Genomic DNA, 61,329 nt, shown 5'->3' with positions numbered 1-61,329 from the left:
ATCTCTTCAAACTCACCCCTTTGGCCATACAAAAAGGAAAAATTAGACTTAATTTTTCAATTTGTTGGCTGTACCATAGGTGCAATATTATTGGTTTGCGTCGACAACTTTTCTCCTTTTTCTGATCAATCTAACTTGTTTCATAGACCACGATTGCGGTAATTCTACAATGAGTTGATGGGAAACACATCTTCAATGTTCATTTACAACGATTTGCTTATTTTTGTAAACACTAAAGTCTATTCTGCAAAGTGAAAATAATAAAAAATATTTTATAAGTCTGCAATTAAGCAAAACAACAAAGTATTTTACAAAAAGCGGTACTACCTGTTTATTATCTATCTGTACACAGGGGTCAAGGTTAGGATAAAAGAACTTTTGACAATATTCCAACTCAGGACATTTAAATTGGTGGACCAACGTTGTAACACCTGCACCAATCGATTGCGTTCAAGTATTCATCAATAACTGCAGCTTTCTATTCTCTGTTTTGTCGACACATCTGATGATTGACACAATTAACTAGAATGTCCTGGATGTCGTATATATATATAATAGATATAATGCTATACGCACGTCATTTTTCTCTCGCAAGTGCAGCGAGATAGATTAACATTCAAATTGAATTAGTGAACTCACCCGACTTGACACTTTACATTAAATAGAATTTTCTATGTAGTACGAAGAAAAACCTTCACATAAATTCTTGAGGTTATCTGGAATTTAGATAATAGGAGGTTTACGTTATAGGAGCGTCTACTGTAGTTGTCTTTTAGGGAATTGACTATTGACTCAATACATCTTTAGAAATAGAACAGTTGAAAGATATCTGGTAGGATGGGTCCTCCTCTAACACCCCTAGACAAGATCCGCTATCTCTCCAAACGGGTCATATGTATCCTTGGCTGCAACCCATCACCAATGACCCTCCTTGGTACCAATACCTATCTCGTCGGCTCCGGTAGGGAGCGCATCCTCATTGACACTGGAAATCCTAAGTGAGTAGATGAAATAGCATGTGTATCACTTAGGCTTGTTGTTAACAAGCTATAATGTTGCTTTAGATGTCAGCCTTTGTGATGATTCTCAAAGCAAAAACTTTTCAGTTAGGGTTTGTCAAACTTATGATTTTAAAACTCTGATCATAAACCGTAAGTCTTAAAAAGTATTGAAGTCAAAAGTAGTCAAATACAGAATTTTGTTATTTACCCGAATTGCACTTACAGTATAAAGGCCGTAATAAAACAGATGATCCATTGAAGTGGTAATTGTGCTCTCATGTAATTTTGGTCTTTGAATTTAGACTTCAATGTTTGTTCCTTAAAGTTAGCAAGTACTATCGGTAAGCTCCGCTTTGCCCAGGATTTTCTCATTTTTAATATGATAGCCCGCAGCACATGTGTAGATTTTTAACACAAATTGCAACAGTACTTTCATGATTACAATCCGTAAATGCATTCATTGAAGGTAATTGCTCTTAATGATGCAAGAGTACATTTTTGGGTTTCTAATCTGATTAGAGGCTGTATTTCTGGAACCTAATAGAGTTTTGAAACCAAATATTTATGGCGACTTGGCGGAAGACATATTGCATATGCAAGTGAAGCTTAGACGAAATGCATAGCGTTTACACAGACTGATAGACACACACAGAAAGAAGGATTTTTACATAGTTTTTATATAAATAGTATTCTTAATCGTCGTTCTCAGACTTATTCGCTAAACCTTTTCTCTAAAGTACAACAGACGCTCTGGTAGTATACAAGACAGTGTTCCACTAGCAGCTCTTTTAACACTTCGTCTTAATTGAGGGAATGTGAATGAGGTTGAGGTCGTCTAGTGGATGTCGTTTGTAATTGACTGCAGTGAGCTATCAAAGGGGCAATTGATTGTAGTGAGGCTATCAAAGGGGCAATAGATTGTAGTGAGACTATCGAAGGGGCAATAGATTGTAGTGAGACTATCGAAGGGGCAATAGATTGTAGTGAGACTATCGAAGGGGCAATAGATTGTAGTGAGACTATCGAAGGGGCAATTGATTGTAGTGAGACTATCGAAGGGGCAATTGATTGTAGTGAGGCTATCGAAGGGGCAATCAATTATAGTGAGACTATCGAAGGGGCAATAGATTGTAGTGAGACTATCGAAGGGGCAATAGATTGTAGTGAGACTATCGAAGGGGCAATAGATTGTAGTGAGACTATCGAAGGGGCAATAGATTGTAGTGAGACTATCGAAGGGGCAATTGATTGTAGTGAGACTATCGAAGGGGCAATAGATTGTAGTGAGGCTATCAAAGGGGCAATTGATTGTAGTGAGGCTATCAAAGGGGCAATAGATTGTAGTGAGACTATCGAAGGGGCAATAGATTGTAGTGAGACTATCGAAGGGGCAATAGATTGTAGTGAGACTATCGAAGGGGCAATAGATTGTAGTGAGACTATCGAAGGGGCAATTGATTATAGTGAGACTATCGAAGGGGCAATTGATAGTAGTGAGGCTATCGAAGGGGCAATCGATTATAGTGAGACTATCGAAGGGGCAATAGATTGTAGTGAGACTATCGAAGGGGCAATAGATTGTAGTGAGACTATCGAAGGGGCAATAGATTGTAGTGAGACTATCGAAGGGGCAATAGATTGTAGTGAGACTATCGAAGGGGCAATAGATTGTAGTGAGACTATCGAAGGGGCAATAGATTGTAGTGAGACTATCGAAGGGGGAATAGATTGTAGTGAGACTATCGAAGGGGAAATTGATTGTAGTGAGACTATCGAAAGGGCAATTGATTTGTAGTGAGTCTATCGAAGGGGCAATAGATTGTAGTGAGCTATCGAAGGGGCAGTTGATCATCGTGAGGCTATCGAAGGAGCAAGCGCAATGCTTTAGTTTGAATTGTAAAGGAATTTTTACAACTCATTTGTCAATTGATGAATCTTATAAAGGCTCCTTCCATGAATGTAAATGGTTGCTTATTAAAAGATGAGTGATGTTATGTTTGTTTGAAACGGCATTTGGTAGCTTCTATTGTGGCCATTTTTATTCGTTTATTAAATACAAAGTTATATTAATGCAGATTTGACTTAAATCTAAACTGTGAAACGTCCTTTTTAAATTTGTAATATATAAATAATCTAAAGAGATGATCAGTCGTTATAAATGGACAGCTCTTACCTCCAACCATCTGCCGCGTATATCCTACCCTTCCATTTTCATGTATCTAAGGTAAATTAATAAAGAAGCTTTTCTCGCTTTTTATAAATTTATCACACATACTTTTTGCATAAATTTAGTTTTACATTTAATTTTTATATGGTGTTATATCACGTATTTGTTTGTTGCTGCAAGTAATACTTGAAGCAGTCATCATTGAGTTTTTGGGTTGTGTAGCGAATTTGACACAATAAAAATATCCGATCTAAAATGTGATAACATGCAACTTCAGTTGTAAGTATGTGACTGTACATGTATATCCATTAATGTTGAATTCAGGAACTTTAAATGGCGCCATCTCCCGGGTCTAAAATATGACAGTTGTAAAATGTGACACAAGTGTAACTTACATTGTCAACATTTAACTGTATATCAATCTCCCTATGTTGGATTCATGAGCTTAAAATGAAGCAAGGTCTAACAATACTGCTGAAATAAGCTTTGTAGAATCACTTAACAGCTTTCTACTTTGTGAACCCATGTGGATTTGGCGTGACAATTAACTGAAAGTTGGGACATTTGGCTACATACAATCCATCGTTTTTTTATGTCATCAAGTCGTTTGCACATGCGCTCGTTCACGAAAAAGCCGCCATATTTGTAGAAAATGATCGTTTTTCTTTTATTTAACAGTACTTTTTGGTGTTGTTTTGATACTATAATAAAAAAATTGCAAAGCATCGGTTTCAAAAATTCATGCCAAAAGCTTCGTGTTTTTAACGATAAAATTGTCTATAAAGATGATTGACAATGATAAATTGACGTCACGAAAAAACGAAGGGTATGGTCTGAGTGTGGATTCCTGCCCGTAACAATTGCTTCACAGGAACACTGACTCAGCAGAGCTGTAGTAGCAAGTATTATAATCAGGAATAATGTTTATGATTCTCACGAGTAGCTTGTATTCTACTGAAAAATCATTTCTACTTGCGACACATAAAATCAGTGAACAGTGAATAATATCAGTGAAACGGGAAAAGAGACAACTCTTGTTTGTTCGGATTAAACTGGCTGGACCATGTCCTGATTTAAAAAAAGTTCCAGACAATGAAAATTGAGTATTGTCTAGCAAATAGATGCAAAATAATGTCCCGAATTCTTCCAGAACCACTTGTAAACACTGGCTAGGTGGGTGAAGAGCTGGCACGAAATTCACCCATCGCGTGCATCATCAGTCACGAGATGGCTTATTTGTCAAAGTTGTAATTCTTTGGATAGACACAGCCGCATCGGACAATCATCGAAACTCAGGCCTGTTCCGAGCAATCGAAAGTCTGGGGAAGTAAAGTCGAAAGAAGCAAGAGTCGGCTGCAGTTGTTGCTCATTGCAATAGTATCATAATTCTACAGCAAACTGCAACTTATGACCAATTGAAATTCCTGCTACAGTCTTAGAATTTTACTCATCTTTGTTAACAGTTTTGATATACCCTAGGACACTTATATTTCGCTAGTATTTAGTTTCGTGAGTAGCATACAGGGTAAAATTTTGATGCAACTTAATTTCGCAGCTCTGATGAGTGCGAAAATATAGTGATGGGAAAATAAATGCAGTGGAACAAACATAATTAGATTCCTCAGGTTCGGTTCACCGGTAAGAGAAAATTTTTCAATTTGGGACTAGTTTGTAATTGTGAACCGCAGGTAGAATTGTGTGGCCGAGATCGATAATGCAATTTGATCGCTTGCTGCCATTTGTTTCTTGGACTATCAATGAACAAAGCTATTTAATTCCGCGTTTTTGCTCGTTCGTTATGATAGTTTAGTTCCGCTCAGGAAATTTTCTCGAGAGGATGACTCCGCGAAAACGCGACAGTTAGATGAGGCGAATACATAAGTGTCCTAGAGTAATGAGATCATCACATCTTAGCTTGTTAGCATGCAAACAGTTTAATACTAATCGTAGTCTATAAATCTCAGTGCTTATCATATGTCTGTGGGTCGTGTGTCATTCGTATGTCCAGGTAGAACGATAAAGTTTTAGGAACGAAAAATCTAGTTTGCACTAGATTTAAACTCGAAATCTTTAGGTCTGCAGATAGGCGTACTAAACCAATACACTGCATATCTAACTGGCCATAACGATGAATAATTGTGAGCATACTTATGTGTCCGTTGATTTTTAATGGCTTCTCACTTCAGCTAGCATGCTAGAAAATCATGGTTGGGTGAGAAATCATAACGCAATATTTTTCCTAACGCTAGCATAAGTTACAATGACGACTCTTATTATACTTTATTTGCTAGCTTAAGTTACTCACATTCGTTTGGTAAGGAAACTGGGAAAATTATAGATCCTATTGGAAAAGCGCTGTTTCCTGTTACAATAAAATTTAGTCGGCTCGCTGAAAACATAGAAACCCAAACTGATGTTATTTGCGTGTTTGCACTGAAGTTCCATCCATCTACATGTAGTACCGTCTAATAGTCTCCTACTATATCCAGTTCTACCATCCAACTAAATCTTTCCAGTATCCATGAATGTATATACTCCGGACCATAGGGCTCGTTAGCTATAGTTAGGCTATAGTTGCGGTGTAGTATACTTTTAATTTTGTTAGAGAGATAGAATAATAAATGTTGTTGCTTCTTCACTCATCATCCCCACTTTCTTTCTCTTAAACTCAACCCTTTGCTTCGGAGTCCCTGGTTGGTTGCAGGGAAGGTGCATTAGTTTATAATCATTGTCAACACAACACGCAGTATCTACATGTATGTAACAATGACAGCACAAAAAATCAGTGAGTCAAACCGGATACTCACTCAATCGGAAACATCGCTTTTCCAATCGGATCTATAATTTTCCAGGAAACAGCCAATTAAAAATAAATTTTCTATGCAAAAGGATTTTGATTACCCGTACAACTCATTCACGTCATTCACATTCAAGTCATTCACCTAGTGGATTATAAAGACAAATTATATTATCTCTTGATTTTCATGGCTTTGGTATGCAGTTTGTGTGATGGTTGTACCTTGCTAAGCCTATTATGAATGCTGACTTTACTGGAGCCCTTTTGACCCCATCAGTTTGTGGTGCACGTTTGACATCACCTGAAGTTGAGCAAAATGCTATTTGCAAATTCCTCACATGTTTTATAGGTGTAATAATGGTCACTGTGTATGATGAGGTTCAAGCTCTCTTTAAAGCTGTGAAAGCTTAGAAGGGATTTCTGGTGTTATTATGTAATGAATGTTGCAAATCTACACGTTGCAAACTATAACTTTTTGCATACAGTATCCAGGAATACCAGCAGCTTCTTAACAAGGTCCTGGATGATACTAAGTCTGTAATTTCAAAGATTATTGTCACCCATTTTCATCACGACCATATCGGTGAGTATAATTATCTGTCTTGATATTGCATTATGTTAGTACCAAAGCCTAGTTCTCATAGATCAACTAAACCCTTGCGGGTGCTAGAGACGATATTGTGGTTTGTCTAGATAACCATTCTCATTGCTCGCATGCTCATCAGCTCTTTTTCGTTAGAGACAATAAATTTAACAGTTTATCACGTTCACAGTTTTTAAGTTGTAATTTTCATTTGGTAACACAAGTTTAATTCGTATGCAGCCTTGACTGACAATTGGCTCGTTGATTGATACTGCAGAATATACGCTTTTAATGGTTTATCAGACTTTAATGTATATTGAAAGCCCGCACTTAGGGGCCAATGTGGACCAAAAAACCGAATTTATGGCTCAGATGTGCAAGTAGCTTACTTTTTAAGTCTGCTTCGCTCGAGGCCTTTGAAAATAAATTCGCACAATTATAAATATTTGTGATTTGTGATTTATTTTCATCAACAAAATTAGTTGAGCAAAAGAAAAAATCTGGAGGAATAATGAAGCCCATAATACGCAATAGCATAGCTAGTCGTGGCGTTGGGCTTGTAGATAATACATAATCTTTTTTACTTTCAACCATAAAGTTTTTATTTTCAGTGAATAATATCCATTCGTTCATAGTTTCCAAATTATCTAAGGCCAGAGTTGCTTTTTTATTTTCTGCTTTCATTTTTATTTTGAGGACTGCTGTCACAGGTGGTTTGGCAGATGTGAGGAGGTTGTGCAATGCTAATATTCCTGCCTATAAGATGGACTTCATGTCTGCAGCAGAGCGCTCTAAGCTGGGGGAGTATCAAAGTGAAGTTGAACTCATAGAGGACAATCATACTTTTGAGGTTGGTGCTGTAGGCGTCCCTTAAGCCTTAGATCCTGCAATTAGTTTATGTTACAATGCTATTTGTTTTTAATATTGTTATACTGTCACTCACCATGGTCTCCCCTAGATAGAAGAGGAAACCTGATCCCTTGTTTAAAAAAAGCCCTCTATATATACACACTCACTGCAAAGCCGAGAAGCTTACGACATCAAATAATTTCATTTTAGAGTTGTAGCCCATTAAAGCCAATGTGGTATCTTTGACCCAAATTTCTACAAAATAGTCGGGCGCACAAGAGACGTCTGCGTACACAACAAGTACAAGGTTGTGTATTTGGATATTGATGTGTCTGATAGATTTTGGGTAAAGTAATGTTGTCGGCTTTATTTTTTGTGTTTAAATGAAGGTAATTATTTTGAATTTTTTTAGTTTGATTTAAATAAGCTCATATACATTATGTAGCTTCCATTTTTATGTGTATTAAATTAACTTAAGTTTTGAACACAATACTTTGGAGACTATGAAGTTGTCTTTTCCTAGCGCAGTCAATCATTGCTCGCTGTTTTGTCGATGAAACACATTAAGATATATTTGTAACCGCTGTTTGCTGCAATTAATTTGTTTCGAAGCACCAACCTTACGTTTTCTAAAACAGTTTACAAATTAAAATTAAAGTTAATGCTGCCATTTACTGTCTGCTAAAACTTTACTCATGTGGCTAACAGTTTTTCTCTTTTGTTTTAATTTAGTTTTTGGGGATACAATATTAAAGTAACACAATTTTGCAATATTCTTGCGCCTAAAAATGAACTTCCTAAATTGGTTCCCCGATTACTCATTCTGCCGTAATCTTTGTATAACATTATTTATTACATGGCGTTCTATAGATCATTAGGGGTGCCAATAAAGCGAAGAGAGTAAGAATGTGTACAATTATTCTAATATGTTGTTAGGTGGACAATTTGTCCAAATGTAACAGTGTCGGGCTGACAAGCAGAGTTTCACAGGTTCGAATCCTGTATGATGCAATCCTTTTTACAATGCAATCTTCAGCCATGACCTCAGATGGACACTGTTTTTATTACGATCAAATCTCTAGCCATGTATTGTAGAATGTTCTCACATTGAGAAGACAACTTCTAAAGCTGATTTCTAACGTATTTTTGTAACGCAGATATAACAATACAGTTCAATTATTTATCTATACTGAAATATAGAAAGCTGATCGGTCTTTATTAATTTATAACCTCTTTGATAGGTGAATGGTGCAACACTGAAAGCACGCCACAACCCTGGACACACAAGTGATCACATGGTTCTTTGGCTAGAGGAAGAGAAGGCTCTTTTCTCTGCTGACTCTGTTTTAGGTACTCTAGCAATATTGCATAGATGGTACTATGTAAGATAACAGGCCTCTTTCGAAGACACGCGCGCCATTTGCCAGTAAAAAAGTTATATTCTTTATTTTCCTTCCGAAGTGCCTATTCATTCATTTCTTTCTAATTCTTTTTTAGACATTCTCATCAATTTGAATCAACTTAAATTTCTATCATTCTCTTACACTCTATTACTCTGAAATATACTTACATCTTTCCATAAACACCCTCGCATTCATCATCATAATCTACGTGTTAACTCATGTGTATGTCCTGTGTTTATGGAAAGATGTAAGCATATTTCAGAGTAATAGAGTGTAAGAGAATGATAGAAATTTAAGTTGATTCAAATTGATGAGAATGTCTAAAAAAGAATTAGAAAGAAATGAATGAATAGGCACTTCAGAAGGAAAATAAATATAACTTTTTCACTGGCAAATCGCAAAAGGCGCACCAGTTTTCAATAAGGCCTCCATGCATTCAGCATAGCTAGACATATTTTTTGCGTGTCCAAATTATTAGACATATTTGTGATGCGTGAAACATGTTGGTATGACAATCATTCCATAATGGTTTCGCGTGTGAGCAGTTCAGAAAATTTTAGTATGCTGGTTGCCACAGTGATGCATTATAAACTTAAACATATAAAACAATTATCGGTTTTTTGTGTTTTTGTGGTGTGGTGGGAAATGGTGAAGATAATTGTAGAGATTGTAAACAAATGCATGACTTCAACAAAGCTTTTTTTGTCAGAAAAATTACTTTTTTGAGCTCAGAGGCGTCAAGTAAGAAAGGGTTTTCTTAAGCTGTCTGCACATGGTTTGAGAATCTTTCTTGCTTTTTAGCCGAATTCTGTTCTGTATCCACTCACATGTTCACATTGGTTACCATTTTCCAGCACTAGATAACTACAGAAGGAAAAATGCATTTGCTGAGGATAATTTTTAGGATTTTTTTGGTTTAGCAGAGAATAAAAAAACAAATAAAATAAACTTTAATAGCGGATTTATGCAGGAACAGGAAATGAAGTTGTTTATTTCACGCATAGACAGCAGGGCACACAAAAAACATGTCAGGAGTAGACAATTTCAAAATAAACAAACTGGAAGTAGGCCTACAGTTACAGTTTACATGCACAATTCTACAAACTAGATGCATATTACATAAACACTATCATTTTGTTTAGGATGAGCTGCTTGAGTAACTAACTTGGTCATACATTTTCATTTCTGGCGTAAACGTTTCATGCGTGAATGGATGCCAGTTTGGAGCAAGCTTTAAAAATAAACTTTCTTATTGCTATTTACTAAAATTTGAATTAGCAAAATTTAAAAAAAGTACAATTTTTGTTAAAAATTATACAAAAATTATTTGTATTCATATACATGTAAGTTTCTGCTTCTGTAATTCTATAGCAATCTCAAGTGATGACCAATGATAACCAGCATTACATGCGCTATCTTTCCTTTCATCCTTCATCGTTACACCGGAACGCAGCTCAAAGCGGTATTTAATAGTTTGCAATTCAGACCTCAAAAATGGACTGGTTTGAAGTTTTTTCTCAGCTGTCTTGTTCCTGTTGCAATAGGACCACAATTTTTTCTGTTTGATAGTTTTAAAGTTAAATTGCCGCTGTGTCAAATTAGTCTTTTTTGGCTATAGAAAAGTGACTGTCATAGAAGAGTGATTGTCATAGAAGAGTGGTTTACTGAAAATTAAAAACGAGCGAACTGAAGTTTTGTTGATTATAAAGAATCTGATTGGCCGATAATTACAAATTATTGTGCATGGCTGACATATTTAGCTAAATCTTTTTGATTGTTCCCTGGTATACATTCAGCTGTAAACATCAGACATATGAGATCTGCTCCAGCCAGGCATTTTAGCCGCTTGACTGGCTGTAATTATCCCTGACTGGGACTTGAAAGCAGGTTTTTTAAGCAGTTAAAACTTCACTCTATTTTTTCCCGCCCACATGGGTGCGTTGCAGGAGAAGGAACCACCATGTTTACCAACCTGTCACATTACATGAAGTCTCTACAGCAGATAAAGGATATGAAACCTGAGGTTATTTATCCTGGTCATGGTTGGTATTCATTTCTAATAGATGCTTCATTCAATGCTTCAACGTAGTAAATCTTAGCGTGCTACGTAAATCTTATATGGTGAAATATAGTATGTATATGTATATATAGTGCAATATATAGCTTATGGTGAAATATAGTATATATATGTATATATAGTGCAATATATAGCTTATGGTGAAATATAGTATATATATGTATATATAGTGCAATATATAGCTTATGGTGAAATATAGTATATATATATATGTATATATAGTGCAATATATAGCTTATGGTGAATTATAGTATATATATGTATATAGAGTGCAATATATAGCTTATGGTGAATTATAGTATATATATGTATATAGAGTGCAATATATAGCTTATGGTGAAATATAGTATATATATGTATATATAGTGCAATATATAGCTTATGGTGAAATATAGTATATATATATGTATATATAGTGCAATATATAGCTTATGGTGAAATATAGTTTCACCATATGCTTGGTGAAACTATGGCTTTTGGGGCACTTTTGCATTCCTTACACGTTCCCCAGGTCTCATCATCAAAGGACATTTGTTGACCCCCTACTACAGGTTGACATCGCGTAAATGCACCCGCCTTCTGAACACTCGTCTATTAGATATTATTTCGGAGCTAGTGTGTTTTTCAAGCTCAACATGATAACGATATTAGTGATTAAAATCTTTGATCATTAGAGCAAAAGTATTCGATAAAAATTGGTGGCTGTACAAGTCTTTTTGTCTTGCAAAAAATCTAATATTTTAAAGAAATAGTTCACTGTAGTAAAATGAAATGTGTGGCAGGAGTAATGAGCGTTTGCAGATAAACTGAAACTGTAGGATGAAATTGTTAACATAAAATTATCGATACAAACACATACAATTACAAAATCTGATTACATTTTGGCTGTGTTTGCAAATGACATGCCAGTAGCTATGACAGCAGTAATAAATCCGTGTCAGGCTGGGATTTCCTATCGGCTGATATTATTCAAGCAAAGAACGTTGCTCATGTACTTTTTTCGAGGCTATTAAAATATTTGTGAACAAATAAATGAAATTTTAATTCTGCAAATGCAACAGCATCCAAACGATGTCTTTGAGACTTTTTATATTATGTTGTGGTATGCTTATGGAATCTGAACATGACCTGAGTGTCATAATTCCTATTTGGACTTATTTATTACATAGAGATATGCAATAGACATACTGTACAAAACCTCTACCTAAACACCACCATCTTTAAAAGAACCCCACTATAGGAGAAGGGTTTAGAAATACAACCCTATGCCATTTAAATAGAGGTTTTACGGCACTGTCAATTAGTATGCTCAAACTTGTTGGGCGTAAATTCTTCAGTGTTTAATGTTTTTACTATTTGCTATGCAGGAAGTGGAGAGACATCTTTTTGTTAAGGATGTCATTTCTGATCGATATGACATTTTTCACTTTTAATACAAACCTTTAACACAAGGTGTATAAATGTGTTTCCAGGTCCTGTGGTGAGGAATCCAGCAGAGCATGTGGACTATTATATCAGTCACAGGCAAGAGAGGGAAGATCAAATAGTTGCTTTACTTAAGGAAACACCACGTTCTGCTAAAAGTATTGTGAAGGTACATGCATACCCAATTTGTGTTAAAGATCCGAGGTTGTGTATAAATCGCTGTTGTAGTCTGGTTTAGAACCACTCGGAGATGATGCCCTGTATATGACCTCTTCTGTGTGCTGTTGAAAGTTTCCATACCTACACTAATATAATTCAGTCCAGCGCTTCACTGTTGGGCAAGTCATCAAGTTGCCAGTGTGCTGCCATTTATAGTAACGGGTATGTTGGCAGTTCCGTGCATATTGGGAGATTATCATCATTTGTATCATTATCTGCACAATTATTGCTTAAAGCATTAAGGTGGTCCAGTGGTGCAGTTGGTAAAGAACTTGCCTTGAAAGCTTTGGTACCTGAGTTCAATTTCAGTGCGAAGCATCTTTTTTTTAGCACTCCAAGCTTGGCTTCAGATAGATAGGGCTCTTATCATAATCAAGATTTAATGAGATCAGTTTGTAAAAGGTTGACTTTTAGTTGACCTTGAAATGGTTTTGTTTGCTGCATGTGCTGATAATATCATCTACTACGCAAGTATGCATATCCTTGTGAGTATTAAAATTCCTGTCATATTCTGACATCTTGAACAACTAGCAAGCTTTCTGATTATAAATATTTTACTATATTTTTTAATTTATATTCAATTTATGTATATATAATGCGTATTTAATTTTATAATTTAGCCTACTGCGTTTTATGATCAGAAAGTCTTTTATATGACACTACGACAGCCTAGTATGCCGTGGGAGATCACCGGATGTAATAACTATGCGTATAATTATTTTGCAATGTCATAGGGAGGAGGATTGGTGCCATGGTTAAAGCGACTGTTGTTAGCGGTTAGAGTTGTGCTACCATGTTGAAGGCCACAGGTTTGAATCTTATCTGATGCAATCTTTTTTCCTCAAACTCCAACTGTGGCAACAAATGGATATGGCTCTTATTATTTTAAAGATATTTAAAAATCACTGCAGTTAGAATCTAAAATGGCAGCTAGAATTGTTTATCATATTCGTGACGTGTATCTTTGATAAAAGGGAAACTAACGAGGTCAGGCTTTAGGGTTGACATTCGCTGGGCTAGATAGACATTATTAATGTTCTGTGCACATATCCCCCACGTCCCTCTATAATAGTCATTGTGTACAGTAATGCAGTATCATTTTATTGCAGCGCAGCCGATCATTTATAGTCAAAGCTAGACATGGGAAGATAATTCCTTGCTTTGTATTAATTATAATATAAGAAAGTGCCCATTTTCTTCAATTTCTGCCACTCACACTAGTCTTCTTGGGATGCAAGATGTTAAAAGTTGATACCTATTGTTCAAGCACAGTAGAACCAAACTATGTCAAGAAAAACTGATTTACATAACTAATGTTTTGAAAAACTCTGGACATCATATATTGGCTGTTACTTTATATGTGGAGACGAATCCTCGCGCAGCTTTAAAGTCAAGTGTGGAAAAGTTCATATGGTGAGGTGATCATAAGTTGTTTGACTATAAATGTGCAGCAGCAATAACATTGCGTCATCACATAAAGTTATTGTGAGCAGCAATTGCTCGAAAATCAACTATTTTAGGCAGTTCAGATAAATGGATGCTCTTGTGTGACAATAACTGTGACGAACCGAAAATGTGAAACCTAGGTAATTATTAGTTTGCCATAAGCGTTAAACAAATTAAGCAATTGCTATAATGTATGTCAGAGTTATCTAATCTCATATAATGAGTAAAAACTAAGAGAATATAAATCCTAATTTCCCAATTGATTTGCTTTTGGTTTCAATAATGTTCAGAACATTTTTCTGTATCTAACAGGTGCTGTACAAAGACTACCCAGAAGCCGTACATGGCCATGCTGCTGACATAACGATTCTTCACCTTCGTAAGCTCCTCGATGACCAAAAGGTGACTTACAAGGATGAAGATGTGAACACAGCCACCTTATGGAAGTTGAGAGAGCCACATGCTGGCTCATCTTAATGAGATGCATGAAAGAAACATGTTTAGGCTTTAAACTCTGTGTCTTTATATCAGTAAATTAGTAAAATCAATTCCAATGATACCTATAACAATTTTAAATGCAAAATTGCTAATTGCTTAAGATCTATTTGCTAATTGCCTGAGATTGAATTGCTCGGCCCCAAGAGTCATGTCTCCCATTCTTAATGCCTGGTGTGAATATTTGCTACTACATCCATAGAAAAAACATTTTTAAGCCTCTAATTTTATGCTAACAACTTTCATTTGTTGTTCTCTACTGCTCTGTTAGGATTACCAGAGCCATATAGTTTCACAGAGTCTCGCGACCAACATCATGATCTCATCATGCTCCCATATCGGTCGCGACCGATATGGGAGCTCGCTCGTTTCCAAACAAACAGGCCGCGCCTACCATTTTTATATACATGTAAGTTTTAATGGAAAAGCCGCATCGTTAACCAACAAAAATTATTCCCATTGGCAGTCGCTTTAAAATTAATTGTTGTATTATACACTATTTGAAAGACGACAAAATTCCCTGCAAGAAACTACAAATTTTGTTGTTGTAAAAAGGTAAAAGTAAATGCAAAAAGTGAGATGTTGAGAGCGAGGTAAGAATATTCCATTAGAGATCAGTATGTTGTTCGGGAAACAAGCGTTTTTGTTTCTGGTTTTTGATGCGGGACTCTGTGAAACTATACGGCTCTGAGGATTACATAACTAAATAGATTGTTTTCGTGTAGATAAATTATTTTGGTCAGTTCACTTTTAATCATGCACATTATATATTAGGCTTCAATGATATCTACGCTTAATCAAGTCATGGCAATGTTTTCTCTGAAGACATGCTGCTCAGCACATTTTGTGTTATCATCTAAATACCCTGATTTGCAATATCAACAGTATGTCAATAAATGCTGTATCCATATTTATTTACATGTATTTTATGGTGAACTCTTGTTGTATTTTGCAGTAAATGAACCCAACAGAGAAGCAGGTAATTTTAAGTATTTATTAAAAACCAACATAAATCTCATCCGTATATATGCCAATAACCCGGTGTGTACAACAAGTAGCTCTTTGTAACTGCATATATGCTTATAATCTTAATGCTGAAAGAGCCAGTCTTGCTCCCTCAATCCTTTAATGTGTGTGCAAAGATCCGCCGCTCTCAACACTGATGAATAGATGGGTGAAATCATAGACAGAGATTCAAGTGAAGTACGGGGGTTTTCTCAAAGTTATTCCATATTCAGCGAGGGCTGGTGTCAGGTCCTCGACTGTCAAGGTTGTTTTCTTATCCTGCAAACATTAAATCTGTCTTATGATTGAAATACAGATATGATTGAAAAATGTATCTCCGATAAGGTTCGACTGTCTAAGACTTATTGAAAACAAAGATGAAAATGAATAAATATCATGGGTAGAGCTGATTAAACAGCAAGAGTGTTGATCATGTTCCAATTTTTCATACCGGTTGCAGTGATTGCAGAAGGAAATCATACTTCGACATATGAGCTTAATGCATTCCACGACCGAGCTCGTATGTCAAATCGATTCTTGCTATCTAAAATCCCTAAATACAAATGAATCCGTTCATACCCTTTGAATAAAGCATTTAAAACAGGATATTACAATGCAAAAAACATGTTTTTAATTGTTTTAATTCACCACCTACATTCATAAAGTAACAAATACCCATCTAGTGGTTATGATCTCCAATAACATGTAACATTATTATGTACTGTATGGAGTTCTTACATTCGAGAAAGACGGTATCGGCTAAAGGCTAGTTCACACTACCTCTGCATTGATGCTACAATACTTGGGTGATCGACGATGATAACAAAGTTCACACTGACACAAACCCATTGACTTTTGCATCAGCGAATACTCCGTAATGTAGTAGAAAGTAATCCTTTTTTTAATTTTTGCGAACAGCCCTGTTTGTTATCGCCGGCTCGAGTCAAATTGTAGTTCCGCAGCAATTGTCATAAACGGAATTAAATCATGCTATCCACAATCACAAATTACTATTGTCGAAATGGTGCACATTATACAAACTTTTAGCCAGCCTTTTCAATGCATCTTTAACAAATCGGATGAGAAAAACCGAACGATGCTTTTCTGGATGTCGGCCTCTCACATACTCAGCCACTTAGTGACCACATCAATAACCATCTCGTCTGCTCATATCTCAAGGCAAAAACTTGCTTGGTACTTTCTTCATATTTTACATTTCTGGCATATTGGTATACTCGTATGTCGAGTATGCCTGTACAGTCCAAATTTGACAAGTATTTGTTGCAGATACTTTGGTAATATTTTCTCGGACTATTTGTACTCGCGCACAAATGAAAGAACACAACATTGATCTCTAGGAGTTGCCCTACACCAAATTTTGCATCCTAGCGATAGCAGGAGCTCTGTAAGCAATACCATACTGTGCATGCTACTTGTAACAGCCTTGACTAGCAAAAGCCAAATCTTGTGTGTTGAGACAGTAACTGCTTCATTACAAGAAAAACTAAAGAAATTAGGATTCTGAGAAAAGAATATTTGACAATTTTATTGTGAAAACAATAACGATAATATATTATGTGAAACAAACATTTGTCACAGCATGATGTAACCACTTTAAAATTGGCCTGCACACTGTAAGGTATTTGCGTCATCTTAGAATGTAAATTCGTGCATTCATTTCTACAGATTTCGTGTTCTAGACTTTTCTATAAGCAAAAGCTAAATTTAAATCTAAAATAATCACATTTATGTTGGCTCTGGATTGAATAAACTACCGCTTTGTAAAAAAAAGTTCAAAAACCTAAAGAATGTTTTGAATAGCCTCAGACATCTGTGTGAAATTCATGATGGCAATATTTCGTGTGGCCAGAAATTGTGATCCTATGATGATGAAACTAAAGAATCGGAGTTTTTTCATTCTGATCTGGCCAACAGGGTGTTGTCCGTCTAAAAAGATCAACTTAGTCTCTGAAGCAATAATTTAAAGTTTCCCTACAGACGATTGGTGGACGTAATATAAAATATACGCAATTTATGTGATGGAAATACATATATGTTTCACAACCCAAATAGAAAGAATGTGTTGAGTTAGCATTCATATGTAATAAATTTATATAGTAATATATTATATATATAACCCAAACATAAGAAAACTCTGCATTTACGTAACACGGAAGTTCATGGCCAAATTTTTTTTCGTTTTTATATCGGTATGAAGGTTTATCGATACTCAACAAGTTTATGAAAAATTTGGCCATGTTTATTTTCTACAACAAAACACTTTAACAAACAATAACACCCTGTGATTTTAATTACAACTATTTTTTGGTACACGAGTGATTAATTTTCACAACAGAGAAACCATGGCTTCATATGCACTGGCAACTTCTGTAAATATACATGCAAGGAAATGCAAAACAATGATCTCTGGCTAACAGTTCACAATATTGGAGTTATCTCACCTGGCGCTGCTTTTTGTTCACTGCTGACTGCCTCATTTTGAACTGCTGTAAGGAGTCATTAACTATGTCTGATATAAACTTGTGGGTGGATAAAGAGACGAGCCTCACCCTGCAATGATTAATCCAGGGCAATTAGGCTATCCGCTATTGCTCCTTTACTATCCCGTCAAATGTATTGTAACGGTCTTTTCTAACCACGCTAATCAGAGAGCCTGTAAAACAAGGGATTTACTAGCCGCTATCATCACTGTTTCTATGATGCGGTTATGCACAAGTTTGTCATCATCCACAAGATGGAAGCAGCCAAAATCCGCTAGTCAAGCGAGTTCTGTTACTCGCAAATTTTTATAAAATGTTTCATGCCTGCGAAAGATGGATTTTTTTGTGCATCATCACTTGTGAATTATGCCCAAAAAATGCCCCACAAGCCATTCGTTCTTTTTAATTTTCTACATTTCAGTAACTATTATGTCAATTTGAGTATTTTCGCATGCGCCGGTATTACTTCTGCATAGAAATCCTTATTTCTTTAATAAAGCGCATATGTTAATACGCATCATGAGAATGTCCATTGAATCAATTATCACGTGGTAACTCAAAGTGTGCACAACTCCAAATGCGCATCATGGAAACATAGTGTATGACTAACATAAGCTGATCATGTCCATAGCTTGTGGGACTTTATTTATGCCTCCATGCTAAGAGCGATAAATCTCACAAACATTCACTTCCTGTGATAGCAGAAAAACACTGAACAAAAAATTATGACTACTAGATTGCCACACCAGAAGTAAACATTATGTAAATGGTGTGTTTACTGAATCAACAAGCCAATTCTAAAAATTACCTGCCAAAATTTATGTAACCACACAAAGGCTTGAAATAGCTGGACTGCAATGTCAGCAACCGCGGGAAGCTAATACACGCCTGCTGCAAACTAGCTAGCTACAGCGAACACCTTAACGCTGTAGATAAGAGATAAAGATAGTACATATCTAGGTCTAGATATGTTCATTTTAGGGTGCTTTTAGATCATCCATGTGAATTATATGTATACCATGTATACGCTTTTGAGGTGTACGCATATGGTCATTCTACATTTCAATTTGATAGCATACTTTCAAAATTTTAAGACAATCACAGTGCAGTACCTACTGTACTGCGCGCGTACAGTAGGTCGTTGACTTACAACCGGGTTTGGTTACAGCCGTCAGGCCGTATGACGATTTGGACATAAGTCGATTCTGTATGTTCTGATCTAACTGAAATGAATTTAGCTTACTAAACACATACTTGAAGCAAGTTTCAGTATGTATTTGAGTCAACTTAAAACTTTCGACTAAGATTTAATCATTCATCTGTTTGCGAATCTATTTTTACCATAACAGATAATGCTGAACTCGCCATGGCGAGCAACGCATATCGTTTAATAACATATATAATCAGTACTCAAATCGGCGAATTTTAATTTCGAGAGAAATTATTGCTGATATCTGTCGCACAGAAAAAATTCACCCTAATGAAAAATTAACGAAAAAGCCTCACGAAAATAACGAAGAACGGCTTTTGATATGCCTTGCACCAAGCTGCCTGACCTTCCCACGGATGTAGTCATAAAGTCGGGTAGACGCATGTCGCGTAGACCATAAGTCGACAACTTGCTGTATATTAATGGCGGATGATAACTGAGTCGGGTAATGACAGTCGACAAATGCAAGCGTGGTGATGCAGTATGCAAAGCTGTAGCCCAAGATCTTGATAAATATGCTAATGATTTTAAGCTATGATAACATAACGCTAGTCTCATACTAAAATCATTCGGTATATACTAAAATGGTTTAGTGGACTCATTTCGAGAGTAATCATCGAGTCGAATCGAGTCACATACGGATGAAATCGGCGTGTAAAGGTTAACATTTCGCACATGTCCCTTGTATTATCGATAATAGTCATTGTGTACAGTAATGTAGTATCATGTTACTGCAGGGCAGCTGATCATTTATAGCCTAAGCTGCACATGGGAAGATAATTCTTTGCATTAACGGATAGAAATATACCATCAACACTCTAGTAATGAAGTCTATGAATACAACAAGAAGTAAACAAAAGCTCATCAAGTACCCATCCCATTATTAATATTACCACAATATTTTATAATACGTAAACCCTCTATAAGTAATCTGAAAGCTCCTAGTATTAGATAACTTATTGCCAGCAGGAATCTATGTCCCTAAAGGTGCATTTACACCAGGATACTTTATGGGAGTTGCTTCCACTCTAACAAAGTCTGTTAGATATATAACAAAAAGATTGTAAAAATAGCTTTGTCCCTGTCGCCCACACATGATCAGTGAAGTGCTGCATATTATGTTAGTCCGATTTCAATGCAGTAAAACATGGAATTGACCAATCATATTTTGCAACCAAGCCAAAATTACAAACATGACTCTTTTGTGCTTGTAGAGATAAGTGGTCAAAATAAAATGGATATTGATACTGTATTTTATTAACTAAAAACTGAGCCTTTTTTATAGACGGAGTGATGTAAAGTCTTTGTAAAAACAAATCAAAGCAGACTAGAGGCCCTTTCACCTCTCTCAGCGGAAACACAACTCCAACAAATCGTCTTGGTAGAATCTCAACTTAACACGCATTAACAGAACATAGTACAAACTTTTCATCAGCGTTTAATCGATATAGACCATGACAAATTTTGTCTTATTTATAGCAAGTGTTTTAAAAAGCGACGAGTACAAAAACGTTGTTAGTAAAGTTCCCAAAAGTCACCATCTAATTAAAAGAATCATTTCTTTACCAATTACTTAATGCTAGAAGCAACATTTACGTTTTTGTATAAAAATAAACCTCAACCTCAAAAAATCAATTACCGGTACCAGATTTTTTAAACATGCTGAATGTAACAATCAGACAAAAATGATGAGCCATTGATACATCGAACTTAATAATCGAAGTGATGTTCATCATGTGGTAAAAGTCGCTATTTTACTCACATATGGTAGTAGACAGCAAGCTATAGTAGCACCAATAAGCGGATTACAAGTAGCCAAGCTTCGACTTACAATCATCGCTACAAACAAACTTTTCAGCGTGCATTAGACCCCCGCCATATGACATTAATTTGTTCCGGTGTTGGCATCGTAAGGCGAAAATGTCATACAGAAAGGTATATAAACCCATAGTAATTCTCTAATGCAAACACTTCTGGTAAAAAAAAACATCAAAACTTTATATACGTACTGTAATATATTAAAAATTAGTAACAAAACAGTATATTAACCTTAGTAACTATAGTTACCTACAGTAACTTTATTGTATTTAGTGGTTATGATCTGCTTATAATTACAGCTATGATTTTTACTTCTTCCTTTAACGTAGTTATCGATTTTAGGATCCATGGCTAATGAACCCAATAATTGGCGCAACAATTTCACCAGCTAGATTTCAGCTAAAGCCATGCGTCTGCTAGATAGCAGTTAGGTGTGTAGTTAGGTTCACCAAATAAGGGAGTTCCTAATCGTAAGTGAGAATTCACTCAGTATCATATCAGAAATTAGGCCCGAGTAGAATGCATCAAGAGATAGCACATTTCACCATGCAGATAAGATAAAGAGACAAAACCAAGCCTTTGCGTGGCTATAATAGGTGAGATACATACAGCCTTGGATCCACAGCTTCAAACCCTGACTTGTTGAGATAGTGAGCCGTAACTACGTCTGGAATCTACAATTAGTAACAACTAGTGATAAACTAACCTGAGGTGAAACTCAGTGCTGCACATATATTATTTCTTAAGGAAGCCGGTTCTCTTGATAACTGTGATAACACAAATGACTAACACGCTATAGCTGGGTGGCTTAATTACACAGTAGTAGTACTATATATGTAGCAGTATACGGTAGCAGCTGAAGTAGAACAGGATACAGAGAGAGGTACTACAGCTGATGGCTAACAGTTTCTCTGATTAGTAGAAGTTCAAGACCCCCTTGGGGACTCACCACACAGGGTATATGTATGGGAACGCATATGCCATTCGGATTATAATTGCAGGGTAATTGAAGTAGAAATGGGTTGTTTTCATCTGGATTGGGTTACACTAGGGTACTTTGGAGGCAGTGGATAAGTGCAGGCTATACTAAGCACTTACGAGTCCCACCTATGACACAAAGTGGATGCAATAAAAGCCTGGTGAACATATAGCCATAGATCAGCATCACCCCTGCTTGCCATTAAAGGCCGATTTACACCATATCGCCGTTAGTCAGCGTTTTCCTTTCGGCGTTCATCGTCCATTATGTGAACTGTGAACCGATGACATCGACGAAGCATCGCAGACATGTTGGGAAAGTTTGCAGCTGTCAAACTTTCTCAATATTTCGCCAAGCATCGACGACCTCCTTTCAAGTGTGAACCATTTTGGCGATGGTACTTCACGGTCGCCAAAATCAGTATACCTGCAGTAACTTTAATGTATTTAGGGGTTATGATCTGCTTATGATTTTGGTTACAATTCTTACTTTAATGTCATAATCAATCTTAGAATCCATGGCTAACAAATTGAAGCTATACATATATGCAGTTATATACGTATAATAAATTGTAGTTTATAGTAAATATTATATTAAACACCAAAATGCACAATAAATTTTCACTTTTGCGTACTTTTCACTGACCTTCGTTTCGCTCACGCAGTATCAAGCATATATGAAATAAGCGAGCATCATATCTATTTCAGGCGTTGTGAGAGGGATTTTGGCAAATAGCATATTAGCATCCTCGTTATTCCAACGTATTCAGCCCACCGCCCACAAAATTTGACTTTTGAGAGACATTTTTGTTGATGTCGGTATGGCAAAATAAATGCTGTAATGAGGGAACGGAAACGGATTGTGTTCCACATCATGAGGCAAAAACCATAAAACAGGGACATCCCAATCCAGGGGTGCACTGTAATCGCCAAATATGAACAAGTCATAGACTGAACACTTCAGCTAATTTCTAACAAATAACAATTATTTTCTTTATCGTAGCAGTGAATCTGTACGTTAGTGGTTCTTCACATGGTTTCTATGGTGCTAAAATAACAAAAACAGCATTCATACCATCCCATTACAGCTTAAACATTCCGTGGAAATTCTAGCCGCTAGCCATTTATACAACTATAATCTTGTATCCTTGCTTGAATTCGGCGAACTGACAAAATAATACAGACTTCATAAAAGGTTGCTTTGAATAGGACTTCATCTCATGACATTCAGCTTGGTAGACCAACACTCTAACCCTAGCACCAATCAACCCAACCGCCTTCCAAACTTGTAAAAATTGTGTAACAAGAATGGTATTCGGTTATATTAAAGAACTTTCAAATGAGGGAACAGTTACCAGAGCTCCTTGCGTTACATACGGTTCATTTGATATGAAAATCAGACTCACTTCAAGCAATGCAGGGCTCAATTGGTAATCCTAGAACTTGTATTGTCCCTGTAAGTGCACCACAATTTATCTGATTAGAACTCAAGAATGTGCATTGGAATGCCTTAAGGACAACTCGATTAGTTTCGTGAAAGCGGTGCGGAAATACTGGCCAACGTGAGGCTTGCTCCTAGTGACTACCACAATTCAACTAACAATACATGAAGACCATCATCACCAAAAAGGTGAGCAGATGTTCTCTATAAAACTGCTCATTTACCAAACTTCCATGTACTGCCATGAAATCATCTCTACATGGTGATGTAGAGATGGTATAAGATACCATATAGAGGGTAAAATATGGTAAAAGATACCATATTTTTACAGAAATAACGTTTTCATGAAAATATTAAATAGCCCAGCGCAAACCTACTAATAAAACTTATCAGTAGGTTTGTGCCTGACAAACCTGCTGCCTGGCATAAATGCTGCCTGACAAAGATTATTGCCAGGAAGCATTCCTCATAAAATTTACACCATAACTCAAACCAAAATTAGTTTTTGGAAGCTAGAGTGAAAACATTCACTAAAAGAAAAGAAATGGCTTGAGAAATATTTCCCCATAGTTTTCCCCATTTCCCCATGAATTTAACATTTTCTGTTTAGAATACCTAATCAACTTGACGCAATTTTTGCTATCTAGCACGGCACGAAGAGGAAGAACTTATGATGCATTTGAGATTCAGATCTATTTGTAGCGCGGATGACTACTAAAAGTTGGAGCTAAAAGTTGAATAACACAAACCTGTTCATATCACTGAATAAAATTATATTTCGCTTTTAGAATACAAGAAGAACATTGGACCATGAATTTCACTGTCAGAAAGTACGAGAATGTTGACAGCATTAATTAATTCAATGGGAGTGCAGTGTGTAAGAGACGGTAGAAATAACAGCAATGCTGTCTCTTCAATTTGCACAATTGCAAAGGCCATTGCGAATCATGTTATTATCAACTGTGTGAACAACTGGCATTAAAGCCTGGTTTCCATATGACAACGCAATGATCGCGCGCGGCCCAGTGATCGTGCGCAATGCATTTCTTGGGCCGCGAGGCAGTGTTTCCATATCGCGCGTAAGCTCCATGCTTGCATTGGACAGGGTGGATATTTTCCTTACTTTTTCGTAGGAGAGACATATTTCTTCGGAAAAACTGACCTCCGTTGCGAAATTACGCTGTCATATAAAAATCGGGCTTACTCTTTCGTACGGGAGACCGATTTCTTCGGAACAAAGCCTTTCGCTGGAATTGTGGGATAGGTTGAAAAGGTCTAGCGGTGTATTGTGGGATACATAATCGCACGCACCCATCGCAAGGATCCATTCTGTTGGATACTTGCGATCAGCGTACGCACGTCGCGCGACCGTCGTACGTTGACGTTTCCATATCACAACTGGCCTACGCACGACGTCGTGCGCCTTGTTGCGCGCCTTGCGCTGTCATATGGAAACCAGGCTTTATACAGCTTGAATCATGTAAGATTTTACAAATTTTGTGGATCGCCAGAGATTTGGCGTTTGAGGCACCTCTGAGTGGTACTTGTCAACAGTGGTGATTGTCGAAGTCAGTTGGTGATTGAGAAAATATGGTTTCAACTCCTAACCAACTAAATTGCTTTACTGGTACAACCAGTGCCAACCGGAAATAACTGAACACAGTATTGCAAAATACACAATTTTTCTTCTTTAGTACTGTTTGTACAATCAGGTTTCATAGCTGATTATTCGCAGAGACTGAAGATAACTAACAATTCTAACAAAATGAATTCTTTGGTAACCAGACTCGTTGGCCTCTAAGATGAGCCACCACAAACTTTTAGTAGATTCTATCAGAAAGTATCAGTGTTTTTCTATCACTTGCGATTGTTTTTGATGTTTGAGGTGATCTGACTGCGAGTATGTTACAAGATTCAAATCGACAAAACATGATCCGGTTAAAATGCCCAGATTGCAGCATTAGTGCTACTATGACGTCTATAGTTGCACTTCGGCACAGAGGCTGACAGAATAGAGGCACGCAACGCTGCAACCTGAACGCAATAGCTGATATCAATAACGAGAGAAATAGGCAGCCATGCAACTAGTGATGTCATTTCGCACGTATTTTCTTCGGAGCGTTTTAACCGTGATCAAATTTTGTCGATCTCAATCTTGAAACATCCTGGCAGTCAGATCACCTGAAACATCCAAAACAATCGCAAATATTCGAAAATAGAGATAACCCACTAAAATTTTGTAGAACTTTATCTTTAAAAGGTTCGCAGAGCCGATGGCAACTCGAAAGTTCAGTCAAGCATATAATTCGTAATGCATTCTGTTCTGCTAATTTAATGGGATAATGACATGCCTTAACGCATCACCGATCAGCTGCACAGCTCTGGAAGAGAGACCAACTCGTAGTTACAATCACTATTTACCACAGTTGGTTATGGAAATATTCCCACAAATGCCTGAAAATAAAACCCACAGTAAGTGAGCAGTGACTCATCTTGGCGATGCATTATTTGCTAGTGCATTGGTGGGTTGTGAGTCGGTTGAATAACAAGTTACTACCGCAACAGGAAGCAGGGTCATGGAAATGAAAAACTGCATAAGGCATCTGGTAAACCCACCTACATATTCTCCTGCCCAAATTCTTGCTGTATTTATATAGATGGACACATTCCAACTAACAGAAACTCAATGATTTAGTGTTAGGAGAGTTTCAAAGATTGCTGATTTGAAAAGTTAATCGGTAAAATTATTTCATAGATAGCCTAGGTCTTTTTTTACCGAATGTTTAGCAAACGCCCCAACAGTTTATATTGGGTCCTAAATTAAGTTGTTATGTCAAAATTTACTCCGTTTCACACCATTTAGTCATTCGACAGATTAAAGTTTGATTCTAGACCAAAGCCAGTTGTCTCCCCCACGCCACTTGGCTCTTAGGAATTAAAGAACTAACCATATAGGGTTATTATTGACAACACGGAGGCGATACTGCGAGGATTAAAGTGTTTGGTTAAAAACAAGACTTCATTAGAAATATCTTGAGCAGAAAAAAGTTGTCAAGTTGGCCTTTCACTAGCCACTGTCCTGGACCAAAACTAGACTTGAAAGATCAGACTTGCTCATAATCTATGTTATATTTGTCCGTTGGTCTATGAGATTTCGCCCAATCATGTTTTAACCACTGTTTCCATGACACGACTAATCCGCAAGTCTGTGTGATCTACAAGATGGAAACATCAAACCCGCAAGTAAAGTTACGCGCAAATTTTTAAATAAGTGTTTCAGGATAATGAAAGATGGAAACGGCCCTTGCAGGTGATGCACATGAAAATGCGAGACAGAAGTGCGCCACTCTGACTCTGGCGTATGATTTGTTACCTTTTTTAACAAAGCACCCACGTTAATCCGCAATATGCAACTGTCCAATGAAACACAGTAGCTCAACAAGCTCACATTCCCAAATCCTCACAATGTAAACATATTGCATATTTGAAATGCTTGATATTTGCTTTTCTCTGTTTAGTTTCTGGTTGTAAACGAATTTGTTTATGGCACAATCTGGAAAAACTATTTGACTTACAATAAAAGTGTAGTCGCTCAAAGACTATAAAAAATATTTCAGAAACAAAAGTACTAAAAACAAATATTAAAAAATCATACAATTTATATTACCAGGATCAAAATAAAAATCGATTTTTAGAAACTTTGAGACCAAAGATAACTCTCATATTTGACACCTCAGATGTGTTTTACAACTCATAGCAAGACTAAAGCATTTACTAAAGTTTCAGCAAATACAAGGCAGAAAGTTCTGCCAATTTAGCACAAAAAACACAACTTTTCATTTTACCTAATAAGCCATTCCACGCTTCCACTAGTACCACAGGTCAAATGAGACGTCTGTCTAAACTGTATAAAATATACATAACATGTGGCCTAATGAACTAGACAAGTTGGAGAGGCATGCAGCTCATGAATAGAAGTGGAATGAGACACAAGACATCTCGAGTATCGACCTGTCTCGTCCCGGATGGTTCTCGTCTCGACCTAACTATTGCCAAACTCGAGACAGGGAATAGAACTAAAGCGCCTGCGCACGGCTGTTAAAACATGGCGGCAGAAGAAGTTTTGCCGATTTTGGTTCCACCACCAGCCAAAGAGTCTAAAAGTGTGGTATGGTCTTATTTTGCCTTTAAAACAGAAGATGGGGAATTTAGCAAGCTTATCTGCAAAAACGTGGAAAATATGTATCCTATAAAGATTCAAACACATCAGGACTTCATAAACATCCCAAAAGAAATCATCCAGAGATCAATTTACCAGAGAAAAAAGGTATTAATCAAAATATAAAATAGTGTAATGTACATACATGTACATACTTATTTCACATTTTAAGGAGTTCAACTACACGAATAAAAACTAAAGGTGTTTATAATAATTATTATTAATCAAACTCAGAATCCTTAAAAATATATAACTTCGCTATTTTAAAGCAGTTTGTGTCACTTTTGTTTACAAAAAATACATGCATATCACTATTAAAATGTTGTATTTAAATCGTTTACACCAGGTGAAAATTCAATTTAAAAAGAGGCTTATCAATTTCATATACCAAGTGGGCTAGTACTTGTGTAGTGAAATCATCACCAAATGCTCATTATTTTACTGTCTCGTGTCTCGAATTTTCACAAGACAGTGTCTCGAGTCTAATCTTGAACTTAAAAAACCTGTCCCGTTCCACATCTACTCATGAACATTACTTACTATGGGATCATAGTCTTGCAGGGTGCTAACAAGCTGGGCCATACTGGTAGTGTTGGCTCCGAGTTGGTCATGAAATACTGTGATAGGTTTTTTATCCCCATCAGATAACACGGGCTTTCTATCTTGCTCAGCCATCGCCTACAACTGCAAATGACACTATGGTGAACAACAACCATTGTTCATCCAGCAGTAGGCCTCTAGTCATCTGTATAGTCCAGTGATGACAAACAATGGCCAGAGATAATAAGGGACAAAGGGTGCTTGCGTAAAAGGAAAACACCAGAGATAATCTAGCCTGACGGAATAACTGAAGATGATAGTAAAGAAACTAGCCTGTGATCCTAAACGTTTTAAAGTTAGCTGTTTAGATGATTCATTTTAATCCAAGCAAATTTAACATGAAATAATAATAACTAATATCAAAATAAATAAAACGTAATATTATGCTGACAGTGTTTATTACAATCTTTACTATAATAAGAGCCGTGTTTGTCCGAAGCTGCGGTTAGAAGTTGGGAAAAGATATTGCCCCGCATGGAATTCGAACTCGTTATCATAATATAATGCACCCCAGGTTACGATTACCCTGTTATATGGTTTTCTTCGCCTTATGATGTGAAACACTATGTTTTTTGTCTCCGTCATTCGACATTTTTTGCCATACATCGACCGAAATTTCTCTCGACATTTAAATTTGGCAGTCGGTGTGATGAATACATCAGAATAACGAAGATGCTAATACGCTATTCGCGGAAATCCCTCCCACAATGCCTGAAAGAGATACGTTGCTCAATCTATATCTCTGTTCAGCATTATTCGTTGCAAATTATAATTAAAACAAAACCGGAAATAGATATAATTTAAGACGATGACAAATTTACAGTTTAGTAAAATACATACTAAAACTTAGCTTTACGTATTTAACTCAAATGTGTTTAGCCAGCTAAACTCATTTGAGTTAAATACAATGTTTATGTTATACATCTGTCTCGAAGGAATGAACTCTCTAAGATACGTACCATACGTAGTACATTTTAATAATACATTTTATTGCGGATCATAACCAGCAAATACACCAAAGTTACCGTAAGTAGCTATGGTTGCCAAGGTTAACATACTATTTTGTTACAATGTTTTAATATGTACAGTACGTATATAAAATCTTTTGAATTTTACAGGGATGTTTGCATTAGATTATTACTATGGGTTTCGACACCCCTCTATTTGAAATTTCCGCCTTACGATACTAACACTGGAATGAATTAATGTCGTATGACGAGAGTTAACTGTAATGATAAATTTAAACAAATTTACCTAGTCAAACATAAACAAGTAATATTGCCTCAAAAGAATTGATTCATGACTCTGTCAGAATCATTTATTTATTCAAACTACTGCTTGTATTCAGGATTTAGGAGTACCTCTGGGTAACTAGTTCAGATGCCTTCCTTATTAGTATAAGAAAACAGCACATGAAAGAAGCCTGACAAACATTTATTTCAGTACAACTGCGGGACATCTGCTAACTCCTCAGGGAACAAAGCTGTAATAAATATTATTTCTTTTATGTAGCTGGCTTGGTCTAAAGGGACCTAATCTCAATGGCGGGTTATGAGTGTTTTATTACTCTAATGTGAGAGGATTTCAGCGCTACTGGAACTGTGTCGGTAGGAAATGGCATGAGGTGGAGGGGCCTGACAGTCTAGACGATTAGTTCTCATAGCGATTAGAACAACAAATAGTAGCCAAGTGTGAATAGCCAAGTTTCAAAATAGCGGTAGGCCTACATTCTATCTATATAAATCTCAATGTTTGTCCATCCATCTGTCTGTACTTCCATCTGTCCAGCTATGGTGATAAAGTTTTAGAACGAAAAATCCGCTGCGAACTGGATTTGAACTCACAACCTCCAGTTCTGCGGACATCCATTACCCAATACACTGCACTGTCCAACTGGCTATACCATGGAACAAATTTGAGCAATGCTTGGAATAGGCTTTCATGGCTTCACGTTAAACACTGCGGCTAGCGTTATGCGTAAACCCATACTATAAAAAAATCCCTGACGCCACACCAGAAGAAAAATGAATGGACATAGGTGAAGAAAAATGCGTAAACTCATATAACCAACATGACTATTGCAATCATTATAGATATGTAGGGCCTAATAGGCACTACAACCGGTACAGTATGAATTACACAGAAATTAACACAGTAAACAGAAGTAAACAGAAATAGCATGGTACACAAGAAATAAACAAACAGCATCATTTAAAAGTTAGAATGGTAAATGTTGATTTTGAACTTGATTAAAAGTAAATTTCCTGTACAAAAACTTTTGTATTACATGCGCAACGCTGGGTATCCAGCTAGTGTCAAAAAAAATATCATTGTGAAGCAATCCCAAGCAATCGTATGTTTCCAGTCAACCATGGAACAGAAAGGAGACAAAATGATTTCAAAATTCATGCATTCTCTCTAAACAACGTAGTACAATGTTGTAACTGAAATAACTCATGCAAGCTATAAAATGTCATGACTTTTTTCTAAATGTCAAAAAGTGTGTCTTCAGTGTAATGTACCAATGTTTGTATTCTCTGATTATTCATGATCATCACACCTGTATGTCAGCTGATGCAACACATTATGTGAATCAACAGTTTTTACAAGCTAGTGCAGAAATGTTTCCTTGTTATGCTTTCAGTGTGGCAATCTATAATATTGTTTATCTTATTGTGTGTCGTCTGATTCATTGCTGACTTGTTTGTGACAAAATCTTTCAGTGAAATAAATTAGTCTAGTCTAGCACAGCAAACAGTCAAGAAGCTCCCTGTGCACTTCTAATGATAATTAACGTATAAATGAATACATTAAATTGGCGACGAAGGAAAAAGTTTCTACGATAGACTGGTAAAAAAATGGCAGCAACAGGTGCAACCACAGCGTCAGCGGTTCCGGTGTTTGGCGGGAAGGTTGAGACGTATTTGGAAAAATTGGACAGTTATTATGCGTTTCACGGAACCAAACCGGAAAAGAAAAAACATGTGCTCATCATGGGACTGTCAGAAGAGCAATATGAAACGCTGGCCTGCCTAACTGCACCAAGGAAGCCAAAAGAAGTGGATGCAGAGGATTTAATTGAGCTGCTGCAAAGGCATTATGGAGCAACAACGAACAAGATGATGGAGCGGGCGAAATTCAGAGAGGTGAAAAGAAGTCCATCAGAGTCAGTTTCAGAGTTTGTGCTGAAACTACGATCTCAAGCTCGAACGTGTGAGTTTCAGGCTAATTTGGAAGAAAATCTGCTAGAACAATTCCGGATAGGTGTCAATAGTAAGACAATTCGGGACAGGATTTCAGCAATGCCAGCTGACAGACAAGCAGACCTTTCCGAAGTGGTAGCCATAGCTCGACAAGTGGAGATTGAGGAGAAATTAGACTCGATGAGTGTCACCACCCTACCTGCAGTCGATGTCTCAGCTGTAAGGAAGCAAAGGAGGCATGGTAAGAAATCGTCTACTCCTAGTTCTACTGTTAAGAAGAAAGCATGTTTCCGGTGTATGAGCGAGAAACATCTTAGCAGCAGTACAGATTGTCCAGCCCTGCACCGTAACTGTAACACATGCCACAAAAAAGGACACTTTGCGGGATCTAAATTCTGTAATGGAAAACCCAAAAGGTCTACTACCGTGTCCGCAGTAAACAACCCCGAGTCAAGCGATAGCGATATGTATGCCATTCAGCACATTAGAAGTAAGATGCCTAGATGCTACATCAACATTATGGGTGAGAGAATTCCATTCATTCTTGATACTGGAGCCTGCAGCAATATTATTGGTGTTGACACTTATAATAAGCTGAAGTCCAAGCATAGCATCTCACTGCAAGCTGTCAATGATGATGACAATCTTTTTGGCTATGGCAGCAAGAGAAAATTAGATTTGTGTGGGTCATTCAGTGCTATTGTTCAATGTGGTCATAAAACGGCACGTGCTATTTTCTATGTTTACAATGGTGTGGCTAAATGCTTGTTATCACATGAAACAGCTGTTAGTCTGTCTTTAGTGTCATATAGTGATAATGTTTTGTGTAACATTTTGCCTGGCAATTCTGATGACATAATTAAAAGTTTTCCGACAGTTTTCCAAGGTTTGGGTAAGCTGGTAGGATATCAGGTCAAATTCCACATAGACCCTACAGTAGAGCCAGTAGCTCAACCTCTTAGGAGAACTCCTTTTGGAGTCAGGGAGGGGTTACGTAGGAAATTAGATGCTATGGTGGGTGAGGATGTCATAGAGCAGGTTGTGGGTGTCCCGTCCCGGTGGAGCAGTCCCCTGGTGTGTGTACCTAAAGACAATGGTGACATTAGGGTAACGGTTGACATGCGAAGGGCAAATAAGGCAATTACTCGTGAACGCCACCCCATTCCCACAATCAAGGAAATGCTTGCTAATTTAGAGGGAGGGAAGGTTTTCTCTCGCTTAGATATGAATCAGGGATTTAATCAGGTAGAATTGGAGAAAGAATCAAGGGATATTACCACTTTCTCCACTCCATTTGGCCTGTATCGTTACAAGCGGTTGACAATGGGAGTCAATGCTAGCCCAGAATGTTTTCAGTATATCATCCAGCAGGTCTTGTCAGGTCTAGAGGGTGTACAAAACATGGCTGACGATATCTTCTTACAAGCTAGGTCGGTAGAGGAACATGATATAAGGTTGAAGGCTTTGCTTGAGCGACTCAGAGACGTTGGTATAACCTTGAACGCGAAGAAATGCCAATTCCGTTGTAGCAAGGTCAAGTTTCTAGGTTTTATTGTCTCAGATAAAGGTATATCGGCAGATCCTGAGAAAGTAGAAGCGGTAGTTAATTTCAAAGCCCCACAGAATGCAACTGAGTGTAGAAGTTTCATGGGTCTGGTGAACTTTGTGGGCCGCTTTCTCCCTGATCTTGCAACTGTGTCAGAGCCTATCCGGAGATTGATGCATAAGAATGTTGTGTTTCGATGGGCAAGTGAGCAAAGGAAAGCGTTTGATAAGATCAAACACTTGATGAGCAATGCAGAGACACTGGCGCATTATGATGCTAATGCTAAGACGAAATTAATTGCTGATGCATCTCCATTTGCTTTAGGGGCAGTGCTTGTACAGACACAGCATGGGGTTAACCAGGTGATTGCTTATGGTCATAGATCACTTTCTGATATCGAGAAGCGTTACAGCCAAACTGAGCGTGAGGCACTCTCATTGGTGTGGGCGTGTGAACATTTCAGGCTATATTTGTTGGGCACAGAGTTTGAGCTGATAACTGATCACAAGGCTTTGCAGTTTATTCTCAACAATCCTTGTTCTAAGCCAGTACCTAGGATAGAGCGATGGGCATTGAGGTTGCAGTCATTCAGGTTCAATGTAGTGTATCAGAGTGGCAAATCAAACATAGCAGATCCATTGTCTAGGATGGTGAATTGGGTTGGTGATTCTCCATTTATTAGCAATGTTACAAGTGAGAGTTATATGGAATACACAGCTCGTGACTCTGTTCCGAAAGCTATGACATGGGAGGAAATAGTTGACCAGTCTAATCAGTGTGAGGAAATCAAGCTCTTGAAACAGGCCATTTATAGCAATGATTTTGGGAGTTGTCCTTCCTCGTTCAAAAGTGTGTCTATTGAGCTTAGCGAGGTTCAGGGTGTTGTACTGAGAGATAAGAGGATTGTTATACCCAGAAGTTTGAGAGATAAGGCTGTGGAACTCGCTCATGAAGGTCATCAGGGTATTGTAAAAAACCAAGCAGAGGCTACGAACCAAAGTGTGGTGGCCAGGTATTGACAGAATGGCAGAGAGCTATTGTAGGAAATGCATTGAGTGTATGACAGTATCTCAGCCAGATCCACCTCAGCAGGTGACAATGACAAAGTTTCCGGATAAACCATGGTCATACTTGAGTGCTGACATTTTAGGTCCTTTACCAGATGGTAGGTCAATTATGGTGCTTGTCGACTATTACTCTCGATATTTTGAATGTGCCTTTCTAGGCTCTACCAAGTCTGCAAAGATTATTGAGTTTCTAGACACCGTGTTTGCTAGGTTTGGGTACTGTGAGACTCTGAGAACGGATAATGGTCCTCAGTTTATATCAGCAGAGTTCCAGGGTTATTTACAGGCTTGTAATATAAAGTGGATATCAACTACCCCATTGTGGCCTCAGGCAAATGGAGAGGTAGAAAGGGTAAATCGTACGATTCTCAAATCCTTGAAAATTGCACATGGTAAAAAGGAAAATTTAGGCAAGGCTTTGAGGGATTTTCTCATGGCATACAGATCAACACCGCACAGCAGCACAGGTGTGGCACCATTTAGCCTTCTGTTTGGTGGCCGTGAAATGAGAACTAAACTTCCTGGTTTGTGCGGTGAAACTGATCCAACTGTGTTTGAGAAAGCAGCTGATTTTGATGCAAGAGCTAAGCATGTAAACAAAGAAAATGTAGATAAGCGTTTATCCAGTAAGGATATTGAGATCGGAGATCAGGTTTTAATGAGAAAAGAGAAAGGGGGAAAGCTAGATGGTAATTTTGAATCAAACCCCAAAACAGTTGTGGCTAAAGAAGGGTCTGAAATAATTGTTAGGGATGAGAGTGGGAAACAAACACGGAGAAACTCCACTTTTGTCAAAGTTTTGCCTGACGCAGTTCAACTGGGCCCTGGTAACCAAAGTACCTTAAGGGGGGCCAATAGGGCTGACTGTTCTATTCCACTGGCTCCTAACCATGACTCTACCCGACCACGTCACCCACCAGAGAGATATGGGGATATTAGGGTACATTAAACAGATTACAGTAGGACCTTGTGGAATTTGAAGCTGAAATCTTATTAGCCCTAGGATACTTTATAGCTAGTCTCATTTTATTCTGATTATATATATATTTTACACTGTGTGTTACAAATTAGCTTTGTTTAATGGATGTTTTTTAAATAACTGCTTACACAAATGTAGCTGTCTGATTTATGTCACAACAGGACTTAATGCCTGTAAAATTGGTAAGGGATGTAATGTACCAATGTTTGTATTCTCTGATTATTCATGATCATCACACCTGTATGTCAGCTGATGCAACACATTATGTGAATCAACAGTTTTTACAAGCTAGTGCAGAAATGTTTCCTTGTTATGCTTTCAGTGTGGCAATCTATAATATTGTTTATCTTATTGTGTGTCGTCTGATTCATTGCTGACTTGTTTGTGACAAAATCTTTCAGTGAAATAAATTAGTCTAGTCTAGCACAGCAAACAGTCAAGAAGCTCCCTGTGCACTTCTAATGATAATTAACGTATAAATGAATACATTAAATTCAGTTGCGCTTCAATAACTGGCAGTTTGAATTTATTAGTTTGTAGCTAGATTCAGTTTCAATTGTCAATATGTAGAAAGGAGAGATGGAAACAACTTTCTACTGGCCTTCTATCTACAGACCAAAACACAGTGGAGGCAAAATAAAAAAGTTGCTTCATAGGCACATCGAGACATCAAATACGAGCAAAACCTTTCATCCTTGAAGGTTATAAAAATAATTTTATTACAACACTTAATATAAACTGCAGTTTATCCAAGAAGCAATTTTTATTCGCAATGGCATTATCTCATTTTAAATCACCCAAGTTTCTATTATATGCCAAACTGCATTTATCCAGTATTTTTGGTTTGCGTTCTAAAATATATTCTTTGAAAATCAGCCAGCCAATCATGACAAAGCAATTAGTAACAATACAGAGTAGTTTTTATACACACACCAATAAACTAGCGTTCAGTCAGTGTCAAAGCATAGAATGCACTCGATCTTCCTGCTTAAACTTCATGGTTAATCTTAGAAACAAGACTAAATAAATTTATTAGACTATCTCATTATGACAGGAGTGCTGAGCAGCTGCAATGCTTGTAACAAATTGAGGTTTGAACTATCAAGAGGCAGCATGCTTGTTCAACTACAACAACACCCTTCCTTTTTTGGTCATAAATGTGAAGGGATTAGAATCTGGAAAAGACTTGGGTACAAATCAAGGTCATCATGATGATCAGCTAGTAATGCACAAACCAACCAATCCTTTAAAATATTACTATTCATGATAGTCTTCAACTTGCACACAGCAGTTCAACGACAGCAGAAAATTGTTTTCATCAGCAGCGAAAAAATTAGCCTAACAGTCAAAGTAACTTGGACAGAAGATTAGGCATAGACATATTGGACATATAGAGGTTTCCGGTTGGACAGAAGATTAGGCATAGACATATTGGACATATAGAGGTTTCAGGTGGACAGAAGATTAGGCATAGACATATTGGACATATAGAGGTTTCAGGTGGACAGAAGATTAGGCATAGACATATTGGACATATAGAGGTTTCAGGTATTGGTAAGATAGTTTAAAGAAAACATGAAAACATTTTTTTAAACTGAAAAATTCATTGACAAAGGATGCAGTAATTACTGGTTGTCGACTGGACAAGCAATCAAACCCATTAAAGGATGACTGGCCAAAAGTTGACCAAGCCAAGCCAGCAAATTGGTAAGGAGAGTGCTACAAGATGCAAGCACACAAGTTTATTGAAAATATAAAAACACCATTCTTAGGAAGGTATATGAATAAATAAGACACTGTCAATTGGATAAAAAAACTCCTTTTTCACAAAAGATGAAATACTTTAAACAGCAATCGGTATAAGAATATTGCATAAAATCAAGCCAAATGGCCCTGCCTAAATCTGATAATCTATGATCAATTGGCATCGGGAATCACCTCCTCACCACTTCCAAAAGTTACATGTTTAGTTGTATTAGGGATCTCGCTTGATCGTTCTTTCGGCTCTTCGGCACCAGAATTCTGGTCCACAGCTTTTGTCTCAGACATTCCGGTTAAAATTTCAGTTTTATCAGTCACGTTCTCACTCTCATCGACTTGTAACTTCTCCAGAGAAACTTCTGGACTTGAAGAGTCTCCATTACAACCAGGATCCGGAATAGCCTCGTAGTCATGGCTTTCTAAAGCAGGGGTGTCCTCCGCGCTCTCAACTTTGTTAGTTTCCTCAACTTGACTGGTTTCCGGAACGTTTCCATTAGAGACAGGATCCGGAATAGCCTCGTAGTCATGACTCTCTAAAGCAGGGGGGACCTCCGCGATCTCAGCTTCGCTAGTTTCCTCAAATTGGCTGGTCTCCGTTGCCTCATTCGTTTCTGCTAAGTGACTAGTTTCTTCCACATGATTGTTCTCTACCTCGGCGTATTCAGCCACACTTGCAGACGGTTCTTCGATTTCCTCCGTCTTTTGTTGTTCTTCTGCCTGTTCAGCATGTTCCAAAGAAACAGGTACCTCTGGAAGAGCAGGTTTGACTTCATCTGGAACTTCCAAACAGAACACAGGCTCCGTCTTCACAGAATATTTTTTCCGATCAGCTGCCGATAGACGTGGCACTCCCTTATACTCAGACCAGAAATGGACGATTTCTTGATTGGAAGGTGTAGATGTTCTGAATATTTTGTTTGCATAACCGGAATGAAGATAGCGCCAGAGGTGTTTTAGGTCCATCGGGATGTCAAAGTCTACAATAATACAATAGAATGGTGAATACATCTGACTTATCAATATAACTGGATGGTTTGCTGACCCAAATATATCACGTAAACTATCCAAATAAAAACAGAACAAAGCCTGGAGGGATAAAATTATGTAAAGTTTACATACTTGTACCTATGTAAACAGCAACCCAATTTTTGAGCTAAACCTTAGAGATGGTAGTATACAGTGGAACCTTTAATTACGACAGATTCTGCATGTGACATTTTCAAGTTATGAAACGTGTCTTGGTAGAAAATTTGCTTTGATTTGAGACGTTTCTCGATAGGAAAAGCCTTTTGTATTTTAGCCTGTTTGTTTCATATCTTGGCGCATTCGCTTTCCATATGTGCAACATAAAACATATCTCACAGTTTCATTTGCTCGTGAAAATCACGAACTGACAAGCGTTTCTTTTTCGTTCATTATATTATTACACACCGAGTAGGACAACTTTAGTTACTAGCAATTCAAGTTCTGGGTTTTTTGTGTGACGACATAGTTTTGCAGTTTGTGTCAATGTAAATATATCTTTCTATTTACGTTGGTAAAAACAGCTATTCTGAGCAAATCAACTCCAAGACAACAATGCAACACCCAGCTCAGCAATCTTCGCTTTGCCTTGTCTATATGGCCCACATCAAAGACAAGCAAACATACATTCGTAGTTGTCATTTGTTATTTCCTGGTTCTTTCTTCTTTCCATGCATATCTCTTGTTTAATATATAATTACAACATGTATGTTTCATGGATTTTAATCATAACATGTGTTTATCATCATTACAAAAGTTACGCCCAAGTTTTGTTGGGCTTGGAACGGATTAGGGCATTTATGCAGTAAAATTCTTTTTTACTTATGAAACGTTTTCCCGAACGAATGAATTCCGTAAGTAGAGGTTCCACTGTATTTAATTTTCAACTCATAAAACCCTATTTCAGTTAATATGTCAAGGTCAGTTTAGAATCGAGTCACGCTGGTAATACCTCATACGCAGATGCATCACTGTATCTAGCATATAAGATAATGATAACTGCGATTCTAATATACCTAGGAGTAACCCACCCCTGTAAACTTTAGCAGCAACTCTAATGTGCTGCAGTTTCGGTAACAGCAGACAGTCGACATGAGTTAACGACTTTCCATCCATGAACGGTGTCGAAACATTTTCAAGAAAATGATCGATCTTCACTAGCTCTCTGACGAGTGCAGCTGACGAATTGGTAACACCCTTGATGAAGAAGCAAAACTTGGAGAATAAGTCTCGAATGACAGCAAGAGCTCCGGATCTCTTTGTCCTAGGGTAAAAGTAAAACATGAACAGAATAATAGTAGAGCAATGAGGTAGCCAAAAATAACCAACCACAGACTTAGATTTTGTTTTGGTGATGAAATACTGTAACCAAATAGGTGAACAGGTTTTATCATGTAGACTTTGAAGCAACTGAACATCACTATATCGAAACAGTCACTGAACACCTACACTAAACTATCGGTACATTTTTGTTCTTAAAAAAAAACTGTCATATATGGGTCGTTTTTCTTTGGAAGAACTATTTGCAGAAGAGTTTTCATTCGGTCAGAGAGAATTGCTGGTAGTCAATTTTCATTAATTCAATTGTCCTAATAGGCTAATGGGACTATTACACTGCTGAGATTTACAACTTCTTCTGATCATAAATCGCTGCATGAAGCCATTCTTTAGAGAGAGTTACTTAACATTGATTACTGCCACATTGAAGATGTGTAGTAATCATTTTTTGAACAATCACGGTAGCAATAATAAAACATGGTAATTAATTTAATACAAGCCCGATACCACATACGAAAGTTGAAGTATTATAATTTTGAAGGACCTATTTTTTTAAGAATATATATGACACCGAGAAACCTTCCTTCCAAAAATCAAAATTTCAGTTTTGCGAATTTGCGAGCATGGAAGAATTTTACGAAGGGATGACTTCTGAAGCATGGAGACAGTAATATATTGTTGAAGTATGGATACTTATTTACGCGGTTAATCCACATAAAATCTAAACCTGAAAACAAAATTGATCTGAAACTGCCAATGTAACGCCAACTCTTTAAAATACAACTTTTTCCGGAGCCTTTGATCGAAGGTCTTATTATTAATTTAGTAAATTTATTATGAATGAAATCAATTTTAACTTTTATTTTTTCACTATTACTGCTGTGTTCCCGAGACCATATTTAAACCTCCTCCAATACTAAAAAGGTTATCCCCATGCACCATCGGAGGTACAAGTACATGATGAAAAATGTCAGTTGTACCCAAACAAGCTTTGGAATTCTCAATGTATCCACATTTTAACACGAATTTCATAATTTAATACTACTTAATCATACTACAGAATGCAACAACTCTAAAACGTGGAATAAAATCTCTTACGTTTACTATATAACCTGACTAGAAAAATATATTATTTTCTTACAAGTTTCTTTGAAAGTAAAGTTGATCATCTTATGGTCTGAATATCAAACTACTCAAACTATAACTAATTTAATGGGACTCTGCTTATTGCAATGTGTCCACTGTAAAACCAACCACAAAACAGCAATATGCCAAAAAATCCAGAGTATTTCAATAGAGCCCAACTGATTATGAAATTATAAGAGACAAAAATAACAAAATTGGTTACCGTTAAAGAGGAGGAGGGTGCTTAGAGATTTAGTTAACGAAATTTTATTTATGGCCAAAATGTAAACTCAGATTAAGCGATGGAATAGAAGTTATTAAACATATATACTTATATACAAAAAATGTAGTAAAATTCGTTATAGTGTGAAACAGGTTATCTTATGAGGAAAAGTAAGCCGTGAAAATTTATCATAACATATAATACGCAAAGTTTTATGAAAATAACAATGATGTATTAATATTGCTAGGAATGATAAATGATCATTTATTTGGTGGATGCATTGAGTGTGCTTATATTAAAAATGTGCTCAATTTTGCATGATCGCAACAGGCCAAGCAAAAGTGACTCTTCAAAACTCTGGATATATTAGCAGTGTTTATAATTGGTGAATTACACACAATTCTCAATGTCATTCTCAATGTCACTCTTTACACTCAGCATTCCTTGTGGTTTATGTTACAAAATACTGACTGTACTTTGTGGATGGGTAGATAATAACTTCGCTTACACCCGGCTGTTTAAAGCAAATTAGACAATGAGACAAAAACAAAAGATATTAAAGTAAATTGCCTGTATTGAAAGAAAAAGCTGTTTTTGCATAACACGGTTCTATAAAGTAAATGGGCAAGGTGTTGGAGCCTGGTATAAAGTGTAGTAGTTTTTTGTTGAAGTAGGAATGTAATGGATGGTCAAGCAGATTGGAGATACAATTCTTTCGTTTTTGTTTTGCCTCAAAAAACAAAAACAAAAGTAATTTTGGTAGTGCGTTCATCCCATCATGATTCGAAAAGCAGGCACAAGTGGTACAGCTATTTCCACAATTCCACGCTACGAGTTCCTAGAGAAACAGTGATACATTGCCCAGCCTGACCTACCCTGTTAAAAAATTTTTTATAAAAAATTCAGTGCACTTTACATATAATCTTCTCTTTCAATATCCAGTTTATTGTACAAAAATGCAGTATAAAGATGCCTCTAACTTTTATCTATTAATGAAACACATGAAAAATATTTACAATGGGAAAATTCTTTTAAAATTCAACCAAATCGTCTTTGGAATGAAAAAATGTGTTGAAAATAATGGTCGGCTTCTACAGGCATCACACCGAACTATGATTATAAAATAGGCAGGTATTCTTAACTCACTCTATGCGATGTTCAGACCAGATGGAGTCGAAAAAGTTGAGAAACTCGTCCATGTCAGTAATGTTGATGCTGTCACCATACTTGAGGAAGGGAACTCTGTTGGAGAAGAGTTTAAACTCATCTGGAGGATTTCGTAGATCAACAGTCTTGATCCTGTAGCTGACATAAGTTAAATCGGCCTACAAGGTGATAAAACAGAGAGGCATATATTTTATAAACAATAGACATTGCAAACAACGATTAATATAGAAACGAAACCAAGAATTCCAGTTATACTGAAAATAAATATGGTAAATAAGGAATAAAGGTAAATATGAAACAAAAGCGTTTTTACATGGATTATAATTTGCAACAAGCTACATTGTGAGACACCAATATCCATGGTACTGAGACATGTTTTCAAGCCACGTAAATTTGAGCCAATCTGCAAAACATGGGAAACATGCATCATGGAAACGGCAAAAATGAGCAAGTTGAGCGAGTTTTGCAAATATTTATCAAAACTTTATCAAATTTTTCATGCTTGCGAATGATGTGCATTAAAATATCGTGCAGACAATTCCATTCTAAACGTTTTTACACTTCAGTCGTTTTTTATTTCAATTTCAGCACTTCCGAATGGGATAATGCGCTAATATTCCAATGCTGCTTAGTCTGACAAGACTGCATCGCTATTTATGTGACTTGTGGGGGTCAATAATTAGCAACAGTGTAGTTTTTTACAGGAAAAAGCCATCGTGGGAATGTCATTGAAACACGTCATAGCAGGTAACTCAACTTGCCCGCAACACAGTGTCATCATGCGTGCCATAAATCACGAGCTAATTATTAACTAGATAACAATTAGCTAGGTGAAGAATCATCAGAAGGCTCCATCGTGTTTACGGTATCACAGTATGTGGTGCTTTTTAGTGCTTATAGGAAACTTTAATTCCCTAGCCATCAATCCTCAAGCTGTTAGTAATGATAAAATGATGCAAAAAGATGGTTACTGTAATAACGGAGCGGGGAAATAAAAAGAAATTAGATTGATGGTGGAACAGACGTCATCAGCAGAAATGAGGAAAGCTATCAGTTGGTTTGAAAACCTTTCGAGACTTATTGCACAAAAAACTGAGAAAAAATTCTCTCAAGTCGTCTCATAGACAGTGTTAATAACAACAAGTACACGAATCATTTCATCAATATTATGAGCAGTCGCCAAAAACAGGCTTCTCTACATAAGTATTTCTTCAAAATAGAAGCATCAAAAAGCATTGGTATGAAGAGGCGCTGTCATACGCCAATTTCGTTTCACGATTCCAACCCCAGAACGGATTAACGTTGTATCACACGGTTCTACTGTACAAAGTAACATGCTAGCTAGCGCATTGTACTGAGGAACAAATTGACTACCATAAATGACAAAACTGTTCAAGCAAAAGAATGAGTAAGAATGCTAGTCAATTCACACTGTGTATTTAATAAAATCCCTATTTTAGCTAATAGGCCTTTCAGAAGCACTGAGCTGATTCATAGTCATGTTAACATGCAGTTCAATTTTTATCAATAGCTATGTCAACATTCGTGTTTGCTCAGTCAAAGGGTTCTTCTAGAGGCCCTACTTCCGTCTTCGTGAAGTGCAATACGCTGTTTGACTGGGAAAACATGATAATTTGAGAGAATAGCCTTAGTCTCATGCTCATGCACTCATGAAGTCATACATTTCAGTAAACAACAAACAAGTATAACTATGTTGCGACCTTATAGAACAGCCATAACACAAACTGTTGTTTATATCGCGCACTTGTTGGCAGTTTTCTTTTACGCTCACTGGATTTGTCTTCCTTCTTACTATGTACTAACCAATTATGTGATACTAAGCACTATGTAGCATGTTGCATATAAGAACTCATGACCTTTTTCTTGTTATTTCTCTCCACCTACAATTGTGTTATGACCTCCTAGTCTCACGACTTTTTTGAAACTGATGCAAAAGCTACTGTATATCCCCTCAATTAGGGCTTACACGCAAGATAGGCTTATAGGTGGGTTCATACTGTGGTTTCATTTTATGGCAGTTAAGAGTTGCTGAAGTCAATAACTGTATCCATTAACATTTATAAACAGAAACTCATGGCTGGCTAATAATTGAATTCAGAAAAATTGCCCTGGCACGAAGTCCTCTTGTCCTTTTACTAAAACAAGTCATATGCTTTTATAAACGACCAAAATTCTTCTGAAAAACTTGAGATTTTTAAAATATAAAATCGCAGCATAGTAATAACTAACTTTTCACAGTTAATGGGGACCGACTGGTGTTCCTCGCGATAAGTAAACATCTATGAAATACAAACTAACTTTTCTAAGTATACGTAAGAGCTGAAATTTTAACACCAGAACACTTAAATTGCTTTTTAAACATGTACTTATATCCTATAAGTAAATTTAATTTATCTTGATTGACTTTCAGTTTATACTTCAACTTCGGTTCCAGTATTTAAGCCTGAGAATACAGGTACTACGTAGTTTGTCCTAAGTTTGGACTTAATCTGGTCTGAAGATGCGTACTTGTGGTTAACTTGTGGTTGTAAAACCGTATAACAGCATGAAAATAGCTGCTAGCTGACTGCTGCTAGCATGGATGCATATGGAGGAATCTCCCTTGGTCAGAGAGAGAATTATGCATTTTATATAGTATATTTTATATATTTAAAGTTTTAATGCTTTTTTGATAAATTGTCTTTTACTTTTAATGAATATTTTTCAACCACAAAATACTGAAACTGCGAAAAGGTGAGCCCTGAAAAACTTAGGGTTTACTGTATTTGTCGGGTGGTTCAATTCACTAAATTAATTTTCTTAAAATAACTCTGATATCTCAGTCTGCACGTTAATGAACATCAAAGGAGCATGACTATAACTGAAAAATTTCGAAATTACGCATTAAAATTGTGTCCTTATAATTTAAAGTCTTACTTTTCCTTATAAATGAGCCATGCATGGCTACAACTTCTCGTTGACTCCAACAAATTGGCATTTCTCAGCTGGTTTTTCTCTACGCGCTACATGTTCCTGACAGGGTTGATCTTGAAAATTTCATCAGGTTAATTATATTGACCTGATTTACATCCATTTCTGTGACGTGATGTAAGCCAATGACTATATTTTGAAGGTTTGTTTATCCATCAAATTTATATCATAAACACTGGCTCATTTCATTAAAACAATTTAAAGGATCTACAGTGTCAAGTCCAAAAGGACAGCAACAGAAAATCTCATTGCACTGTGTTCACCGTAACTCTTATAAAGACGATACAGTCGCTAAAGTGAGCTGAACATCAGCCAAAAAAATTCCTCGAGAATCCATGTATATTATAAAAAGAATGTTTCACACTTTTATGAAAATAACATATATATATGTAAAGTATTATTGGCTCAATTAATTGACGATAAATTGATAAATTAAAAAAAATTATTAATAATGATTTCAATGAATCAGTATTTACATACTAACTGTAACGAATATTGTAAACAAAAAATATTTGGTTCAAATTGTTTTAAAATGTTTAATGGCGTGAATGCCTTTTGCGCTCCAGATATCATATGAATATTGGCAAAGGTTGATTTTCTCGATTTACTGTTAGATTCACTGGAGATCACCGCATGACCTTGAACCTTACAACAGGAGTAATATGTGTCCAGTCAGATGATCTTCAAGTACATCTTCAAGGAACAAATTACTGAACTTAAATCTGAACATTCCATGTGTAATGAATTGCCTATCCCCTACATTTATGAAGGAACCCAAAGCACCTTGAAGAACGCCTACCCTTTGGATAATATATATTGGAGAATTTCTTGATATATTGTTTTATCAGAAAAACTGTCTGAAAGTTTGACCCAAGCAATACCAGTTTTAATTGACCATTCAACAAGTCTGGTTAAAATATGAAACATTGCTCTAAATGTTTGGTTAACTGGGGCTTTTTGGCAAAATCAACCCAATTATTGGCAAGTGTGCAAGCAGATTTACTGGCAGCAGAGTGCGTGGCTTCGTTAGCGTCAAATCATATCTTGCAAAATGAAATACCTTGGCAAGGAGCTGCATGACAGCAGTCTGACAGAAAGGACATGCTCCATAGGAGGAACCATTCTGTCCAGCTTTCACATATAATAGAACAGTTGTAACATCAGCTTGCCCTGTTTGGGACATGAATTCCAAACTCACACCTCCTGGAAGTTTGCCAGCCATTATGAGAAGTTGGAGACACCTAAAATAACGATTTTAATGTTGAAATATGCAAATCTACTGAACCACATTTCACAAGAATACAACAAACAGGCAAATCACCACACAATCTCATGTATAATCATCTGGTTCAATAATCTTAGCAACAAAGCCGAAGCTTGTTGGTTGGTTTGAGTTAAGATCATAACTTCAAATAAATAGGTTCGACTACAGATTATATAGGTAACACTTTCTCTAAATGACTGACTATGACATATTTGATCGATAAAGGTCAGCACTTTAGACATTTGGTAAGCATATTGCCTTTCACGGCAATTGCTACCAAATAAAACCTTCGTTTTTTCGTGATGTAATTGTATTGTTGTCGGCCATCTTTATAGACAATTTTATCGTTAACACCACAAAGCTTTTGCAATAAATTTTTGAAAACGATGCTTTTGTTTGCAATTTTTTTTATTATAGTATCAAAACAACGCCAAAAAATACTATTAAATAAAATAAAAACGATCGTTTTCTACATATTTGGCGGCTTTTCGTGAACGAGCGCATGCGCAAACGGCTTGATGACGTAAAAAACGATGGATAGTTTGACAGCAACACTAACAGAAATATGTAATCTCTAAAAGTCTATCCCATATGCAATTGTCAATTGGCTGCAACAAACTTGTTAACTCTAAATAGACAAACTGTTCGCATTTAAACACAGTCTATTTATAGGACATACGACTGACATTTCGCCTAGTATTAGGTCTTTCAAAGACCACAGCATCATCATTGGCTAATCTCGTACTTGGAGCTACCAACTGGAAAGGCAGCTGCAAAGCTTGCCTTTTCAATTTAGTCCTGATATTGGCATCAGTATAATAGGACTATTATGTTGATGCCAGATTTAAGAGGTCAGCTGCACCCAAAGTACAGGGGGTATGTAAGTCATTCAGAGGTAGGGAATTACCGACAGCTGAATCAATAAACAGTGAATGCCTTCTTACATCGGACCAAAACCAACTTTCTAGATATAAAGGAACTTCCACAACAACCTAAGGGCATCAGCAGCTAAACACTATATAGGAACGCTCTTACGCTAACATATCTTACGTTCTTACGCTAACATATCTTGAAAAAGTAGGTTTTGAGATTTTCTGACTACAAGTGATATGCTTATGGGATAACCATATTAAAGCATACGATCTTTAGAGTGAGCGATCGTACAAATTGAAGAGGCCTCGCTGACTGGGTTTTCAAAAACAAACTCTAGAATGTATTATCAAATACGTTGCCTGAAATGTTCTTCGAGGTCTGATAAACACAACAAGGTAGATAACAGACGTGTCTATTGCACTTTTCTGACATTCACATATTAAATTACTGAAGTGATTGATGGCACATTTTTAAATCAGCATGCAAGGGATAACTACCAGTTTAAGGATAGGTCTCAATTATTGTTTATTACATAACATAGTTGTTGACAGAGATTTGCAAAAAGGTATGATAATCAGCGCTAAAAAATTATGGACACAGACAAACCAGCCACTGCTATGATTTTGCCCGGCACAAATCTCCAATCTGAAAGTAATGCTACCACTAGGTAGAAAAAACGACGTTATTATAATATCATATTTATGAGAACATAGCTTTCCGCTAGAAAAGATGGATAAAAACTGGTTCACAGGGAATTACTAACATAGCGTGTACAAAGCTGATTCATGTGAGCAATTTGATCATAAAGTTAAGTGTATAATATATGTACCAAATATAAAATAATTATATATATATATATATATCATGAAAAGTAGTAGGCCTAGTTGGTAAGCTGCTTAGTCATAAGCCTATCCACAAACGGGGAGTTATCTTCTATACGTCACTTTCAGCGATATACGACTGAAATGGTGATTACTATAGAATTGGCCATCAAAGAAATCCAATAAAGATGCTAGAATATTTCAAGCAGATTTGTTATAGGGCAAACAGTTGAGTATCATGGCCTAAAACCGATACAACATTTAAAATAACTATCTCAGGCCGCAGCTTATGCTGATAAGGCACCACACGCTGTGTCAACAGACCGGCACAATCCTGCTATCGCATAAGTCCTACCGACCTACACCTCACCTCCATCAAGGCAAAAACTACTGGATTTCTCCTAAAAATTATGAGGCAAGAGTCACGATTTGGATCCGAACTCAGCATGTAAATCTCAGTAACATGACCCTACACATGGAAGATCCACAAACCTTCATCAGGTTTAGCTAAAACACAAGTTTTAAGAAACCATGACTCATCGCACACCCTAATGACACTTCCTGCACAAAGTTATGAATCATGAATTTGGTGAAACCAACAACTTCCAGAACCTAATCAACACATTCTCCAATATCTTCACTCTTGCCAAGATGGACTATGGCGCAGACTCCCCATAAACTAGCTCTTGTCAAGATGTTAATGAATAACACTTCCTGTTCAAAGTAAAAACCCTGTGCAAGGTGACTCACACTTGGCCCGAGCCAGCTGCTGATGGAGCATGATGCAATCTTTAACAATCTGCTGCACTAGACGCCATTAGCAAGCCTACACTACCCTAGGACACTTAAGTATTCGCGGCATCTAACTTTCGCGTTTTCGCGGAGTCATCATCACGCGAAAAATTCATGCGCGAAACTAAACTATCATAACGAACTAGCGAAAATTCGAAATTAAATAGCTATGTTCTACGCAGGCCTGTATTCACTGGTTGCAAGTTGGGGGGCTAATGTTAGACGACTAGTTATGAACATCTGGGGTGTGGAGAAGGGGGGGGGGTGCTGTAAGCTCCCAACAGGTTTCTCTTATGTAGGGCCTCAGCCGGGCCTCTCACGTGAAGTTTTAAAAAATTTTATTGGCAAGTACCAACATTTTTCTATTTTTTAAGATTTGCTTTGTTTTAGCTGATGTGACTGACAAAACGTTTTAAAATTAAAACAGGCAAAACTAGTATGCAGTTAAAAAGCTCAGAAAGAAGACATCTTTTTTTTAAGCGTTTTAACAAAGATCATTTTTGCCGATTTTATTTCAAGTTCATTAAGTAGGATATGGGCAAGCAGATGTTTGCTAAAACTTGATATTTTGCAAACCTTTATAAAAGTCGTTAACAAGAATATTTTGCCGCTGATGAAGATAATAATGGCGCCTAAGAACTACTAAAAGTGGACGTTTGTATCTATGGCTTCGAATAAAGTGATATTCTACAGCGATAAAAACCTTTCTATAGCCGTTGGACTATGAAATTCCTAAAAAGTTGGGGCGTCTTAGCCGGCCAGCTGTCCAAGGGAATACGGCCCTGTAGTTCATTGATATCCACAACAAAATCGTGATATTAGAAATGCAGATAATTTTGTGTGTGATCGAGCTCATTGGGAAATTTCTAGTAAATTCGTTAATACACCGAATGAGCAGCATGGCAAAGCAAATTAAGATAACAAGTTTTTTTAGAAAAGCCAAGACAAACGAAGAAGATGATGATATCAGTTTAGTCACCGAATTTGTAACTGATGAGGATGAAAGTCTGGTAGGTGAAGTCATACAATTAAATAATACTTATTGTAGTGATGAATTTTACTGCCAACCAAAAACGATAACAACCCTCATCAGGTCCAACCATGTAATACAGTTCTGGTTGTGATGTTGGTTGTTATCTATTTTCTTTTTTATGAGACATGTACTGTATTTGATTTTTTTTAAATTTGAAATATTGTGAACTCAAAACGTGCCATGGCCATCGCTTGCTATAAATACTTGAGATCGAATATTGGTACCATATCGGTCACGACGGAAAGGACCGAGACGTCATTGATAGTCCAAGAAACAAATTGCAGCAAGCGATCACGTTGAATTATCGATTTCTGCCATACATTTATACCTGCGGGTTACAAATACAAACTAGTCGCAAATATAACAACTTTTTTTACTAGAGGACCGGACCTGAGGAATCTAATTTGTTTGTTCCACTGTATTTATTTTCACATCACTATATTTTCGCACTCATCAGAGCTGCGAAATTAAGTTGCAGCGAAATTTTACTCTGTGTGCTACTCACGAAACTAAATACTAGCGAAATATAAGTGTCCTAGGGTAGTTCAACTCAACAGCCGATAACCACAAGGTATTGATTAATTGGTAATATGTCCAATAGCGTTAGACAATCACTCTGCCACAGGTAGTACATAATTGACATCAAGGTGGCTAGGAAGATGAACTCCAGCGCTTGTACAAAAGCAGTTACCTGCCTGCACACTACCCTACTGTAGGCCCTACATCTTAACAATTAAACTGTCACTATCCCTCCAGTGGATTGCCATACATAAATGAACAAAGCATAACTCCACAGCTCCTCAATAAACAGATGGTAAAGTCTACTGAGGTCTGATAGGCAACATTTAACCAAATTTATGGACAGCGATTGAAACAATTTGCCTTTTGGGCAAAAACTTCACGGTTATGCTAACTTTTGGCCATAAAAATACTTATTAGCCTTAAAACTTTAGGATACCATCTTTATTTGCTAATAACTTTCTCAACAACCCTTACAATAAAAAAAGTTGAAAATCATCAGCAGTCATAACATCACTCAGCCCTGCCCTCTGCCCACTCAGCGAGGAGGGTGGTGCTGAACAACATGCTAGTCATAATTGATGTCTTCAATCAAAAGCACTTATCATTTGAATATGAGACAGAATTCAGTGAGGAGCTATTTTCGTTTCGGACAAAATTAAAGACATCAAACATAGCCATGGTGGCTTTAGTCTAACAATATCATGTTGGTAAATGATACACATGGTATAAGTAGGAAACATCAAGCGTAAAAGGAACTGATACGCAATGCGCAAGAAACCTTTTGTTGACAAATTACTCTGTTGACAATTACCTAGTCTAATGAAGCCAGACTCCGTCGCACGAATGCTGCCCGGTATAATGAGCTGTACCTAGGTAAGAACCTTAGAAAGCTAATCAAATCTGTCGTCACGTTCGATTGCCGAGCATCCCCTAATCGTTCCATCAAACATTGCAGCCTGGGTTAAGGCCAATGAAAGATGTAAGATAAGTTACTGATAGGGAGAACATTAAATATGGCAGCCATAAAATTACCCAGATAGCAAGTGCTGCAAGATAGCTGGGCTTATTAGTGCATAACCGGTCTGATATCAGCGAAGAGAAAACAGGATACTGTTAGTATAGTTATGTACATTATCTAGAGATTTGGGTATACCATAGAGATAGTGCAAGGTGTAGTGAAGGACAGTGAGGGGCTTGTAACAGAGTGAAATGCGCCCCACCTATATAGCCAAGGGCAGCAAATCAAACATGGAGAAATGATAGCAAAGACGTGACTTTACTGTGTGAATAGCTGAAGAAGTAGGAGTCAGACTCAATGTAACATCAACTATGTGCGTTCTGATTGGTTTGACATGCGATTCAAATTCGGATTCAAATCTACGTGAGGGCTACATGATCAGTAGCTTTCAGCATTCATTTGATCAAATAAATATCAAATTTACATAGATATCTGGCTATGCTAGCTACCCGATGTGAGGTAGGCCACAGACGCACAGTTGGAAGGAAGGCTATCTAACGAGCAAATAAAATATTATAACACGTTAAGTAAGCCATATACATCTAGCAAGTTCTACTCATTAATACCGTAGAACAGGTTTGTGCTAGTTGTACAACTCACCTTTGTAGATGCAGGATCTTTTGGTTAATGATAGGATTGTTTGGCCTACTTGGCGGGTCTTACAAACACTGCACATGTAGTGGAGAGAGCCAGTGCAGCAAGTAACCGCCAATACCGTTGACAATGGCGAATGAACACGTTCGAGCGACTAGAACAAAAAGAATAATGAAACGTCAATCATTACAGTCAACGCCTTAAATACTTTAGCGTGTGCCTCAGTGATGGTTGTTATAGCCACGCTTAAGTATGTTTATTCTATTACTCGTCGACAAGCTTCGTTATACGAGCGCCACTGTACCTTGTAACCTGAGATCATAAGCTAAGGTGAGTTTAATAAACAAGCAAATCCAAAAGCAAACAGAGAGAAGATAAATCTACGCTACTCACCATCGTGGAGACTTGCAAGCAAGGATTTCAGGCAGTTCATTTTAACCATGTAACCGATATAATTCCACCACTTTGCAAGATGACCGTTGGAGAATATCATATTCTGTTTTGGAATAAAAGCTTTTATTCAGGGATAAAAATGTCGACTGCTTCAATAATGCCATTTGTTAACTACTCGTAGCCTTGATGGGTTGATGGATACCCAATGAAATACATGTAATTGCAAATTTTTACTTATATGCTAGTATCTATTCAATTTCATAAATTTTATTAGTCGCATGAAGTGCAACGGTTGAACACATCACAAAAATGTTTACTTGAGTGAGTTAAGTACATGATGCCAGCGTTAAGGGTTATGACTAGTTTAATAATTCCAGTACATTGGACCCTGGCATGACATTAATTCATTCTGATGATGGCATTGTAAGACAATGTTGGCATTGGAAAATGTTGTATAGAAACCCATAGCAATTATCTAACACCCAGAGATTAAAAACATCAAAATTTTATATAGGCCCAACAGTGAACCCTAGCCATACGATTTCAATTCGTTCCGGTGTTGGCATCATGAACCGAAAATTTCGTATAGTGGGGTAGGCTATAGAAATCCATAGCAAAAATGTAATACAAACACCCCCTAAGGAAAATCATCAAAATTCTATATATGTATACATATTGAAAATTGAATTTCTGTACATATTGAAAATTAGTAACAAAATAATATGTTAACCTTAGTAACTAATAATAGTTAACTACAGTAACTTCAGTGTACTTATTGATTACGATCTGCAATGAAATGTAGCATTACCATTCACAGCACGTGCCATATGGAGCTTTTACCTTTGAGACAGGCATATAACATAAACTTTGAATTTAGCTAAAATGAATTTAGCTTACTGAACACATACTTAATGCCAAGTTTTAATATGTATTTAACTACACTTCAACTTTTGTCATCGTCTTAATTAATCATTTTAAAAACACGAGGAATGCTGAGCTGAGAAAAGGAGAGAGAGCATTGTATCTCTTCCAGGCATTGCAGGAGGGTTTTTGGTAACAGTGCACAAAACTTGATTTTTGTGAGACATTTTGTTGATGTTAAATAAGCAAAAAAATGTTGTAACGAGGCAATCAAACAATACAGTGCTCCACGTCGTAAGGCAGAAAACCTGTATTTGTAAAAAGGTTTTTCATGCTGCATGCAATAATTTAGTAGAAGCACAAAAGCAAGACTGTTATATACGTATGTAGCATCAGCATATGACATAGCAAATGTGTCATAGATTATTTCTTTCTATTGACAGTCATACAAGGATGAATTTACATTTTTAAAATTCTAAATTCTAAAATTTTAAATCTAAAATTTAAATAAATTTTGACTCTATGCTCCTGTGGAATTCACAACATATGACATTTCTCGAAACCTTGTAGTTTCATAATGGAAAGTTAAGAAGCTAGTGAAAACTAAAATGGAAAATGATATGAAACAATAAAAAATACATATTATGAGTTTGTTTCAATTTTATTATCAATATAAATTGTAAAAGTTACGTAACACAACCTTGGAATCACAACACTGCTGAGCCTACACTTCAGCTCATGTGTGATGATGTGTGAGTAATACTAAAAACTCTTTTTTCATTGGTTAAAATTCTATTTATTTAAATGTTTATATATAATTGTGGTTGTTTTTACAATTTATTTTTCAAAACAGTTTCATATAGGCATTTGTTAAGATGATCATAAATCAATTAGAAGATTAGTTAAAGACAAACGTTCCTGAAAAGAACCAAATGAACCAGAGTAATCTGATGGGAATATCGGCGCCAGCCTATCAGAGGAGTGAAAACATGGCACGCTTTAAATGAAATGATGTCATTCTATAGTGGCAACTGGCCTGCCTTGATTTAACACTTATAAATTTCGAAAATAATGTGAAAATATTTAGGAAAACATTTCGGTTTTAAATGCAATCATTTACAATAAAAGATATATATATATAATACATGTATATAGAATGTTCAAAAAGGTTAAATTATGATCTTGCAAGGCTTATCTTCTCCCTTTCGCTCAAGAGAAGACAAACCAACTATAAAGAGCTAGACCAATTATACACCAGAGTTTATAGCATAATTTGAGCCTAACGCTTCACTATGAGCAGAACAGGGCATTGTCAAGCCTGTAAGCAAATGAACACAGCAAGAATATTCAGAAGCTTGCAAGTAAAACTCAGTATTCATTTCGATCAGAGAATTCGAAAAATCATACAATGCAATTTGTACAAGGCGACAGAATGTTATATATAATGATAATTTCTCAAAAGTTGAGACAATAAAGTTTCCCATAATATTCATATTGACTAAAAATTGGATTCAAAATTATTTAATTATTTCTAAAAAGCTTTATCATGTTTTGTAAAGAAGTTGCCTTGAACTAACCTTGCAAAATCTTTTGTTACCTTTTAGTTTGTGTGACCCAATTGATGTCTACTGCAAAAATGTGGTTGGTTCTATTGCAGTAAGGGCATCAGTTGTTTAACTACCTTTGAATGCAAGACTTTGGCAACCTTACGATACAGATTGGCTACACTAGATTCATTTAAAATGCTCCCGTATTTAGGACATGTTGAAACTCTACCTATAGCTCTACCTTATACCCTGTGCATACAACCTTGACACACAACCTCAAAGTTGAGAAAATCACAACCATCTATCTCCATAATGTCTTGAAGCTTCACAGGCTCGTAAGTGTAAATTAAATTGTTGTAAAGTTTAAAAATAAAATGAACAATTTAAAAAATGAATGAATAGAGTTAACTTGAACTATAGACTGTTAGAATAAACCTTGTTCCACACTCATATCACTCACTCTACCACTGAACTCAAGCCTGGTTGAGTCTACTCCTTCCTTCATGACTAATGCAACATTAAAAAGCTCTTTCTACCAATTACCTCTTTATTAATTTAGTTTGCAAACAACACATTTATTTTAATGCTATAAATAACTATTTGTAACATTTATCATTGTTTTTTTTTATTTATCATTTTGCTATAGGTCGACATAATTATGAAAGTTTCGCTATGTACGGCAAATACCGGAATGGATAACCTCCAATGTCAAGGTTCAACTGTATTATGTACAACAAAATTTGGCTTGCATTCATAGCGTATCCATTTTTGAGCATTGCGGCTATTGTGGACTTACGATTAGTACTCACAAGTTTGGCGAAAACTCCATAACTTATTTAATTGCTTCTTATTCAATTTAGAATGATACAAAAACTTAAATAAGTTTTTACATACTGTACAAAAAGAGCTTTTTCATTTAGTGCACACAATTTACTTCGCTTTTTCGTTTTTGTTTCATGATCTAATTTGATTTCATTTGCATTGACGGATACTAAAGTGAATATCCACATCTATCTATTCATTTATACATTTTGAAAAAATTAATCAACAAAATTTGTCTGTACAAAACTGTTATTTTACTTGACACTAAGAGGGCTTTTAACAACATAATACAATAGAAAATCCTCATGCTAGGATACAAGCAAATATCGATTATAAATTTATCTTTCTTGGTTTGACCTTGGTGAGATGTTGAAATTTTGCCAACTATGCGCCTTACTACGTAGATGAATATGCAATATTTCATTTGTAAAGGAAAAAAAACCGGTTGTTAACATATTTATAGTGCAGCTAAAGGTAGGAGAATTGTTCATGTATTGTTTTGTAATATTTAAATACACTAGACACTCTTACAACATAAATAATTCGTTCCAAGAATGTAGATGTTATAGGGACTTTACAAAGTATACAAAGCATAAAATAAATGTAAATTGTCAACTTTATAGACTGTCATGAGCATTATTATTGTATTTATACAATAATAATGGTCGCCGATAGATGTAATTTTTGTAACCGTACTTTAAAAGCACACATTTGGTTCAAAGATTACTTCATGATTTGACGGCATCAAGCTAGGTCTGTATCAGTCGGGCAATTTGAAAAACTTCAAGTTCAGAGTCACAAAACATCGCAAATTAATTCCAATTTTTCATTTTTGTCAGAGAAACTGGCTTTTTAGACTTGGAATATCCAACATTGCTTTCAGATGCCAGGGTATCAAAGTGAAATCTCAAACAAAGGCAGAAATTAGTAAAAATGTCCAGTGCGTCACAAGTACTTCCACATGCTTATAAAACAGACACGTGCTGTATTTTCAGCAAATTGGTGAGTTCGGCTAAGGCATAGCAGCCCAAAATCAAATTATAGACTTTTTGACCTCAGATAACTTAGGAAGAACAGGCCGCAACTAAATACACTAAAATGATGTGCGGGACAAACTATTCTTTGCTCGCCTGAATGGTAAGGAAAAATCGTATTTGCTAGGAAAAAACACCCGAGCTAAAAAATCTACTTTGTATTGATTATAAAATAAAAGCAAAATTTATTTCAGAATGAATAGCAAAGTTTTAGAGAAGAATACCTATTATCCCGCTTGTCACACACCATACCAGAAAAATCTCCTTGCATACCCCATATCATCATGAGAGAAGAGTTCATAATAAAAATTTGCATCTTTTTGTATGTCTGAACATATTTACTCACTAATTGACAGAAAATCATGATCGTAAAAGGTAGAAAAAAATTGCCTTTGTGTGTGACACTATGCTTGGCCTTGCCCATAACAATATTGGTATTGTATTATTAGCATTGTATTATTAGTATTGTATTATTAGTATTGTATTATTAGTATTGTATTATTAGTATTGTATTATTAGTATTGTATTATTAGTATTGTATTATTAGTATTGTATTATTAGTATTGTATTATTAGTATTGTATTATTAGTATTGTATTATTAGTATTGTATCATTGTATAACAGTCCATGTTATTAGACCGTTATGCAGCATATATAATAGATTCCCCAGATACTTCTATACGTTGTCTTCTCTCCCAAATGTGACAAGAGGGAACATGACGACCATGACTAACTATGGAACACTCGTTAATCAAATTGAATCGGATGAATTGCACTGACTTGGTGCTTTACCTTGTATGGAATTTCTTATGCAATATGATGCAGAAGCTTAACAAAAATTCTTTGCATTTAGTGGAATTTATATATAAGGTAGTCTACTGTACTGTAAGTTTAACAAATAAGACAATTCAATTAAAATACTTGTACATGGCTGACTTTCCAGGAGTTACAATAACTCAGTAAGCCTATTGCTCGTATTGATAAATAGCAGAATGGCAAAGACTTCAATTCCTTAATAATGCGTACCCAAAAGACCTAGCAGAATGACACAGTGAAGATATTATTTTATCAGTGAAACGATCTGCCTTTTTGAAGGAAATAAGATATCTTAAACAAAGCCTTTGACAAATAGTGAATGATGTAGCAACAATCCTTTGGCCAGAGCATCACGGAGATAGCCAGCTAAATGACAATAATGTGATGAGCGTGCCTTTGTAACTGGCCTGAAATATGATTTTAATTTGCTTCAACAGAAAATCCCTGCTAAATATATTAAAGTTATCTGCCTTATAATGAAGACTGCTGCTCTCACAATACTTTAAAAATTCTTAAATAGAATTAGAAATAATGTCAAGGTTAGTCTGCATTGCTTTAATTTATACCTTATCTAATAATCAAAGGAGTATTTTGAAGAGCCATGGCAGCATAAAAACTCTTTTTCTAAGCTGTTAGAAGAAATTATTAACGATCTACTAGCAGCAGATTTCTCCTGAACTAGAATAAAAAAGACAAAAAGATTTAAGAAGGCCACAATTATTAGTAGCTCTAAAGTTTTTGAGCAGTAAGCTTCAACTTTTTTTACTACGTTTCCAAATAATAGAACTAGGTCTAGGTCTAGGTGTTTTAAGAACCCGTAAATCCCGAAATCGGGCAAAAGAAGGCCGTTGAGAACTTTATTTAAAAATAGTCAATAAAACATAAAATTATGGTAAGCCGCGCAAGTTGCGCGATGTTCTAGGTAAAAAACTATTCATATAAAACCCGGTGTTTGCACATACAGCTGAAGGAGCACCCCCCGTAACCAGTCTTGTTTCATGACTGTGAAGAACATTTTGTATTTGGTTAAAACTTTCGATAAGAGATTCATGGCAGTCGTCAGACAAAATCTTTAGCATGAGAGACATTCTTGCATGTTTGCGTCTTAGTTCTAAAAGTTCTAGATCTATAAAAATTCTTGCCTCTGTAACACTCTGCCTACCTTTCAAACCAGATATAAACCTAACCGCCCTTCTTTGAACTGCCTCCAATGATGCTACCTGTCGCATCAAATGAGGGTCCCATACTTCACTCGCATATTCCAATATTGGTCTACACAGAGTGAGATATGCAACCCTCCTAACCCTCATCGGCGCATCAAACAAAACAGAACGCGTTTGAGTTCACGTGAATACCTTGAAAATTTATACATGGTTTACAAATGACGATTAAATTAATTTATTTAATTATTACTATATGTAACTACAAAAAACTAGGTTAAACCTAAAGGGTGTATAGCTATTTTCAATACCCTACTATGGTTCACCGCGTCTTGAGAGATGGCTGTTCTTTGCCCTACTCCTTAGACACCGTGTGATCACAAAACGCATGACTTAGTTTAACATTTTGGAGTCCAAATAAAGATTATGCAGTTTTACAAAAATAAGGAATGCGTTCAAAAACCAGCTTTAGAATAATTTTTAACTTGTTTTCATTCGTCATGTAGCTTTTGAATTGTCCAGTAAATCGTACAAGATTCCAACTTCCAGGGATCGTTAACGATGAAGTAAGCAGCATGGTCTATTGAGATACAACTTAGCATGTATATATTTTCCATATGTTAAGAAGTTGTGTACAAACAGAAGTTATAATTGATAAAAACCAACCTTGTTTCCCGTACAAAAATGATCAGTTGCTGTTTATCGAGCTTTTAGACAATGTAAGCAATTGTAGAATATTAACAAGTTTCCTGAATTTATCGTAGCTGTGAGGGTCCAAACGTAACACCGCGAATCGTTTGTTATAGCGTAACTATATTGGCGTGCCCTACTATGAGCAAAAAAGCAAATTCAAAAGCGCGCATATAGCGAAAAAAACTTGGGGGTTCACGTTCGGATCCCGTCGGATACATCTTACGATCTTATACATGTACCATCAATAATATACAAAACTGTTTTTGTTTCCATCATGTGTTGCTACACAACAGTCATGCTAAATTTCATTATTAAACATTTGCAAGCAGTGATATGTCAAAAGTTTGAAGTGGATTTGGTTATCAGGCTAAGGGAGGTTGTCCGATCTCCGACCCTCTGTTCGCAAGGATCGCAACTCCAAACTTGTTGCTGCTTTTAAAAATACCACCTTTTGGGTGCTGATAAGTGGAAATGGCCAGGGAAATACAACTGTCCTGTTGGTGCACTAGAACGCTTGTGCAAATTAGGAAATTACCATCCTAGTTGCTAATTGAAGATGATGCTTGCTGGTGCACTGTGTTGCTGATGAAATTTAGGAGAATTCCAACCTAGTCACTTATTGACGATGATGCTGGCTGGTGCATTGTGAATGCTGGTGCAATGCAGAAGATTTCTAGTTAATTCATTCTTGTAGAAAGATTCAGAGAAGGTTGTAGTATGTCTTGTATTGTGCACAAGAATGAATATAACTATACACGCAGAGGTATTTATATCCTAGAGTGTGGGCAGTTAGCAAGTTCAAGAGGGTAAAGAGAATAACTAGGTATATAAAAGTTACAATAATCTGTAGTCAGCAGAAAACAGGCCCCATCGTCAACACAAGACTATATAATGGCTGGTCCTGATATACACATATAATGATAACACACTAAAAGGAATAATTAAGGATATGTATAGTTTATTATTTATACCAATCCATATCAAGTTTATCAAAGTATTTTTGATAAACTTTTTGCTGCCTACAATAATTACCAATTTAACTGGTTTACTATCATTGACTCGAGTTCAGTATTCAAAAAATCGTTGTCTGGCTGGCAGTTTATGTATAAGGTGATAATGGTTATGTTATCGTCTGGTTCATAATCATGGTCACATGATTTTAAGCTCGTGAGAATTTTCACAATGAGCGAAAAAATTCAGATGACATGACCGAACACCACAAACTGACAAAAACCAAACAAACGATTAGCTTCGCAAGTTGCATTTGTCAACCGTAATTTAAGTTAATCACACAAGCAGTCTTTCTCTTGCTAACAGTTACTCATGTGCTCAAAAATTTAAAAACGTTTACTCTATTGCAATAGACCACTGTCTGTCTGACATTCTCTCTATTGTGCAGCATAGAGTAGAGTGAGGAGTCCCCGTGATATATGAATTTATTTCTACATGTATCCATTAGTACAATCAATTAATTCAAACTTTTGTCCATTTTGCCAAACAAAATTTTTAGTTTTTCATATCTCATGTATATACAACTTAATCTATTGTACTCCATTCTGTACTTACTTACTTACATACTTACCCTACTCTATCTACTACTCATACAATATAACCATTCAAGTTCCATTTAGTTGTTTTTCGTTTAACAGTGAGTTCGACAGAATTTTATTTTCTCACGCTAACCTCCATAAACAATAATAATAAATAATAAATAAATTATAACAACAAACATGTGTAAGTGTAGCTTTTGTTCATTCGTTGATAATGCCTTAACTTCGTTCCTTGTCAATTGAGCATTGACAGACTCTTTCTCATTGCAGGATGAGTAAGTCATTTTTGCTACGAACTGCCTCAAATGTTTTTGCTATTCTTGTTGAAGTTTGGCTATTTTAGTATTTTCTGACGTGTTATATAGTATTATTATAGTATTATATAGTATTATTATAGTATTAATATAGTATTATTATAGCTATTTTCTGACGAAAATAATCGTTACAACACGCTTCATGTTATTTTATACGTAGGTTCCTATGACATATACAATTGCTGTTCAGTCTCACTCATGCTTAATACCATCACTTGGCTCAAACTGAAGTAAAATGGGAAAATTGGCTATCTTTATGTTGTTCAATGGTGATGGTGACACAGTGAAAAGCTCGAATATTTTTACTGAAAATTATTTGAAAAAATTTATTTTTATTGAGATTTCTTTACTGTTAACATATTCTTACAAAACAGTTATAAAAATCCTCATCAATCTATTATATGTTGCCATTTATGTTTAATCTATTTATATTTTTCATGATAAAATGTTTCAATTTAGACGCGATTTCAATATTGATATATCTACTTAACTTTAAAAGTTGCATTTTCTATTTAGAATCAAGCCATAGTGCTTTTTTCAAAATAATAAGTTGCTTTCTGGGCAAATTTGTAAAAGTCCTCACCAACAAACATATTGAGTGTCTAAAATCTCTCACATATACTCA

At 36.3% G+C, this 61,329-nt stretch overlaps 3 protein-coding genes across 3 annotated transcripts; 1 reads left to right on the top strand and 2 right to left on the bottom strand.

The window, feature by feature from the left end:
* The first annotated feature begins 812 nt into the window (after positions 1 to 812).
* Positions 813 to 14,478, top strand: LOC137404398 (endoribonuclease LACTB2-like). Its single transcript, XM_068090597.1, has 7 exons — positions 813 to 998; positions 6,451 to 6,548; positions 7,259 to 7,398; positions 8,639 to 8,747; positions 10,747 to 10,842; positions 12,350 to 12,471; positions 14,280 to 14,478. Exons 1-7 carry the CDS (start codon positions 838 to 840, stop codon positions 14,442 to 14,444), a joined length of 891 nt encoding a protein of 296 aa, XP_067946698.1. The 5' UTR covers positions 813 to 837; the 3' UTR covers positions 14,445 to 14,478.
* Positions 14,479 to 15,543: 1,065 nt separating this feature from the next.
* Positions 15,544 to 58,927, bottom strand: LOC137404309 (transcription initiation factor TFIID subunit 10-like). The gene is made up of 5 exons (XM_068090499.1): positions 58,814 to 58,927; positions 28,175 to 28,318; positions 21,606 to 21,670; positions 17,930 to 18,038; positions 15,544 to 15,746 (listed from the first exon to the last, which is right to left on the bottom strand). Exons 2-5 carry the CDS (start codon positions 28,307 to 28,309, stop codon positions 15,657 to 15,659), a joined length of 399 nt encoding a protein of 132 aa, XP_067946600.1. The 5' UTR covers positions 28,310 to 28,318; positions 58,814 to 58,927; the 3' UTR covers positions 15,544 to 15,656.
* LOC137404320 (chloride intracellular channel Clic-like) lies at positions 36,757 to 51,652 on the bottom strand. The gene is made up of 5 exons (XM_068090508.1): positions 51,521 to 51,652; positions 45,658 to 45,838; positions 41,586 to 41,764; positions 38,845 to 39,077; positions 36,757 to 37,767 (listed from the first exon to the last, which is right to left on the bottom strand). The coding sequence occupies exons 2-5, from the start codon at positions 45,817 to 45,819 to the stop codon at positions 36,947 to 36,949; spliced, it is 1,395 nt and encodes a 464-aa protein (XP_067946609.1). The 5' UTR covers positions 45,820 to 45,838; positions 51,521 to 51,652; the 3' UTR covers positions 36,757 to 36,946.
* Positions 58,928 to 61,329: the final 2,402 nt, after the last annotated feature.

Source organism: Watersipora subatra, chromosome 9 (genome assembly GCF_963576615.1).
Source record: "Watersipora subatra chromosome 9, tzWatSuba1.1, whole genome shotgun sequence".
NCBI classification, from domain to species: Eukaryota; Metazoa; Bryozoa; class Gymnolaemata; order Cheilostomatida; family Watersiporidae; genus Watersipora; species Watersipora subatra.
This window is presented reverse-complemented; position numbering and strand designations above follow the sequence as displayed.

Excerpts from the sequence above, each read along its gene's own strand:
- LOC137404320 (XM_068090508.1), bottom strand. The coding sequence starts at position 45,819 with ATGGCTGGCAAACTTCCAGGAGGTGTGAGTTTGGAATTCATGTCCCAA. Across the intron at positions 41,765-45,657 it reads TCATGCAGCTCCTTGCCAAG|GCCGATTTAACTTATGTCAG; the intron begins GTATTTCATTTT and ends ATCACCTTGTAG. Across the intron at positions 39,078-41,585 it reads TGGTCTGAACATCGCATAGA|GACAAAGAGATCCGGAGCTC; the intron begins GTGAGTTAAGAA and ends CTTTTACCCTAG.
- LOC137404398 (XM_068090597.1), top strand. The coding sequence starts at position 838 with ATGGGTCCTCCTCTAACACCCCTAGACAAGATCCGCTATCTCTCCAAA. Across the intron at positions 6,549-7,258 it reads TTTTCATCACGACCATATCG|GTGGTTTGGCAGATGTGAGG; the intron begins GTGAGTATAATT and ends CTGCTGTCACAG. Across the intron at positions 10,843-12,349 it reads GGTTATTTATCCTGGTCATG|GTCCTGTGGTGAGGAATCCA; the intron begins GTTGGTATTCAT and ends ATGTGTTTCCAG.
- LOC137404309 (XM_068090499.1), bottom strand. The coding sequence starts at position 28,309 with ATGGCTGAGCAAGATAGAAAGCCCGTGTTATCTGATGGGGATAAAAAA. Across the intron at positions 18,039-21,605 it reads GAAGCTGTGGATCCAAGGCT|GGTGAGGCTCGTCTCTTTAT; the intron begins GTATGTATCTCA and ends TAATCATTGCAG. Across the intron at positions 15,747-17,929 it reads TGAACAAAAAGCAGCGCCAG|GATAAGAAAACAACCTTGAC; the intron begins GTGAGATAACTC and ends TAATGTTTGCAG.